Consider the following 72,089-nt stretch of genomic DNA (forward strand, 5'->3'; position numbering starts at 1 on the left):
ACAAATGCAGACAGTTTCTCATACTTTCGTGACTCAGATTGCAATGTAATCCTGACTTATTTAGTTTCATAATCGTAATAAACCATTCGCACACGTATGTCAATACAAACACATATATCCTTTAGTAGCCTAATTGTGGAACGGGGAAACTCTTCCTGAGGAAAACCTTCGTAAAATTCCTGGATAGTTTTTATGCAAAAAATTTGTCCTTTAAATGGGAATTACACTGCAGATCGATCAATTCCATTCTCAAATGCACTGGAGTACTTTCAACTGAAATAGCAAAGGGTCTAGAAAATAGTTCAAAAACAGATATCAGACTGGCAGTGTCCTGAAACGTTTAGAAAATTGTGCCTGTAGTTCCTCCAACACAGAAATGAATTCATCAGAAGTTGCGTTCTCTCTGACTTTAGAGAGCATAGAGCAATGGGCGGTATTCATTTTCATGAATTGTTCCTTCCACAATGCGAGTTTCTTATTAAATGAATCCACTTTTTTTCATCAGATCAGAAATAAGCTCCTTCTCACCTTGCAAAGTTTTATTGAGGGCATTCAAGTGTGCAGTCAGATCAACTAAAAAGGCGAGGTCTGCAATCCATTTTGGATCATCTAATTTTGGCTGTACCTTTCCTTTCTGCTCCAGGAACTCAACAATAGTGAGTCTTAAATTGAAAAATCTTTCGAGCCATGATCTTCAACCAACATATTTCCCAGTGATAAATAACATCTCTGTACTCTTTGTTCAGTTCCATGAGAAACTGTTGAAACTGACGGTGTATTAAGCCATACGATTTCAAAAAATGTACTATGGTAACTACCAACTTCATCATGCTCCAAATTTGCATACTTAACACAAAGAGCTTCTTGAGGTACAAAACAATGAATTCCATACAAAACTTCTGTCGATTGTCCTAGTTTTTTATGCAACAATGCTACAAGCCCATTTTGAGCACTTCGAATTGCTGGCATCCCATCTGTGGTGACTGAAACTAACATTTTCCAATTCAGGCCAACGACGTCAGCTGCCTCTTCAACTGTTTTTAGCAAGTCGGTACCCCTCGTTGTGTGTTTCATTGGTAATAAATCTAACAGTTCGTCCGTCACAAGCAAATTTGTGTCGACTTCATCAACATAAATTGCTGGTTGTGCTGTGTCCGAAATGTTGGTTGACTTGTCCAAAGAAATCAAGAATGCAATAAACTTGCAGGCACTATCAATTAACTGCCTGTAGACATCCGCTGCCATACCAGCTATGCAGTGAGCTTTTGTCTGTCTGAAAAGACTAATTTCACAAAACTTCTTTACTTCCAGTGGCGTCAAGAATGCCGCCGCCTCAACAATACACTCCTTGATGAAATCACCATCACTGAAAGGCTTACTCGCTCTTGCAATTTTGAGCGCTATTTTGTAGCTTGCTCTAAAAGACAGGTTGGTACGTTTGATTGCAGGCTAAAATAAGGAAACAAAAATTGAGTGGACTCTAAATTCGAATTCTAATGACAAATATGTAAAAATACAAACATCAGAAACACAAAGATTTGTGAGTTGTATTCGCGTTCAGACCATCTCGCTGCATAACACTACGTCTCCTTAATTTCGCCAACTTGTTTGATCTATCAATCCAACTAAAACATTGAGTCCTTTGGGTGTGGTGTTATAATGCCATTCTATTGCAAATTTGCGGTGTCTGGTGAGTATGCCACTGCATAATAGACATTGAGAACTTTCATCCTTCTCTTCAAAAAAAATATTCCAATTCCCATTCAAGATCTTAAGGCTCATGACGTTGTGTCACTACCCCGCCTCTTTGTGAGCATGTGTTCCATTGCAACAACCACTGTAGAGTAGTTGTAAACTTTCTACGAATCCCCAACAAATAGCAAGGAATAAACATGGCTGCCACTACGAATCAACTAATGCACCCTATGCTGGATAAAAAGATGTCGTATCACACGGCTAGTCTAATGTCACGCCATGCCGAGCCAGACCAAGGAAAGCCAAGTAGTGGCGAGACAGACCAAGCCCTGGACGGCACGTGTGCAGCACGTGTGTACATGCGTGCAGTTTGGCACGCCGTGGCCGTCCCTGATTTAGATGATGCCACCTGGCTTAATACCTGAAATTTTGAGAGTTCATGTAACTAAATTGTCAACAGTGTGTACTGTATTATGTATTATGTATTATATCCATTTTCAGTGATCTGGAAAGTATTCTTATTACAATATGGAGAAAAAGATCACTCAAGTAGTATGCTGAATAGCAAATTAATCTGTTACAAGTCTCTAGAAATTCAGAGGTACTAATAACAAAATAGTCTGAAAATAAGCCTAATTATTAGTGAAGCTGGATGTCAGGGAGGAGGTGGCAGGCTTAAGGTAATTTATTGAACAAAAAAATTTAGCATAAAATCTTTTAATGCATAGACCACAATTTTCATTTTATAGTTTAAGGACAGTGACTAGATTTGGTTGTTCCCCCCACCATCTTCAGATCATAACTTCACAAGATGATGATAATAAAGTGTCCTTAATAAAAAGTGCAACTGTATATGATGTGTTATAGTGAGAGAAGTATAAGCAATGGTAACAACAATTGTCAGCTGTTCCATAGCTGAGCTAGCAAAGGAGTGATCCAACATGGCATATAAAATAGTCATCTGCAGTGGGATTTTGGAACATATACTATGTTTGGACATTATGAATTAGCTCAAAGAACATGACTTATTACCAAATAGCTACAATATATTCAGAAAATGCTGTTCTTGTAAAATATAATTAGCTCTTTATTCTCATGAGGTAATGAGTGCTATCAATAGCAGATGTCAAACTTACTATATATATTTTAGATTTCGAGAAGACTTTTGGCAGCATTCCTCACAAGTGACTTCTAAACAAATTGTGTGCCTATTGAGTATTGCTTCCATTGTGTGACTGGATTTGTGAGTTCCAGTCAGAAAGATAACAGTTCATAGTAACTGACAGAAAGTCATCAAGTAAAACATAAGTAATAACTGGCATTTCCCAAGGAAATGTGATACACTCTCTGCTATTCCTGATCTACTTAAACGACCTACAAGTCAATTTTAGCGGGCATCTTAGATTTTTTGCAGATGATGCTGTCATTTACCAACATGTAAGGTCATCAGTTGATGAAAACCAAATGCATAATGATTTATACAAGACATCTATATCATGTAAGAAATGGTAATTGACTGTAAATAATAAAAAAGTATGAAGTCAGACACATGGGTACTAAAAGAAGTCTGCTAAATTTTGGTTACACAATAAGTCACAGATATCTAAATACCATAAATTCAACTAAATACCTAGAGATCAAAGTTACAAATAACTTAAATTGGAACAGTCACATAGATGATGTTGTGAGGAAAGCAAATCAAGAACTGAAGTTTATTGGCAGAACACTTAGGAGGTGCAACAGGTCTATGAAAGAGACTGTTGACACATGCTTGCCTGTACTATTCTGGAGTACTGCTGTGTAGTGTGGGATCTACAGCAGCTGGGACTGATTGAAGGCATTAAAACAATTCAAGAAGGGCGGCTGATTCTGTGTTATTGCAAAACAGAGGCGAGAGTGCTATGGACATGATATGTGAATTGGGGTGCTTACCATTAAAAGATGGGCATTTTTCATTGGGTCAGGATGATACTCATGAAGTTTCAATCACCAGCTTTCTCTTCCAATTGTGAAGATATTCTGTTGGCAACCACCTATATACAGAGAAGTGAGAAATCAGAGTGTGCTCTGAAAGATTTAAGAACTCCTTTTTCCTGTGCACTAGTACCCTGACACGATGTCCATCAGGGCTCAGAGGAGGGATAATCTTGGCAGACAGAATAGGAAATTGATCCAACAACTGGTGACTTGCAGATTGACACACAGGAGAAACAGTTGTAGCACCGATGAGGTCAACACCAGTATCGATCTGAGAATCATCTTTGAACCAAGCAAAACATTATCTTTGTGTAGTTCCGCCATTCATGTTCTGTGTAAACCTTACTTGTGTGAAGAGGTGAATAAATGAACTCCTGATTATAAGCTGTTGTTTGGTGTATCGCACCTGAGCATCCACCTCACTGGTGACCCCGAGTTGTAACATCTTCCACTTTCACCATTTTACTGTGTCCGCGGCCTCCGTGTCGGTTATTTTTGCGTGTATTACATCAACACAACATTCCAACAATGGCTTCGGCTCAACGCCTAACGCCGGATTTTGTGATCGACATGAATTGTGTTGCAGGTGATGTTCACCCACCAGGACTGCAACTCAATGCCTCTCACTCGTCAATTACACCAATTTTGCTGGACGTTTTTGTGCCTGCAACAATAAGTGAGGTTAGGAGTTGCATGACTCCAGCTATCAGATGCCTTTGTTATCACCACATGTGCCCTCCCTCGTCGACAGTGCAGTTACCTCTTACTGATCTCTGTGCAGTGCGGAATCAATGCCAATTTCTGCAAATGCTTCATTGTATAACCTACCACCACCAGGACAACAGTTTGCCATGCCGCAATCCATGCAGTACCACGCAGATTCTTGTCACGGTCACAGGTCAACCTCCTCAGCATCCAATCACGCCTGCGCCTGCCTCGGTTCAGCATCAGCTCATGCCTTTCTGCTTCAAGACCTCGGCCTGCAACAGGTACAATGACTTTTTATCTGTGCCTGACCTCCATCTTCGTCATACTGCTATGCCTCAGTGTTTTGTGCCACGACATTCACCTTATCCACACACGTTTTTGAGTGAAGTGTCTATGAACAGTGAACATTCACACATTCCACCCAACATTCGACATCATTTTCCTCACTGTGCTTCTGGACAGCCCGCATCTCCTCAGCCTCCCTGCAACACAGGTGGCTCCGACTCGGATCGCATGTCGAGTTTTCCGCAGACTGGCATGCTATTTTCACACTTGAAACATTTTCTCACCTGTCGCCCCCACGCCAGCTCCAGTCAAACTTCCACAACCGCAATTGACACATTACGGTGTCTCACCCGCGTCGGCCTTCCGCGTCGTGACGGATCGTGCTCAAAAACAACACATCGCCACCACACTGCCACCTGACCAGCCGTTGTCACCACATGCCCTGGAGACACACTCTCCTGGAAAACTGCAGCAACAACAACTTGTTTCAGGCAGTGCTCCGATGAATTCAACTCACCCTTTTTTTTCCGAACGTTCCACAATGCTTAACGACGTTGCCGCCATTCAATCCCAACAGGGCAACAACCTGGTTAAAAATTGTGGACGAACTGTTCGACCATTTCAAACTCAATGAATCAACCAGGTTTCTCTGCCTTATAACCCACCTGCACAACCAGGAGGACTTGATTGCTGACCTGGTCGACACCCCGGTCTCAGTTACCAAGTACACTATAGCCAAAAAGACAGTTCTACGTTGCTTGCATGCTCAACTGAGACAGCAATAAGGCAAGTGCTCCATGTCAAGCATCTAGGCAACGACAAACCTTCACAACTTTGGAGATGGCTACGGGCCCTGGTCAGCGTCGATCTACTCTCTGACACAGCTCTCTTCGCCATTTGGACAGGTAAACTACCTCCCAACATCCGCTTTGCTCTTGCTCAGAGGTCTCCAAAACCTGTTGAGCAACGAATGACAATTGCTGACAAATTACATGATGCATCACTGCTCTATTTCACACACCACTGTCTACCTGCAAGTCTCAGGTTCAGGCTCCTCGTCCCGCGGCCGGGGCCACACTGTACCGACTGTTCCGCTCGCTCTGGGAAGCAGTATACAAACAGTTGGAGAGTCACCGGCTCCACCCTTGGTCACGTCCCATCCTGCAACCGAACCGGCTGTGGCCACTGAACCTCAGCCACCACCTGTGGCAACGAACTTTCCACAGGAAATGCAGCCGCACTACCCATACTGTTACTTGTTACTTCCACACATGGTTTGGTGAGGTAGCACGGAACTGCAGACCACCCTGCTGCTTCCCAAATGCAAATCACAGGTAGGTCCGGGTGCCACCTCCTGCCCACAACGTGACAGGTATCTCCCAGTGCTTCATTCTGTCTGGGAACAATAGGATAATGACGGACGACTTTATATTAAAGACATTTCGTGGGGATACATTTTCCTAGTGGACACAGGCGCTGATGTTTCGCTGCTGCTCACGTCCTTAGTGTCATTGAACATCCACCCTCATCATACTTCACTGCAGGCTGTGAATTCAACGAAACTACAATGCTTGGGTTCAACTTCCCACGTCGTCTCACTCTCCACAAACTGCAAAATCGAGTGGACTTTTTAGTGTGCAAAATTGATGAACCTATACTAGGCATTGACTTCTTGTGACACCACAAACTTTCACCGGACCTAGTGCGAAACACCGTGTTTCATCACCCGTCCAAAACTCACTTCCCCTGTGCTCCATCAAGCAAACCCCCCTGTGACCCGTCAGTCCGGGCTCGTCTCATCCGTACAGAAACAATGCCACAAGTGACCTGTTGAGCTGAAAAATGTCGCTCGCTTACGCAAGCAAAACATTGAGCTATCCCTTAGCTCCACGAATCTCAGCTCCAGCTAGCCAATGCAGCAAAGGAATTACAGACACTGCAGCAAGGACAGAGCATTGTCAGTCAGTAAATGTGCCGAATCTGCTTGTAGTTCCAGCAATCGAGCCTCCACGTGTTTACCTCCTGCTACCCCTCACAACTGTGCTATCAAGTCTACCATAACATGTACTGACAGTTCCACAGTTCCGCAGGAGCACACCCCCCTAACATGGCAGCATTTGACACTCGGCACATTCACGACGAGTGTGACGTGTTCCTGTATTGACAGCTCCTACCCCTCCCCTCGCGGACTGCAACTCAAACTATGCAGCTTCAGCTCCTGGGCACTGCTGTGCAACTGCCACTGCCTACACGAACAGTGCACTGATACCTAGCGCTTTGCCCTAGGCTGAGCTGCCACAGGCCGCACACCCACACAATGGACTCACTAACGTTTCATAAGCTCTACCAAGCTCACCCGACCACGGTGCCACTGCTTCGGGCTGGCGGCCATCTTGTCACGTTGAGTCCTGGGACACTTCACCACTTCGGCTGTTGTCGGATCCGCCACAAGTTGCTCCGACACCACGACCTCGCCTCAGCTGCCCTGCCCGCCTCACATTGTAAACAAACCGCCTACCATGTCACCGGCAACATTTCTGTCCTCACCAAAAGCACGATTCACAATCTTCGCCTCACCCCCCCCCCCCTCCCCACTGATCACCAGTAAACCACGTCGACTTTGTTCTGAGCACCTCTCCGAATCTCCGAACTTAAAAAAGCAAATTTCTGAACTTCTAAGCTCCAGCGTCATTGAACCCTCTGCCAGCACCTGGACTACACTCATTCATATGACATCCAAGAAAAACAGATCCTGGCACATGTGCGGAGACTACCATTGACTAAACGCACGAACAATTATGGACACCCACCCCATACCAAATACTGCCGACTTTACCAGTTCCCTCGCAGGTGTGACCACGTTCTCTGTCATTGATTGCAAACGGGCATACCACCAGATCCCCAAGGCTCCTGAAGACATCGAGAAGACAGCAATCACCATCCCAATCAGGTTATTTCAGTTTCGATTCACGCCCTTCAGTCTGAAAAACGTAACCCAGACCTGGCAACACTTCATAAACAAAGTGCTATTCGGACTAAAATTCTGCTTTGCATATCTTGATGTCACTCTTGTGTTCAGCTCCTCCGTCAAGGACAACATTCGACATGTGCAAACTGTTATGGACACTCTCGCGGCAGCAGGCATCGAGACCAAGACAAATTGCAGCTACATCAACCCGCTGTCACTTTTCTTGGTTTTCAGGTCTCTGCCGATGGCATTTCACCGTCCCCTGATACAGTACAAACAATACTAAAACTACCCAGAGCTTTGTCATTCAAAGAGCTCTGGGGCTTTCTGGGGACGGTTAATTATATTTGCCGTCATCTACCTCGGGCTGTGGAGATTCAGGTCCACCGTTGGACACCTTGGCATGCACCAAGACTTCTGGATCTTGGCTCGTTCCATGGACCACTGCTATGACTAACTCTTTCACTGCCCTCAAAAATCTCGCCGAGGCCTGCACCATCGCACATCCTCATCCCAATGCGCAGCTTTTCATCACCACAGATGTGAGCATTACTGCCATCGGCGCTGTCTTTAGCCAGACAGTCGACAGCAAGACTTCTCCTCTGCAGTTCTTCTCGCACAGGCTCACCAATGCACAACAGAAATATTCCTCGTTTGACAGTGAGTTTCTCACGGTCTACGAAGTGATCAAGCATTTTAAAACCAACATTGAGGGACGTCCTTTCTATGTTTTAACAGACCGCAAACCCCTGGCTGTGGCTATTTCAAACCCACCAGCTGACCCGCCTCCTCGCCGTTTCAGATACATAGGCTTCATTTCTCAGTTCACCACCAATGTCAGACACATAAAGGGTGCTGACAATATAGTTGCTGATTTCCTTCCATGAATTGACGCCATTCATTCGCTGTTAGACCTCTCTGAACTGCCTAACCTCCAACATGCTGACGAGAACACACAAAACCTGATTTCAGACTCTACCTCTTCACTACACTCCATCCGCACCACCTTCCCTGGCATTTCTGGTGAGTTCTGGTGCGACGACAGTATGGGCAAGTTATGCCCCCTCATCCCAACCCCGCTCCATCGAGCTGTCTTCAATGCACTGCATAATTTAGCCCACCCTAGCGTATGTGCGTCCGCCCACCTTGTAGCGGAGCCCTTTGTGTGGATAAATGTCAACAAGCACTGCCAGTAGTGGGCACACTGCTGCATCACGTGCCAACACTGCAAAGTACATAATTACACTTAACCCCCCTCTGCGCCTTTTCAATCTCTCCTGGGTGTTTCCAGCATATTCACATTGACATTGTCGGCCCTCTCCCCCCATCTAACGGCTTTCGTTATGTTCTCTCGTCTAATGACCGAACAACTCGCTGGGTTGAGGCTGTGCCCCTCCCCAATATAATGCCAGAAACTGTTGCTCGAGTTTTTGTCGAGTCATGGGTATCGCATTTCGGGTGTCCAGCTATCATCACAACTGACCAGGGCAGACTATTTTAGTCGGCCTTGTTCCACAAGATTTGTAACATTTGCAGCATCTGCCGCATCCATACCACAGCATATCACCCACAAAGTAACAGGCTAGTTGAGTGCTGACACCACACTTTCAAGGCGGCTCTTCGATGCCATGACTCTCTTTGGATGGAGGCCGTTCCTCTTGTTCTACTCAGCATTCAGACAATCTACAAGGAAGACCTCAAAGGCACAATAGCCGGGTTCGTATACGGCCACAACATTGTTCTGCCTGGCGAACTTGTGAGCCCTTCCGCTTCTCTCCCTCAGTCTGACTAACCTTCCTTTGTGGACCGCATCAGATGCCACTTCATCAAACTCCATATCCCTCTGCCCATCGGTCATTCCCACCCAAATGTTCACATCTCGAAATCTCTGAACAATTGTGAGTATGTCATGCTCCGAGATGACACTGTCCGTGCTCCCTCCAACCCCATATACCAGCCTGTACCGAGTCCTCAGGCGCTCTGCCAACACCTGTGACATCCAGATAAAAGATTCAGCTGTTACAGTCTCTATCAACAGACTTAAGCCTGTTCATGTCGAGCCTGCTTCTACCCTGCTTCAGGCCATGACCACGCCACTCACTGTCGTGGCTCACGACACTCCAACCACTCCCTCCACGTCGGAGCTCTTCTCCAACCTCGCCCTCTACTCCAGTCTCACGCAGTCCGTCGAGTGATCACATGCTCTTCACGCTGAGGTTACCTACAATCATGGCCTCGCTGCGGGCCCTTCTCCGATCCCTTTGACCTCTCTCCCGTCATCTGCCTCACCCTGTCGAGGTTTCTCACACCCCCCATCTTGAACATGCCCTCGCTCGAGGTGTTTGTGCCTGTCTCTCTCTATAATACTACGTGATGACACACTGTTCATCGTGTGTTTCCCTTCATCCGGTGTTCAAGAAACAACTTCTGCCATTCCCTTTTCGTGGGTGAAATGTATTCCCCTCTTGCCCGACGTCGACCTGAACATGCTTTGTGTGTTCGCCACGCCCACCAGAGACATCGTTGTCGTCGCTCCGTTCCTCTCACAAACCGCTGGCCTACCTGTCGCCGCACGACCAGCACACCCAGCACAACGCCCAGCGCGCTACAACTACTTCCAGGTTCGGTGGATGGACTTTCCTTCACGTCATTTACCCACAGCTATCCGATGACACTGTTGAGCTGACCGTGGTCCGGCTCCCGTGGACCAGCCCTGCTGACGCCATAGTCACCTCAACCCCCCTTCCCGGCCTCTCAGGAGTACTCCATACTGCACGGGGTGGAAGGAGGAGGGGGGAGGGGGGGGGGAGTCTATAGGGCGCTGATGAGGTCGATACCAGTATCGATCTGAGAATCATCTTTGAACTAACCAAAACATTATTGTTGTGTAGTTCCGCCATCCAGTTCTCTGTAGGCCTTACATGTGTAAAGAGGTGAAAAAAATAACTCCTGATTATAAGGTGTCATTTGGTGTATCTCACCCGAGCATTAGCCTCACAGTGATGGATTGCAAACTAAGTGAAGAACGCAAATTCTGTGTGCAGTGGCTGAAGACGGGTTCAAAATGTAATTACAATGATGTTACTTAAAGTGAATCACAAATACTGCAAGAGGAATGGCCAGATTCCAGTGGGGTCGCTAAAAGTTGAATTTGTCCAAACGTTTTGGTGCCTCTAACTTTCCACCATGACAAGTTAGTGCCATGCAAATGCAACCCAGCAGCTATCTTTTGAGACATCAGCAGTATATATAAGGCATTTTTGTGCCTGAACATGATAAAAAATAATGCGTTGAGGATCATAGAAACTGGAATTTGAAAGAATCTACTTGATAAAACAGTATGCAGTATAAAATCTAGTTTTTGAGAAGCTTGTAACAATATCTTTCCACTATGTGTACTGGAAAATTATTAAAATGCAAATGAGGTAATTTTTGTGAGTTGGATATAAATGTTTTTACTGAACTCACAGCAGTACATGTACAAGTTGTATTATAACATGCCAGATGAAAGAGTATACATTAATAAGAGCAATATTATTATTTATTATTATTCATTTATGGGCCATTTGAGGTACAATCAATCAATGTCACTTTTCATTGTTGGCCTTCCTTTGCGACCAAGTTTGTTTCATCCTTTCAGAATGAAGTCTCTTTCTTTCATCAGACCATGGGGTTCCATTCCATTTTCTAATCTCCCTCTGACAAACGTTTCAATAAAATATATTTTGTCTGAATGTTTTTCTACCTGTAACGTCTGCCTGAGTTATACTGACTACTTTAAAATCATCCTTAATTGCAGTGATCCATTTAATTTGCTCAGTTTTGGCCTTACTTCTGTTTTTGTAGAGTTCTACTGTTTGTTTTGTCTTCCTAGTGGGTGCCATTCCATTAATGTGCTCATAAAATTTAAATCTTCATGTTCTCAAGTCACTATGTATGTCCATGTATCCTTCTATTTCCTTATTACTTCTCAGCCTATGAGTATCTCCATCAGTAATGTTGGGGCCTAATATTTTCCTAACATTCTTTCTTCTTTCTTTTGAATTTCTTCAGTATCTCTCTTTCTGTTTTAAGTTTCTGCTCCATAAGACATTCGGGTTTGATTACAGTGGTTTGATGCCTAAGTTCACTGAATTTAGAAAGCAATTCTTTATTATAAATATGTTTTTCATGCCTCTAATGAGCATGTGATAGCAAATTTATGCCCTGAATGCATAAATGTTTGAACCATATGGTCTATGGGCAATACTTTGTTCTAAATAAATTACACTGAATATACACCAATAAAACTGAATAACGAATAACAGAAGGCCATTTCACAGCAGCTCAGTTCATTTCATAAGTGGAGGAAAGTAAAGAGCTGTGGTTAATGTGAAGTGGCCTGACTGTATTCAGTTTCTGGCAGTGACAATATAATCTGGTCATAAGTGCGCTTAAAGGTCTGTAAATTATGGTTACAAGAGAACGACTTGGAGGCTAGATTCAAGCTAAACATATTAGATTATGAAAGGCTAAATATCAGGTGTATGCAATGCAATGATGTAGCCATTAAGGGGCAGGGGAGGGTAGTTGTCCCTCTATTCTTGCCTGTAAAAATCACCACAAATCAAATTTGCACCATTCCTAACCAAGCAGACAGATGCCACAATATGTCATGAATATTCATTAACAGAAAGTGTAGCCAGAACATTTACTGTGATACCTCGAATCTATTTGATCATTTGTCCAAAAATTAACATTTACTATCTTTCTGACCTCCCCCCCCCCCCTCCCCCCCCCCCCCCCCCCCTGCACTGTCAAGTTAGAAGTTAGAAACTCAGGTTTTGAGTATACACTTGCTTTGTACTTCATGACAGAATCAATGAATGACTGTGAGTAGCAACTGCATACACAAACATGAGTGTTGTGGAAGTCCTGCAGCATCATGACCAGCACTGGGTCGACACAGATGTGAAACAAGTGAGCAGAGAGTTGAACAGGGTGCTGCTAACAGAAATAAAATCTCATATGTGTGCAGTGCCTGTCACCACAGTTGGGAGATAGGAAAATTCTGAACATCAAACAATGTTGACATGTAGCTTTGGCCTGCTCAATCACCACGTATATCTCCAATCAAGCATGTATAGGAAATGGTCAGATGACAACCATCTTTATCCACAACCAGCATTAATTATCCCTGTATTGACTATGACCAAGTGCAACACACATGGAACTCCACTCCACAAACTGATATCCAGTACCTGCACAACGAAATGAATGCACGTTTGTATGAGTGCATTCAACATTCTGGCAGTTAACATCAGTTATTAATGTACTAACATTTCACATTTGCAATGATTTTTCTCATGTTTATATTAACCATCATTTTGCAACATTAAATATGTTGCCTAGAAAAATGTATTCCTGAAATTTCATTACTCTACAGTTATTATTTCGTGGTGTTGGAACTTTTTATCCATCAGTTGACTTTTACTACCAGTTCCACAAAACCTCATTTTATCTCGGAGGATACTGTGATTTACACAATCAAACAGCTTAGACAGGTCACGAAAAATGCCAACCTGTGATGTTATGTAGGATAATGTAAATAGGTCAGAGTGTTAGTTGCTGTTGTGAGCATTGCTTCTCCATGAAAACTATTGTACACAGCCATTATTGAAAAGAAATTGTTTCACTACTATGGTGGGATCAAAAGAGCAAATTACTCCTATTAGGGTATAGCTTTCCAGTTGTTTATGGCAGCTTATGCTCCATAATGTTCATTTGACCACACCTAGTAGTGAAGCAAATTGCGCAGATGAAGGTCCACGATGAATTTTAACAATTATTTTTGAGTTGAATATCCCCGTCTGCAAACATACATAGATTAAAAACATACCTGCAACCTGGGACTGATAATGTATATCCCCTCCATTTGAATCAACAATGATGTTATTCTGTTCTCTGGCCTGCTGTCCTGTCCCTCATTTCACTATGTTCCACATAGGACTACATTCGATATGGATTATGTCTGCTGTTGCAATGCGTTTTGATGTAAGGTGCACATTTATTGATTTTTCAAATGACTTTCTTAGTCATTTTGAGTCATTTTTGGAGTATGCAACTAGTGCAGGATCTTTACCTGTTCTTGCCAACAGATACATTTCTCTCCTCCTTTCACATTATGCTTTAAACCAGCTAGTGATCCATGTTTCTTTACTCGGATGTTTAATGTCATTTCTGAAAGGTGTTTTTAAACAATGATATGACTTTATCATGGAATAAATTAAATTTTATTTCAGCATTTAATTCACTATAAATTTTATCCAAGGTCATGTGTTCTTCAGTTGTGGTGTGCGTACTGGAAGACCTTCGGTACGCACACCATCAGATTGACTTGTCGCTCTAACGAAGTAGGCGAGTGTCAGCAACATGACTCGTGGTCCTATCGTGGTGTGTTTATCTTCTGCCATTAGGTCAGACGATAGAAATGCCATTTGCATGCTTAGAGTAGCATTAAACAGAACTTGATTAATTTTCACACACATTTATTAAAATAATAACAAACATAAACATTACTTAACTTGATTCTGGAGGCTATTTACAATTGACAATCTGAAGTTCCTTTGGACTTGGTACGTTAATCTTATTCTCTGATACTTGACAAAGTGTCTATACATTTATCTTCTTGGCTAAGTACAGGATTATGGTAAACTTATTAGGCGCAGACGGAAACTTGACTATAGACTGGTACAGACAAATGCAGACTGGTACACACTGGTGTAGACAAATGCAGGCTGACTAATCAGAGGTCTGTACACTCGTTATAATACCTCACGCATTTAGGTATCACTGCGCGAGTGTGATCCATGAGGAGAAAAGGTTCTACATTAGCAGCAATCTCATTGGATTACATATTAATACGCGGATCAGTGGAAGCAGAATTTGGTATATCTCTAAGGCATTGCCATCTCGTAGTGCGGAAATGGACGAGCGGTGCGCTTGCGCTGTTGTCTTTAGCACGGCGCGCTCTAGTGGGAAACTTGTGTACGTGCTGGCTACGCGGAACTATGTACACAACAAAACTATACTTAAAATTTGTTGTCTCAGAATTATTAATTACTATAACTGAGGAGAATAAATGGTAAGGCACTACCATGTATATCTTAACTAACTGTGCATCACAACCATAGAGTGTACAATTATTTTCTTTGTTTGAGCTTCATCAAAGAAAACATTATCAATTATCGAACATTATTCTGGGCCTACTGTCTTTATGCAGTCATTTTGGAAATTTAATTATTGATATCAAACTGTGAATACTAAATAAAGTTTCCAGATGACTTTTTCTATATTCACAAAATACACAATGAAATAATCACAGACTGTTAACTGCTTCTTGTTGTCTCATAGATAGCATGATAGGGAATCCACATGCCCCACAAACAGATCAAAATTGCCCAGTAGAAATCTATATACAGTTACAATTAAGGCTGAACTATTATTCGGTATTATTGCACAAGCACTGAATTCTACATGTTGATTTCTATAGAATCTATTCATTTCAATGTTTTTGAAGTTGTGTTCCGCCTTTAAATAATTATATAGAATCTTATCCTTCATGCACATTAGTTCTACATAAGTAAGATGCCAGAGTGCAACCTTTATATAAAACTGCTTTAACTGCGATGTCATTTAGTGTTCAGATAGGCACAAACCACAGCTCTCGCTAACTTTTTGAAGCAGATGAGGATCCCTTTTACCTGATTACTAAGTCCTCTAATGTCCTGATGAAGGAGCTAACATTATTTTTCTCTGCATTGTTGAACATTTGGATTGATGGACTGTTCCATGAGTTCTTGGAAGAATATTTTATACACATGAGACAACAATGGAATATTCTACAATATTGTAGAATACTAGTAACTTCCTTCACAACAGGTTGCCTGACTCTTTTGCTAACCTAAAACAGCACCTCATTGACACTAATAACCACAGGGATTTTGCTCTGAATGACTTTGGACCCTCATACATAACTTTCAAGGTCAGTCAGTTTATCAAGCTTCGTCTGGGAGAAGAGCTGAAGGGGGAAAATGAGGGGTGAAGGGAAAGGACTGGAGAGATTAAGGGAAAGGGATACAGTTTAGAAAAGTCATCGAGAAACCAAGTTCTGGCTGACTTTTGTAAACTGTACCCCTTTCCTGTTTGCCTTACAGAGCACCCATAATGCCAGTTTTATTCCGGGCACCACCCTGTCTGGAAGGTGAATCTTGATCAAGAAGTGATCACCAATAAAAGTCATCAACCACTTTCCACTGAGCAGTGTGCATGTGGGATGGAGAGCACACAGAAAGATAAAGAGGAATGAACTACACTAATGCATTGCTGCAATTCATGCTCCACCCTCTGTTCAGGTCTGTGTTGTTTACAAAAATAGTCACTCCTTCTTCAACCTTCTGTGTCATAAGGTCATGTTTTTTGTGGCAGCCACAACCATGTAGTCCAAGGGTGTCATATAGTTTAAATATATCTGCTGAAATCTTACACACTTTTGTCTTCCCTGATCTAATAGTCATAGACCACCCACATGTGCCCAAAACCAATTGATTTTCCACTGTAGTATGAAATCCGCCTTTGCAGTGAGGTTTCTCAGCTGTTTTCCCATTGTTATTCCTCCTTCGTGGGGAGTCTGCAACGAGGGAGGTTGAGAGGAAAATGCTGATCTCCAAGCAGACATTTACATTGTTACCACCTATAACATGGTCATCATCTGATCCATCAGATAGGATGAAGATCGCACAGCCTGATGGTTTTGGATCTGCTTTTTCCAGCCTGTTGTTTTTCTTCCTCTGGTTCAAGTTTTGGGACATTGATAAGACTGTTTTAACAGATTTTTTTCTGTTTCTGTCTGCCATGAAGGTGTATTATCCTTCCCAAAATTATGTTTGGCAGCCATCATTGTTTCAGTTGATAGTGGAAAGTTGGAGGGTACATATACAACTGCAGGTTGGGCTCTTTAGAGCTGTCAGTGTCTGGTTGCCACGACAAGCCTTTTGTACAGGCTGGTACAGTTTTGAGATGAAGGACTTCACTGAAGTAGGTGAGTAAGTGGCCTTATGTCTTCTTCACCTCAAAGTATGCGATTCGTTGGTTAACTTTAAATCCTGGATTCTGTTCTCTTCTTGGAATGCTATTTTTCTTCCTCCAAAATGAATGGTAATTTACACACATGTGCGGGGTATTCATTTAGGACATCATTCATGGGCAGCTGAACCACATGTTCCACAAATAACGTGACCTTTGCAAACCATGGTGGCGTGATGTGTTGACATTTAAAGCTGCATTTTCATGAGGTACACTTGACAGCAAAAACAGTGGGCCAATGCTGAATACGACCAATGTAACATAGCTATGTTGCAGCTCCTCTGAACACTGAAATCCTGTGGGTACAGGCTTCTGACTAGACACAATGACTACCGCAAGAGACCACTGGACGATATTGCTCATTACGGAAGTCAGTTGAGATGTTAAGTAATACCATGATACAACAAATATTAGATAACAAGTTATCATACAATAGAAAATCCATGATGAAATGTAACAATATGTGTGGCTTCAGCTGCCAGAGGATGTAGTCTCAAGCTTTCGCAACCAACGGTTGATTCATGAGGAAAGAGGAAAGGAGAGGGAAAGATGAAAGGATGTGGGTTTTAAGGGAGAGGGTAAGGAGTCATTCCAACCCCATGAGCGGAAAGACTTACCTTATGGGGAAAATGTCTGCTTGTGTCTGTGTATGTGCAGATGGATATGTGTGTGTGTGTGTGTGTGTGTGTGAGTGTATACCTGTCCTTTTTCCCCCTATGGTAAGTCTTTCCACTCCTGGGATTGGAATGACTCCTTACCCTCTCCCTTAAAACCCACATCCTTTCGTCTTTCCCTCTCCTTCCCTCTTTCCTGATGCAGGAACCATTGGTTGAAAACGCTTGAATTTTGTGTGTGTTTTATTCATTGTGGCTATCTACTGGCACTTTCCCGCTTGGTAAGTCTTGGAATCTTTGTTTTTAATATATTTGTGTGTGTGTGTGTGTGTGTGTGTGTGTGTGTGTGTGTGTGTGTGTGTGTGTGTGTGTGTGTGGGTGTGTGCAAATAATGGCAAAATATCTTTGATTTTACTGTCTGAATTTGACTGTGCGATCAGCAAATAATACAGCAGCTGCAACAGTAGATTTAGTATCGTTCTGACAGAAATAAAATCAGTTGATCACAATGTGTCAGTGTTCATAACTATATGCCAATATCTTGCCCTTCATGCTAGAATAAATAATTTTGAGTTGAAATAAATCTTAGAAGAAAGATTAAGGAAAGGCAAACCTACGTTTCTGGCATTTGTACACTTAGAGAAAGCTTTTGACAATGTTGATTGGAATACTCTCTTTCAAATTCTGAAGGTAGCAGGGGTAAAATACAGGGATTGAAAGGCTATTTACAATTTGTACAGAAACCAGATGGCAGTCATAAGAGTCAAGGGACATGAAAGGGAAGCAGTTGTTGGGAAGGGAGTGAGACAGGGTTGTAGTCTCTCCCCAATGTTATTCAATCTGTACATTGAGCAAGCAGTGAAGGAAACAAAAGAAAAATTCAGAGCAGGTATTAAAATCCAGGGAGAGGAAATAAAAACTTTGAGGTTCGCCGATGACATTGTAATTCTGTCAGAGACAGCAAAGGACTTGGAAGAGCAGTTGAATGGAATGGACAGAGTCTTGAAAGGAGGATATAGGATGAACATCAACAAAAGAAAAATGAGGATAATGGAATGTAGTCGAATTAAGTCGGGTTATGCTGAGGGAATTAGATTAGGAAATGAGACACTTAAAGTAGTAAAGGAGTTTTGCTATTTGGGGAGCAAAATAACTGATGATGGTCGAAGTAGAGAGGATATAAAATGTAGACTGGCAATGGCAAGGAAAGCGTTTCTGAAGAAGAGAAATTTGTTAACATCGTGTATAGATTTAAGTGTCAGGAAGTCGTTTCTAAAAGTATTTGTATGGAGTGTAGCAATATATGGAAGTGAAACATGGACAATAAATAGTTTGGACAAGAAGAGAACAGAAGCTTTCAACTGTGGTGCTACAGAAGAATGTTGAAGATTAGGTGGGTAGATCACGTAATTAATGAGGAGGTATTAAATAGGATTGGGGAGAAGAGAAGCTTGTGGCACAACTTGACTAGAAGAAGGGATCGGTTGGTAGGACATGTTCTGAGACATCGAGGGATCACCAGTTTAGTACTGGAGAGCATCGTGGAGGGTAAAAATCGCACAGGGAGACCAAGAGATGAATACACTTAGCAGATTCAGAAGGATGTAGGTTGCAATAGGTATTGGGAGATGAAGGAGCTTGCACAGGATAGATTAGCATGCATCAAACCAGTCTCAGGACTGAAGACCACAACAACAACAACAGCAACAACAAATAAATGTGTTACCTAAAGTAGGATAACAAGAAGCATTTGTGATAAAAAAGTCAATAAGGCACAATGAGAAAAAAATAAATGTTTTTAAAAGTAAAACAATGTCATTACCTAAGCTAATGAAATATAATATAAAAGCTTTTATCTGTTAAGTAATACAGAGAGATGCTGCATTAGATAATGGAATTGGTTTACTGTTGTAGATGTGATTTTGTGTAGCCAGTTTTGTAAAAAAGGAACACAGCATAGATTTTTATCATTATATGATTATACGATGATGTAGCAATGAATCAATGGCAATGGAGTAAGGAATCAAATGGTTCAAATGGCTCTGAGCACTATGCGACTTATCTTCTGAGGTCATCAGTTGCCTAGAACTTAGAACTAATTAAACATAACTAACCTAAGGACACCACACACATCCATGCCCGAGGCAGGATTCGAACCTGCGACCGTAGCGTTCGCTCTGCTCCAGACTGTAACGCCTAGAACCACACAGCCACTCCGGCTGGCAGTAAGGAACCAACAAAATACTCTAACGTAAATGAAGTGACAAAACATGGTAAATATGAGTTATATTATATGTAATAGTGGCAACAAGGATCCATAACTTATTGCACTCTTTATAGTATTCTGTGTTTGCCAATACACTCTTTCAGTTGATAAGTTTTGTTAGGAAAAGTATTTAATGAAAACACAGGCATAAGCAAATAATAAAGTCAAGTACATAAAGGTAAATATGATTACAATATGGTAAAATATCTATGTGTGTTGAGGTAATGTTTGGTACTGTATGTGTAATTTATGGCACTTTACATAATAAATTGAATGAAATATTAGTCCCCGACAGATGGTTAACTAAATACTACTACATAGTTTATTTTCTATTATGTTGAAAATTTCCTATTTATATCTTTGGTACTAGCAGTTTCATGTAATCATGCACTGAAAGAAAAGATGTTCTGATAATTGGCCAATGTTCGGATAGAAACGATCATAGTAAAATCATAATTTCCAAAAACAATGAGTAAAGTTTAATAAAACTAGTAGTTGTTAGTTTAAATGAAAGGGACTTGAAGAACAGCTTCCACATAATTTTCAACCCATTTATCCAAAATTTTGTGCCATTGGCCTTGCTATGGGGAATACATTGCTTCGCATCAGGTTAATAAAGTTAAGCTGTGTGAAGTGTGGCGAGCATTTTGATCAGGAAAACTGACAAAGGCTGGGAGAATGCTGTGCTGACTCCACACACCTCCATATATGCATTGGACAATGCCTTTAGGCTGATGATGCTACAATGGTTGGTTGGTAGTGTTGGGTCTTCCACAGCATGTTTAGATGGAGTTTAGTTTTTGTTCATTATTTTGTAAAAAGCTTTTATACATAACTGAAATCTTGTCTTTCGTACATAATTGGATTTTAATCATTTCGCAAAGACTTAGAAATAAGGTGTATTGCTTTACTAATACAGGATGTTTTATGTATTTCTCCATGTTCTCCATGTATATGTGGTGAGAATAAGTGAAACTGAGAACACTGATAGCAGTACCTCAGCCAAACTCGGGCCTTGAAAATGAGAGGACAGAGTTCACAATGAAGTGTACAATTAAAGAGTATTCAACTGGATAGTGAGCCATAAAAATTTTGAAAAGTCAACAAGAATTAATGGAAAAATAGTTATAAAATAAATCACCTATAATTCAAAATTTCTATTATCTTAATATATATGTTTGTCTACAAAATGCTACAGTACCTCTGTAGTTTTAGTATTCTGATGATGAAATTAGTTTGGTATTGTACTACATGTATTATCAATGTTTTGGATGTTATGTAATGTGGCATCGATAGTTACGATGCCACAACATAGGTGCACTCTCTTGTAAGTTGGCACTACAAGAGAAGACTAACTACAACAACCACAGCGCCCTCTGGCCAACGCTGTGAAGCTCAGTGAGTGCCGTCTTGATTTCTGGCCCTTTTTTCTCAAGAGCAGATGGCCTGGAAATATTCCTTCTACTAAAAAGTGGGCTAGCTTGCTATTGAGACTGTGTTAATTATGTTCTGTTAGAGTTTGAACAGCAGTGAGAATTTTTGGTAGTTTTGAGATTATACAGAACAGGCATCCTAACTTCACAGGACTTAGACATGGACCATGGCTTCACACCTATGTGCTCATACTAGCCAAAGTTATGTATGAATTTGATCTTTAATTGTGTTTTTAACTCTGTTAAAATTGTTAAAGTTACACTCAGTACCGAAGTGCTTCACCTCTCCTGCTCCTACTCGATTCCCTCACCCTCGGCCTATATTACAGATGCAGTTCACAGGAGGAGACCCATGCACCACTTATCCAGGTGGGATACAAAAAAGTGGCGATGAGGATGGGATTTTGTTTTCTCCTCTTAGATATATTTTTTGTTTGGTACTGCTTTATCTTTTTCATGCTATCTCCATGTGACTGAGTGAATATGCGCTCCCACCCTTCACTTTAAGAAATCATTTTGTATCAATGATGGCATCGCAACACTAATAGGCTTCACTGTACGATATTGTAGGGTTTCAGGCCCAGCAAATAACGCCAAAGCTTGCTGCTGTGAATGGACTTGTCACACTATAAACTGCAGCTGCCTCGGCACCTCCGATGCCCCCACCTGTGCCACAGATGATACCTTTGGTGCCACCATTCCGTGCCTTCAATCTGGACTCTGAACCCTGGTCACAATACATCACCCAGCTCAAGGCTCAACTCGCCGCATACAACATACCAGGTACAAAGCAGCTTGCTTTTTTCTTTGCCAATGTTGGTGTTGTGTTCTATCCTGTGCTCATAAAATTGTTTCCCACCACAAGCCCAAAAACTAAAACTTTCGTCAAAGCGATAGCAGCTTTAAACTCCCACTTCTGTGACAGTGTAAATGTGGTGGCTGGACGCTACAAATTTTTCCGTCTCCTACATGCTCCTACTCAGTCAAATAATTCATGGTGTGCTGACCTTTACTCACTATCATATGATTGTGACTTTAATTGCTCCTGTGGACTCTCCAATGTGGATATCACAATTCGGGATACTATAGCGCAGAATATGGCAGACCACTGCATCCACAAACCCGTCTTTGCTGGGAGTAGTACACTTGCTAGACAGACAAGATACATTAGGTATGGCTACTTCCACATTCGACGTGACCTTGGGTGTGTGTATTGTTAGCGAGGCACAAAACGTGTCCTCCCGCCCTGCCCCGGCACAGGGAGCTATGCCGTACCACTCGCACACAAGTAAACAATTTTCTAACCAGGTACCCACTAAGCAACTGAAATCTTGTCCAAATTACTTTCGTGCCCACCATGGAACAGTTGTGCATCCTGCCATGCACACTGTTATTTTTGGAATACGAAAGGACATGTGCAAACTGTGTGTAGTAAGAGACACTCTAATTCTCAGAATGTTTCACATTGGCGTGACTCGCATGGGCATCACCACAACGGAAACTGCCGTGATCATAGTTCCCATCATCAGCCAATGGACAGTAATGCCATTTCTTCAAAGCCTTCTCCTTCACGTGCTTCTGCAGCTCGTAATGTGTATGAACAACTTTTGCTACACCCTTCCTCTCGCATTCAGTGCAATGTGAATAAATGTTTTGTGACTTTGAACATTTGTGGACATTCTGTTCGCATGCTGCTGGACACTGGTGTGTCTGTTTCTATACGCAACACACCAAAATATGACTTGCTTGATTTGTCCCCACTTCGTCATTCGCATTCCACACTGACTGCATTTTCTGGACAGGAAATGTCAATGCAAGGCGTGTGTAGTTTGCAAGCCACATACAGTGCGATGATGGTAACTGGGTCTTTTCACCCAAGTAATGCTCCAAACATTTTTGGCATGGACGCATTTGAACTTTTTGGCCTCGCAGTTCAGCACAATGTACTTTGCGTCAATGCTTGTGACCACGCAAACAGTTTGGCCACACTATGCGATGATTTTGCTAAACTCTTTTCTGAGGGCCTTGGTTATGCCACAGACTTTGCAGCGCATATTGTAGTTAGAGAGAATGCCATGTCTATTTTCTGGTGCGCACGCCTGGTACCACATGGACAGCACGACGCCGTGGCTGCTGAACTTCAGCATTTGCATGACTGTGATGTCATTGAACCTGTTTCTGCTTCGCAATCAGCTTCGCCTTCAGTGTGTGTGTAAAAACCAAATGGTTGTCTCACTATTTGTGCTGACTTTAAGTCTACAGTCAATCTCCAGGCGGTGGGAGCTACATTTCCCTTATCACGTCCTGAAGACATTTTTGTTAAACTTGGTTCGTGTAAATTCTTTTCCAAGATTGACTTGCGGGATGCATACTTTCAAATTCCACTCAACGAACAGTCGCGGCAATATTTTATGATCAACACCCACTTTGGATTGTTCAAGTTTCTCCACCTGCCGTTCAGTTGTGCTTCAGCTTCCACTATTTTTTAGTCTTAGTTGCAGCAGTTCTGTGCCAGTGTCCCTGGTTGTTCCAATTACATGGATGATATTGTGGTATCAGGTCACACCCCTGATGAAAATCTGCAGAATTTGCACGCCTTATTTACTGAACTTTTGCAGACAGGTCTCAAGAGTAACAGAGACAAGTGCAATTTTTTTCAAACTGAGGTTCGGTATTTAGGGCATATGATTAACGGACATGGTATCCACCCCTCACCATCACATCTCCATGCGATTAGGGACTTACAAGCACCCAGGAACTTGAAATAACTTCAGTCTGTGTTAGGCAAAATTACATATTATGTTTCATTTATACAAAATGCATTACACATTGCAGTACCTTTGCATCACCTTCGGTGTAAGAACATTCCTTTTGTTTGGTCTTCAGACTGTGACGCTGCTTTCCACAAGCTCAAATCTGCTGTGTTGAGTGATCGGTGTTTGATTCCTTCCAATCCCTCCAAACCATTTGCTTTGGCTGTCGATGCATTTCTCATGGCATCGGAGCAGTTCTGTCGCACTGCATTACTGCTGTCGATCGCCCTGTCGCTTTTGCATCTAAATTGCTCAATTCTGCCCAGCAAAACTATTCTCAAATCGAGAAAGACGCTTTTGTTATTGTATAGGGAGTGACCAAGTTTCTTGATTTATTGTACGGTCACAAGTTATATTTGGTCACCGACCATAAGCCTTTGACATCGTTGTTTCACCGGTCAAAGTCAGTTCCAGCCCATACTGCACAGAAGGTACAACGTTAGTCTTTGTTTTTGTCTAACTACAATTATAAAATTTTGTTTTGACCTACAGCCAATGCTTTGTCTCATCTACATACTGATCCTGATGAAGCGTTTGATTCTTCTGAATTGCCCTGCATGTTCATTCATTCGCAAGATAAGGATTTCAATGATGGTTTTCCAGTGGATTTTTGTTGCATTGCTTCCGTGACAGCTGCCAATGCTTCTTTGCAGATTGTTTTGCAGTATATTAAAACTCAATGGCCTCTGTCTGCTATGCGGATTAGTGATCCCCTTGTTCGACGTTACTTTGCTTAACATCTCAACTTGTCTGTACACCACGGTGTTATTTTGTTATGAACTGACAATGATCAGTCTCGTGTGGTTGTACCTCATTCACTGCAGTCAGAAATCCTCTGCTTACTGCACGTCATAGGGGTATAGTGCGAACGAAGCAATTAGTGTGTTGTCACTGCACTTGGGTCGGTATTGATAACCAAATTGAGAATTTGCTTGCTAATTGTCGCTCTTGCTCGGAGCACCAATCTGCTCCCCACCAGTGCTTCTTTGCATGGCCGACTCCTACTGCACCTTGGCAGTGTGTACATATTGATTTTGCGGGTCCTTTCTGGGACACCCGCTGGTTGATAGTCATTGATGCTTACAGCAACTTTCCTTTTGTTGTACCTATGTCTTGTACCACATCTGTCTGTATTTGGACCTTGACGTCTATTTTTTGCATTGAGGGCCTTTTTGAAGCCATTGTCTCTGACAATTGCCCCCAAATTGTGTCCTCCGAGTTTTAAGTATTCTGCACTGCTAATGGCATTTGCCATCTGACCTCAGCGCCGTTCCATCCACAGTCGAAAGACAAGGTTGAACACTTTGTGTGTACGTTTAAGTCACAGATGAACAAGTTGCGTGCCACACACTCTTGCAAGTGCGCACTTTCCCTGCTTCATATCGCTCCCACCTGCGTGGCACCCGTTCTCCAGTAGAACTGCTACATGGCTGCACATATTGGTTGCTATTGCAGCTGTTGTACTCACTGTGCACGCTCCCATTGCTTTGCCTGGGTGCCACATGATTTGGTTTTCTATTGTGTCAGGCAGCACTGGGAGCTGGAGCACATTCTTCACCAGCTTGGCCGTGCCTAGTTTGTGATTTCTCCTTCCTCTCGCAGCAACATCAAAACCAGATCCGTTTGTTATGTCCTAGGTCTTTTCTGGCAGAATTGGATGCTTCGCAGCTTCCGCTGCCACAGCCCACGACTCAACGGACGGCACATCAGCTGCTCGCGCCTACGGTGTTGGCGCCCCCGACTGTGCCGCTGGTCCAGTCTGGTGCACCGGGAATGCGCCTCTCATCACCGCCATGGCCCCACCTCCAGCTACCATCGCCATCATGTTCCTCCACAGTGCCTAAGCTGATAGATGCTAAGGCCGATGTCACACTGCCACCATCGCCCATGAAGGTTGTTGCTCCGACTCATTGTCTGAGTGTACCCAGTGACGGTGTGCATCCCAGGCAGGTTTTGCAAGGGGCATTTTCCTCCCCCCTCACAAGCAATTCGAGGACGCAGATGGGCAGCCGTAACTGCAATTCAGCTGCCCGCCTTCTCAACTGTTCCACCCTTGGGCCCCTCCCCCCACCTTCAGAAGCCCTATTCCATGACAGTACACTGTTTCAGGGGGGAGGGGGGGGGGGAGGGGTGTGGCATCGATAGTCACGATGCCACAATGTAGGTGCACACTCTCATAAGCTAACAACACTGACCACAGCCCCTTTGGCAGACACTGTGCAGCTCACTGAATGCCATCTTGAATTTCTGGCCCTTTTTCATCAAGAGCAGATAGCTTCTCCTAAAAAGTGGGCTAGCTTGCTATTGAGACTTTGTATTAATTACATTCTGTTAGAGTTTGAACAGCAGTGAGTATTTGTTAGTTTTGAGATTATACAGAACAGGCATCCTAACTTCACAGGATTTAGACATGGACTATGGCTTCACACCTATGTGCTCATCCTAGCCAAATTTATGTACGCATTTGATATTTAATTGTGTATTTGACTCTGTTAAAAGTGTTAAAGTTACACTCAGTACTGAAGTGCTTCACCTCTCCTGTTCCTACTCGATTCCTTCACTCTCGGCCTATAAAATGGCTCTGTGCACTATGGGACTTAACATGTGAATTGTTGAGGTGCAATCTCTCTTGGAGGTATCATAGCTATGGAGAGAGGGCGCTGATCAAAAACAGTATGGTCAGCCAACACCAATATAGTGGGGGGGGGGAGTAGAGTACATTTGACTAATGGGCCAGTCAGTGTAAATGTTTCCATCAGGCAGAGGCACAACATAACTTGCTGTGAAGTGTTGTTGTTTGAACTTCCTTTTCTGGTGAGTGGATGTACTGATTAAATTATGGCCACTTTTGACTGTTAAACTAACTGACTGTTTGATAGAATTATCTGGTAGCCATGCACATCTGCTGAGGAGATGAACTTTATTCCTTGTCATTTGCTTTGCTTGTTTAGGTTAAGACATGTAGGTTAATATGAGCCATGTCACTGACCTGTGATTGCCAGTTAATGAAATACACTGTTGACCTTTCATTCCTGATGTTGTGCAACGTTGCACTCACCTTAGCAGGTCTACATGTCTGTTTTGCTGAATTGTAGAGTTTTGCTTTACGAAACTGGAGTGAAATTTCTTAAGCATTTTACAGATTGACAGAAGATGCAAGTTATAGGGGGTGATTCTAAAAGGTCAAGGTATGTGTGTAATGACAATGGTAAAACAATTATTATGTTACATAATTAACTGTCTATTCAAAAAAGAATCCTATATTGAAGTCTGACCCACTCAAATGATCACCCTCCCATATCCTTTTTTTGTCCAAGGGGGTTTGAATTATGTGGATTGTAATCATTTGTGGGTTTTTAAATTATCGAGCCAACTGTTTCTTAATATCTCTCCAGGGTTGCCACAAGTTTCCTCAAGTGAAATTATCTGATATTTCTCTGATTTCCAGATAAGTTTTAGCATTTTTCCCTGACAAATTTTGATCTCAAGAGTAAGGAAAGACGTAAGTAGATAAAAAATGTAAGGACTTCTGCATTTCTAAACTTCTGAACAAAATTTTAAGTACTAACATCAACATCTTTTGTAATGAACTGTTTTTAGATGGAGAAAGCAAACAAAATGGTAAATATGTTTCATTAAGACCAGTGGTGTTATTTTATTTCAATAAAGCAAAGCACATTGATGACAAAAATAGGCATTTTGCTGGAGTTGCAAGACAGATTTAAAATACCTTCACTACTTCCAGAAATAACCTCAGAAAAAAATTAAGTCTCTTGAAGGAAATATGTAAGGTGGGGAAGAGTTGTGTAAACCAACACTATAAGTGCCTGCCAATAAAACGTTGCTTCTACTATTTTCCTTATTGTCGGTTATTATCCACTGTGTTCTGTCAATTATTTGACAGCTATTGTGTGATTTTTCTTTCAAGAAATACATGAGTACATAGCATACAAACTGCAGCAACTGCCACAATTTTCTTTTTCTTATCATCCATACTTTCTAATATATAAACTACTTTAGAAGCGCCAAAATGTACCAGAATAAATAAAATGTCTATAAAATGCTGCACTGTTCAATATACTTGCAGTGAGACAGTCACAATTCCTGAAACCCTTTGCCCGTGGCCTCTGGCCTGCTGAGGAACACCACAGTACTGGGTCCATGGTTAAACCATGAAAATCCATTTCATTATGCCACACACAGCCTAAAGACTGGATGGATGCAGCTATCCACATTTCCCTATCTCATACAAGGCTATGCATCTCGAAAAAGCTACTGTACTCTACATCCTTTTGAACCTGAGTACTGTATTCATCTCTTGGTCTCCCTCTACAAGTACCCCGCACACTTCCGTGTAATACTAAATTCGTGATCCCTTGATGTGTCAGAATGTGTCCCATCAAACAATCCCTTCTTCTAGTCATGTAGTCCCACAATTTCTTTTTTCTCCAATTTCATTCAATAATTCCTCACTAGTTACGTGATCTACCCATAGAGTCTTGAGTAGTCTTCTGTAGCACCACATTTCAAAAGCCTCTGATTTTCTTGTCTAAATTGTTTATCATCCACTTACATACAGAGCTATACTCCATACAAATACTTCCTAAAATTTAAATCTATATTCAAAATTAATAAATTTCTCTTCTTTAGAAACACCTTTCTTGCCACTGCCAATCCACATTTTACATCCTCTCACTTTGACCATCAGTAGTTATTTTGCTGCTCAAACAGCAAAACTCCTCTAATACATCAAAAGTCTCATTTCCTAATCTAACTCCACCTGCTTCACCTGACTACATTTCCTCATCCTTGTTTTGCTTTTGTTAATGTTCATCTTTTAACTTCCTTTCAAGACACAGTCCATTCTGGTCAACTGCTCTTCTAAGTTCTTTCCTGTCTCTGACAGAATTACAATCTCACTAGCAAGCCTCAAAATTTTTATTTCTTCTCCTTGGCTTTAATTCCTACTCCTAATTTTTCTTTGGTTTCTTTACTACTTACTAATTATACAGGTTGAACAATATAAGGGATATGCTACAACCTCATCTCACTCTCTTCTCAACCACTGCTTCCCTTTCATGCCCCTTGACTCATAATCGCCATATGGTTTCTTAACAAGTTGTAAAAAACCTTTGGATCCCTGTTTTGTGCTACTGTCACAATTTTATTCCAATCAGCATTATCAAAAGCTTTCTTTAAGTTTATAAATGCAGTAAATGTTGGTTTGCTTTTCTTTAATCTATCCTCTAAGAAATATCAGAGAGTCAATATTGCCTCACATGTTCCTACATTTGTCTGGAATTCAAATAGATCTTCCCCAAGGCCAGCTTCTACCAGTTTTTTCATTCTTCGACAAATAATTCATGTTAGTATTTCACTTATTAAATGTACTGTTTGGCAATATCCATACCTATCAACATCTGCTTTCTTTGGAATTAGAATATTATGATCTTCTTCTTTTCTTAGGAGGGAAACCACTATTTTGACAAAGAAAAAAAAGGGGAACTACTTCTCCCATACATTAATTAGCTAGTGTTTTAATTTAACACTTCAAACAGAGTGTTTCAGCACTTTATGCAGACCACAACCAGTCTCCTACATACTTACAAACATAAACACAAATTATTTTATTGAGTATTCTTGAGTACCCTTGAGTACACTGCACATAGAATGACTTAAATATTTTGATATTTTCAGTTTCCTGTCATAAGTCAATTTATAACCAATTATAACTTTTTGAAACAGAATAAATAAGTTCCAGTCTGAATACTAGAGCTTGATATGTAATCTTTATAAAAATTATATTTAATTCTAATGCTGTGTTAGTGAATTTATGAATTCACCCTAAATTCACTTTTATCATGAACCAGAAATAGCAGTATGGAGTATATGTACTGATATGTAAGTATATGAATTCTTAGCTCCCTGAAGAGGCTTCTTCAAGATATTTACTTGTCAAATGACAAAATGTTCTTATTTCAACTTTTGTAGCAATAATATATATTTTTTTCATTTAAACTTCAACAAGTTGCAGATTATACCATAGGACAGAACAGAGTCAGACAAGTACATGAAATGTATTTATAGTTGCAAATATGGACAAACATTAGCTGTATAATGGAGTGACAATTAAAATTTTTTGTGCTGGACCTAGCCTTGCGGCAGATTTCTGTCTTATTAATAGCTGTCAGTTTACCATTAGGTTACCTGAGCATTCTCCTTGGCTAGACCCAAAGTTCCATATGTTGTCAACCTGCATTTCTTCATCTATTATGTATATTCCCATACAGGAGAGATATTTTAATTGAAAGTCACTAGCCCAGTATTGGTGGATAAATAAAATACTGGCTTTGTTGTTCTGAAGTACAATGCAATGTTCCTTTAGACATGCATGAACATGGAAAATAACAGGCACAGCATGAACAACCATCAGCTGTATAACTGAATGACAATAATGAAAATTTGTGCTGTACCAGGAATCAAATGCGGATTTCCCACTTATCGGGAGTGGTCACTTTATCATTAGGCTATCTGAGTGTGACCCACAACCAGACCCAAATTTTTGTTACGTTGTCCGCAATGCATCTACAACCATTACTCATATGTTAATTATGTATATTGACATACAGGGATGATATTTTAAACTGAAACACACTTGCTAAGTGTCGGTGGATGGTTACAATATTGCAGTGCCTGTGTTGTTCATAATTATAATGCAATGTTCCTGAAATTGGAATGATCACATGGATAATATTTTATGGGAGGCAAACCAAAGACTTCATTTTAATGGCAGAGCACTTAGAAGATGCAACTGGTCTATTGAGGAGATTGCCTACATTCTACATCTACATCTACATCCGTACTCCGCAAGCCACCTGACGGTGTGTGGCGGAGGGTACCCTGAGTACCTCTATCGGTTCTCCCTTCTATTCCAGTCTCGTATTGTACGTGGAAAGAAGGATTGTCGGTATGCTTCTGTGTGGGCTCTAATCTCTCTGATTTTATCCTCATGGTCTCTTCGCGAGATATACGTAGGAGGGAGCAATATACTGCTTGACTCTTCGGTGAAGGTATGTTCTCGAAACTTTAACAAAAGCCCGTACCGAGCTACTGAGCGTCTCTCCTGCAGAGTCTTCCACTGGAGTTTATCTATCATCTCCGTAACGCTTTCGCAATTACTAAATGATCCTGTAACGAAGCGCGTTGCTCTCCGTTGGATCTTCTCTATCTCTTCTATCAACCCTACCTGGTGCGGATCCCACACTGCTGAGCAGTATTCAAGCATTGGGCGAACAAGCGTACTGTAACCTACTTCCTTTGTTGTCGGATTGCATTTCCTTAGGATTCTTCCAATGAATCTCAGTCTGGCATCTGCTTTACCGACGATCAACTTCATATGATCATTCCATTTTAAATCACTCCTAATGCGTACTCCCAGATAATTTATGGAATTAACTGCTTCCAGTTGCTGACCTGCTATTTTGTAGCTAAATGATAAGGGACCTATCTTTCTATGTATTCGCATCACATTACACTTCGCTACATTGAGATTCAATTGCCATTCTGTGCACCATGCGTCAATTCGCTGCAGATCCTCCTGCATTTCAGTACAATTTTCCATTGTTGCAACCTTTCGATACACCACAGCATCATCTGCAAAAAGCCTCAGTGAACTTCCGATGTCATCCACCAGGTCATTTATGTATATTGTGAATAGCAACGGTCCTATGACACTCCCCTGCGGCACACCTGAAATCACTCTTACTTCGGAAGACTTCTCTCCATTGAGAATGACGTGCTGCGTTCTGTTATCTAGGAACTCCTCAATCCAATCACACAATTGATCTGATAGTCCGTATGCTCTTACTTTGTTCATTAAACGACTGTGGGGAACTGTGTCAAACGCCTTGCGGAAGTCAAGAAACACGGCATCTACCTGTGAACCCGTGTCTAAGGCCCTCTGAGTCTCGTGGACGAATAGCGCGAGCTGGGTTTCACATGATCGTCATTTTCGAAACCCATGCTGATTCCTACAGAGTAGATTTCTAGTCTCCAGAAAAGACATTATACTCGAACATAATACGTGTTCCAAAATTCTACAACTGATCGACGTTAGAGATATAGGTCTATAGTTCTGCACATCTGTTCGACGTCCCTTCTTGAGAACGGGGATGACCTGTACCCTTTTCCAAACCTTTGGAACGCTTCGCTCTTCTAGAGACCTACGGTACACCGCTGCAAGAAGGGGGGCAAGTTCCTTCGCGTACTCTGTGTAAAATCGAACTGGTATCCCATCAGGACCAGCGGCCTTTCCTCTTTTGAGCGATTTTAATTGTTTCTCTATCCCTCTGTCGTCTACTTCGATATCTACCATTTTGTCAACTGTGCGACAATCTAGAGAAGGAAGCACAGTGCAGTCTTCCTCTGTGAAACAGCTTTGGAAGAAGACATTTAGTAATTCGGCCTTTAGTCTGTCATCCTCTGTTTCAGTACCATTTTGGTCACAGAGTGTCTGGACATTTTGTTTTGATCCACCTACCGCTTTGACATAGGACCAAAATTTCTTAGGATTTTCTGCCAAGTCAGTACATAGAACTTTACTTTCGAATTCATTGAAAGCCTCTCGCATAGCCCTCCTCACACTACATTTCGCTTCGCGTAATTTTTGTTTGTCTGCAAGGCTTTGGCTATGTTTATGTTTGCTGTGAAGTTCCCTTTGCTTCCGCAGCAGTTTTCTAACTCGGTTGTTGTACCACGGTGGCTCTTTTCCATCTCTTACGATCTTGCTTGGCACATACTCATCTAACGCATATTGTACCATGGTTTTGAACTTTGTCCACTGATCCTCAACACTATCTGCACTTGAGACAAAACTTTTGTGTTGAGCCATCAGGTACTCTGTAATCTGCTTTTTGTCACTTTTGCTAAACAGAAAAATCTTCCTACCTTTTTTAATATTTCTATTTACGGCTGAAATCATCGTTGCAGTAACCGCTTTATGGTCACTAATTCCCTGTTCTGCATTAACTGATTCAAATAGTTCGGGTCTGTTTGTCACCAGAAGGTCTAATATATTATCGCCACGAGTCGGTTTTCTGTTTAACTGCTCAAGGTAGTTTTCAGATAAAGCACTTAAAAATATTTCACTGGATTCTTTGTCCCTGCCACCCGTTATGAACGTTTGAGTCTCCCAGTCTATATCCGGCAAATTAAAATCTCCACCCAGAACTATAACATGGTGGGGAAATCTACTCGAAATATTTTCCAAATTATTCTTCAGGTGCTTAGCCACAACAGCTGCTGAGCCCGGGGGCCTATAGAGACATCCAATTACCATGTCTGAGCCTGCTTTAACCGTGACCTTCACACAAATCATTTCACAATTCGAATCTCCGTCAATTTCCTTTGATACTATTGCACTTCTTATCGCTATAAACACGCCTCCCCCTTCACTGTCCAGCCTATCTCTGCGGTATACATTCCAATCAGAGTTTAGGATTTCATTACTGTTTACGTCTGGTTTCAGCCAACTTTCTGTTCCTAGTACTATATGGGCGTTGTGACCGTTTATTAATGAGAGCAGTTCTGGGACCTTTCTATAGACGCTCCTGCAGTTTACTATTAGCACATTAATATTGTTATTCCTTGTTGCATTTTGCCTACTCCTGCCTTGCCGCGTCTCAGGAGGCGTCTTGTCGGGCCTAGGGAGGGAATTCTCTAACCTAAAAAAACCCCATGTGCACTCCACACGTACTCCGCTACCCTCGTAGCCGCTTCCGGCGTGTAGTGCACGCCTGACCTATTCAGGGGGACCCTACATTTCTCCACCCGATAGCGGAGTTCGAGAAATTTGCACCCCAGCTCTCCGCAGAATCGTCTGAGACTCTGGTTTAAGCCTTCCACTCGGCTCCAAACCAGAGGACCACGATCGGTTCTCGGAACGATACTACAAATAGTTAGCTCTGATTCATGTCCATCCTGTCCTAGGGTATGACTGTGCAGTATGGTACCCTTACCAGATGGGATTGACAGAAGATATTGAAAAAGAGTTCAGAGAAGGGCATCTCATTTGGTATTATCAAAAATTAGGGGAGGGAGAGATGGACATGATACATGACTAATGATTCCATTCATTAAAACAAAACTGTTTTTGAGAGTAGTGACATCTTTTCAGCAAAGTTCGTTTTTCCCATTCACTGTTAAAGAGTGGAATGGTAGAGGTATAAAGAAAGCTTTTTGATGAACCCTCTGGAAGGCACCTAAAGGTGGCTTAGAGTATTCATGGAGGTGTAGCTCAAGGTGACACTACCTCAAGAGGTCCAATGAGGTTTATTGTTACTTCAACTGATGTTGCTAAATAAAATTATGTACTGTCATGTAGGAGGCACTTTATGTACAAAAATTAATTTTGAATGTTGATAATAACTGCAGATGCAGATGTGATGAGATGAACAAAAATTATGTCATACTCCTGTGTCATGTCTCACAACAGGACTGGTACGTAGAGCTATCATGACTATCTGACTGCATTTGGGCTATTCTTGGTATTGTGGTAGATAACTGCAATTGGCCTTGTGATCGCGATTGAGTAGGGAAACATAATAACTGTGTAGGATCTTATTATGAATGATGTTTTGCAGTATCTTCAATATCTTGGCTATTTGTGTATCAAGTCATGGCAACATTGCTGTTGTGCAAACCTTATGGTCAAAGTTCGTAATTTTCGCGAGATGTGTCTCTGCCAAGTAATATGGTTCAATGAAATGTGGGCCACTCATAGAAAGAGCTGCTACAGTGTAATGGAGAAGGTCACTGAAGGAAGTGCACAATGAGAAGAACATAAATAACAATTTTATTCAAAGAAAAATTACACTAAAGGGTCTGCATTTCATGATGGTGCCCAGGTTTACAAATGGCGGGACATGGTTCTTAATGGAAAGTGCGATTACCACTGATGACAGTGCATGCTCTATTGCATCCTCCTATGCTGACCGTAAGGTTGGTAATTTTTTATGGCAAGGCGTTTGATTCATCTACCAACATGACTGACAGCTGTTGGATGGTCCTTGGTAAATGTGGATATGCTGCAATACGTTTCCCTAATGGATCTCACACGTGCTCAATGGGATTTACATCACGGGAACGATCCGGCCAGCCCATTCGCCACATATCCTCTCACTGCAAGAGAACATCCAACAGTGCTCTTCGATGCAGCTGGACATTATTATTCATCAGGGGCCCTGTACGAAATTATAGCACTTTCATAGTGTTAAATAACGACAGTAATCGGGATAAGAATGTAGTTGGGACAAGGATAGTTGTGTGAAGAGAAAAATTTTTTTAATAACATACCGAAAAACAAAATAATAATCATAAATTTATGACGCACCCTTTCCTATATATTTCCAGACAGAAAATTTGAACCAAATTATTACTAGAGCCTTAGAATACCTCGTTGGAAACAATATACCGTATAAGAATTTGAGCTTCACGAACTTTTTAAGGGATAAAAAAATGGTAGTTGATTTAGTTAGTCCTGAAATTGCTACATATAACTGCCTGTAAGTAAAGAATGGGAATGGTAAATACGATCGTGCGTTTTGAAACTTTTGTCCCTGTGTCTTGCTTATAGAGACAGCAAATGCAATTTTAATTCGCTTCTTACTTACCTCAATAAATTCTAAGTGTATTTTGGGATTTTGATTGCATTTTGTACGTCATGTAAGCACGTTAGGCCGTAGCAGCAATATGTAAATCACAAATTATTTTGACAATGACTAATATCTTTGTCATTTCGAAGTGTATATTCGTTTAGAAAAGTCAACCTGTACAACGAGCAGAGATAATGGACTTGGTGTGGTGGTCGGCTCGATCAAGTAACATTATGCCTTTGCCCACCATTAACACCTGCACCACGAAAACAATCATGTTCGACAATGTTGCAGGATGCATTACCTATTACCACCTCTCGCCACATGTAGGAAGATCCAACATCCCAGAAATAGTGTTTTCGTACAGCAGTCGATATCTACTATGTGTTGCGAAATACTTGACATGTATTTACATTCCCCTGTAAGCTAAAAGTATCAGTTTGCTACAATGGAAGAGTAAAAATAATGTATTTCACTTTCTGAATTTCAGTAATAGAAAAAGATCCAAAAATGTTGTGTGAAAGAGCTGTTGTTGTGATCCAGCTCAAAACACTGTGCTCTAGAGTTTGCCTTTATCGCATCACACTCCGGCCACCAGTCATGGAAGTTGGCTGATAGGTACCGATGTTCACTCAGGTGACTACAAGACGTCATTTCCTCAACCAATGATGTATGCTGCTGCACTCGCTCTGCCAAGCATGAAATTATTTCCTTTTTACTTTGACTTTTCACGTGAAATATCTGTGATGAAGCGAATGAACACAGTGCAGTAACTTAATTGGTGTGGCCATTTCTCAGGCAGATTGTGTCCTGAGGGATTTTTAAGTGTTAAGATTTCCATGGGTAAAAAGACAGGATTATTAGTTTGTAGCTGTGTCTGTGATAACCACAGATAAATTATTCTCTATTATAAGTTTCTTTTCTCAGTCATTATCTCTCGATCTAGGACTGTTATATTCTGAAGATGGCTTCAGAAAAATGAAGCTCTGGAAACTTGATCTGTATTGAGAGTTCTGCCATGAAGATTGTGCAAGGTTGGTGAGGCATAACATACATTGCTACAGGTAGGCTAAGTGCTTGGCAGTGAATGCATTCAACAATGCTGTTAAATTTCTGATGGAGCAAGATGCTGAATGAAAGTGAATAGGCCAATGCATGTACCACTGTATAACTAACACTCTACTACAAAGGTAAAACAGATGCCCTACACTGATCTCAGTGAATGTTTTACGAGAACTATTAAACAACGATAGTTACACTCAATGAGTATTCTCATGTTGCTCAAATAATTTGTTTATTTTAAACGAAAATCAGTTTTAAATGCCAGGCAAACATTGCTGACTGTACTGATGTTAGCCTCACAATGACGTAATGCTTCTGTTGTGGTAGCAGCAGCACCACAGCGCCTCCAGCCAATAGGTGGTGTCTTGTCAGTGTCCATGACATTGGCACGTGGTGTTGCTAGTGTGTTGGCTCCACTTACAGTAGGCAGATGCCCACCACAATAGGAAAAAAATCCTCGTCGGTGATGAGCTGTCCCTGTTGCCTTGAAGGTGGGTGTCCACCCAGATACTAATGACTTTGTCACTGCTGGCTGACCCGTCACAGGGGACATTTGGCCTATCTATGACAACCAAGCACACCTGTGGACAACAAAGACGCTAATTTAAGTGCTGGTGCCTACGCCACACTAGAGAAATCCCAAATTTCAAGTTGTATGCCAAAACACATAGACCTTATACATAAAGAGTAGAGGGAGGTGGATATCACAATGAAGAATTCATCAAAAGGAGTCAGTTTTCAGCTTTGAAACAAATTTTAAACTGGAAAAATTTATTACATTTTAGAAGATCGCCTCTTTAGCTGTTACCACGGATTTCAAACGTATAAGCAACAGTTCCTACGTTTTATAGTTATAAGAGGGACATCCTTATATTTTAATCTTGCCATGTGGCTTTGTGATTAATGATACTTTGACAAAGGTAATGATATGATGTAATTTTTGCCTAGTGAAGTTACTAGTGCCAATATTTTGATAATGTTTGTTTGTTTCAATGTGCTCTCATAACGTTTGTTACTGTTTATACCATTAATTTGCACCATAATATCCAAGAGTGTGAAACTAGCTATGGATGAAACTGGCAAATCACCTAACATATTTCAGTACAGTTTTCTCATACTTCCAGCCATGTCAAGAAGTTGTTCTTACATGCGTTTCTGGACAAGTTCTATTAGCTCACTGTGAAGCGGTAACCGACTGTTGCCTGGTTGCTGTCCTCATCTTTACTTAGCCATGGAACCAGCTGCTGCTAAGGTCACCCACACAAGACTTTGAGGATATAGCATTGGATACAACCCACAGAAAGTCAAGTTGCTCTTACTACCTTTCTAACTTTTCTACAATGCATCCGCTGTCTCCTTCTTTTAGAGCAGAGAAATTCAAAGATGATGTCTTGAGACAGGTGAATGATGTAACTAAGTAATGTAAACATTTCTCATGGTCCAATTTTTGAAATAATATTGGTCTACAGCAATTCAGCGAGAACAGAATAATATTGGTCTACAGCAATTCAGCGAGAACAGCTAATAGACTAGTATCAATCTGGTCAGGGCACAGGAGGAGGCATTCTGTAAGTACTGATATGGGGGTGGCTGTGCAGTTGTTGCTGTGGGTATATAACTTTTGTTACCATTCTGTGTTTGGTGAGAACTTGTAGCACTGCTCCATGACAATTACGAGAATTATGAACATTTTCTCGAAAGAGTCTAATATTCTCATGGCCCTTACAGTACAGTGAAAAATATAGCACAGCAGCTGTGGGAAAGTGGAAGACTGGTGCCACGTATGATGATGTTCACAACAGGCAACAGAATATCAGTCATTCTGATGAACAGTTTTAAGTAGAAACTGGCAAGTAATAGTGAGGAACATAAATAGCAGCTGCCACAGGTGACCTTGGTGGCCAGGAGGTGCACACGGAGGGGGGGTAACAAGATTGCAAGATTGATAAATATCTTGATTGGGCAGTTGATGGGAAGTTGTAGTGAACTTGGTAGGAATGGAGACAATGATCGGTGAGGAAGACATTCCTGCACCACGGAGTGTGTGTGAAGAGTCACCTGACTTGCACAACAGTTATTATTATGACATATCTGACGAATTAAACGCTGCTGGCACTATTGGGATAGTGTGACAGTTTGACTAAAAGCAACTGACTTGAACAGGAACAATAAGAAATAAAAATTCGTTGGTGTGGCAAGTGTGGGGACTTCAGGCTCCAGAAAAGTATATGAAAGACAGCAAGGGAGCAAGCAAGCACTTCTGAACTGCAAGTGAGAGAATTCAAACAAGCACCTTCATTAGAAAATGCAAGAGTGTCTCTGGACGGAGCTAGTATGATTTATAAATTTGCATTTGATGGTGATTCCAAATATGAACTGCCATCAAGGTTGGACAGCCCTCATGCAGTGTGCTTTTAGATGCACAGGCTGATCAGTGGATAGGAAGAGCAAAGATAGAAATTCTATGCCTGTGACTGAGTTTGGTAAAAAAACGCCAAATAAAAGAGTAGTTTTGTAGAGGAGAGCTGGTGCCCTTTTCAGCTGCTGTCAATCCGATTGTAAAAGTAGCAGTAGGTGCTTAGAAAGTGAGGTATTGTTTGACAGCTGTTCACAGATTTCAGTTACTTCACCCAGCAAAATGGACACAGTACTACTGCTGATCTGTAACGTTAAATTTTTTGTGATACAGGGATTGTGTCGAAAAACAATCCAACATGAAGTCAAACCACTCTTGCAGTTCAAAGTTGTGGTCACAGTATTACATGCGTTAGAGAATTGAGAAACTCATTGTTAACATCTTTGGCCCTCTTTAACAACTAAATAACTAATGTCTGTATTTTATGTTCAGTGGGTGGACATACGCACCTGTGTGTGGTTTTTCTGTATATTGTTGTTCTTGTTGTACGTGCTTTTTGTTGAACCAGTACAGAATAAACCATGCATATATCTAAATATGCAAATATTCGTTTTCTAACTAAATCTCAACACGTTATGGGCACTTTTTGTTGAACCAGTACGTAATAAACCATGTATATTTCTAAATATGCAAATATTCGTTTTCTAACAAAATCTCAACACGTTATGGGCGCTGGTGAGTGTTAAATGGACACTTGTAGGAAAATAATAACATAGCTCTGTGCAAAAGGTTTTAAAGTTATCTCCAAGAAGACGTTTTTGAAGTTGTTAATTCCACGCAACCAACGATGGATTGAACAAGAGTTATCAACATCGGAGTTGTGGAAGGCAAAACAAATTGGAACACGTGGAAATACAACTTAAGTATTTGTCTACAAGGGATACTTGGCACACTTGATGTTGTGTAAGGCCGGTTAGTGAAACTTAGTATTATTTCAGAAAGTGCTACCATTGAAGAAAGGGCGATCTACAAAAGTGCTTTAGAAGCTTTTAACAAAGCAGACTGCAATGTTGTACTTGTTTTGACTACAAATATGTGGGAAAAATCTTTGCAAAAGTTAATGCGTCTAAATACAGTGTGCTAAGTGTGGACAGAATTACACAAAATATTTGATGGTCTCTCTGAAGACAAAGTTTACAACCTTTGTTTGCAGTTCTTTAGTTACAAATGACTCCTGAAGACAATGTTGCGACACATATTTCCTAGCAGAAAAATTTGTGGAGTGAATTGAAACCAGAAATGACCAAAGATATCGTAAATAAGTCAGAAATGCCTGATTTGTTTTTTATCTGTAAAATATTAGGTACACTACGAGAAGACTATTTTTCGTTTAAAACTAGTTGGATACTAACGTCTAGAGATGACAGAACAACTAATAATTTACCAAATCAATTGTGTGTATATGAAGAAGCTCTGAGTACAAAGGAGGATGATTTTAGTAAACAAGAAGCCCTCACTACAGATTCATCAAGGCTGTCATTTCAGCAAGTAAATTCAATGGAGAAAAAGAAGAAAAAGAAATTAATATGTAATTACTGCAAGAAACCAACCATACAATTAAAGTGTGCAGAAAGTGGGCAGCGGATGGCAAACCTCCAAAACCAGCTACCATAGTTACAAATATGCTGATTCTTGCTATGACATCTTCTGTGATGTACTCTGAATGTAGAAGTGAAGACTGGTATATAGACAATAGTGTAACAAGTCATATTACAAATGACAGGAATTCTTTCAAAATATTTCAGCCTTTTTTAACAAAACACTGACTTACTACAGCTAATGGTGACATAATTGAAGCAACTGGAAAAGGTTCAACAGACTTTGAAGCAGTAGTTGGAGGAAAATGGAACAGAATTACCTTGACAGATATATGTATGTACCTCAGATTCACAAGATTATAATCTCTGTTCTTGCAGTACAGGATGAACATCCAGAATGTAAATTCACATCAACTGCAGAAATTTGTCATCTTAAGACTGATAATATCACTAGATTGGTAGATGTCTGTGATCACCTTTGTAGGCCTTTTTAAACTTGCTGTAAGAAATGTGAAATGTATCTGCCTCAGCAAAGTTAATACCACTAGCAGAGACAATATGTAGCAGGTTTATCATGAAAGATTTGGAAACCAGAACAAGCGCCATGTGCAGTCTGCACTTTGTAGCGATTTAAATATTGTCGTAGAAATGGACAGTGAACTTTGTGAAGGCTGTATTTATCCAAGGCACATCGTTTACCATTTGGCAACAGAAAGAGCACAGAAGAACCAGGTGAGCTTATTCACGCTGATGTATATGGTCAGTTTCAAGTACCTTCTGTGTCAGGGCACCGGTATTTTTTTCCTCCCAAAGGTGATTGTACAAAGTTTAGGCGACATACAGTCCTGGAAATTGAAAAAAGAACACATTGACACCGGTGTGTCAGACCCACCATACTTGCTCTGGACACTGCGAGAGGGCTGTACTAGCAATGATCACACGCACGGCACAGCGGACACACCAGGAACTGCGGTGTTGGCTGTCAAATGGCGCTAGCTGCGCAGCATTTGTGCACCGCCGCCATCAGTGTCAGCCAGTTTGCCGTGACATATGGAGCTCCATCGCATGCCGCGACAGCGTGGACGTGAACCGTATGTGCAGTTGGTGGACTTTGAGCGAGGGGTATAGTGGGCATGCGGGAGGCCGGGTGGACGTACCGCCGAATTGCTCAACACGTGGGGTGTGAGGTCTCCACAGTACATCGATGTTGTCGCCAGTGTTCGGCGGAAGGTGCACGTGCCCGTCGACCTGGGACCGGACCGCAGCGACGCACGGATGCACGCCAAGACCGTAGGATCCTACGCAGTGCCGTAGGGGACCGCACCGCCACTTCCCAGCAAATTAGGAACACTGTTGCTCCTGGGGTATCGGCGAGGACCATTCGCAACCATCTCCATGAAGCTGGGCTACGGTCCCGCACACCGTTAGGCCGTCTTCCGCTCACGCCCCAACATTGTGCAGCCCGTCTCCAGTGGTGTCGCGACAGGCGTGAATGGACGGACGAATGGAGACGTGTCGTCTTCAGCGATGAGAGTCGCTTCTGCCTTGGTGCCAATGATGGTCGTATGCGTGTTTGGCGCCGTGCAGGTGAGCGCCACAATCAGGACTGCATACGACCGAGGCACACAGGGCCAACACCCGGCATCATGGTGTGGGGAGCGATCTCCTACACTGGCCGTACACCTTTTCTGATCGTCGAGGGGACACTGAATAGTGCACAGTACATCCAAACCGTCATCGAACCCATCGTTCTACCATTCCTAGACCGGCAAGGGAACTTGCTGTTCCAACAGGACAATGCACGTCTGCATGTATCCTGTGCCACCCAACGTGCTCGAGAAGGTGTAAGTCAACTACCCTGGCCAGCAAGATCTCCGGATCTGTCCCCCATTGAGCATGTTTGGGACTGGATGAAGCGTCGTCTCACGCGGTCGGCACGTCCAGCACGAACGCTGGTCCAACTGAGGTGCCAGGTGGAAATGGCATGGCAAGCTGTTCCACAGGACTACATCCAGCATCTCTACGATCGTCTCCATGGAAGAATAGCAGCCTGCATTGCTGCGAAAGGTGGATATACACTGTACTAGTGCCAACATTGTGCATGCTCTGTTGCCTGTGTCTATGTGCCTGTGGTTCTGTCAGTGTGATCATGTGATATATCTGACCCCAGGAATGTGTCAATAAAGTTTCCCCTTCCTGGGACAATGAATTCACGGTGTTCTTATTTCAATTTCCAGGAGTGTATTTCATACAAGAATAGTCTGGAGTTGCAGAAAATTTAAGGCAGTTCATAGCTGAAGCAAAAGCTGCTGGACATACCACCAACGAACTTCTGAGTAATAATGGGAAAGAATTTGACAACAAACAAGCAAAAGAGATTCTTCACAAAGAGGGTATAATTCAACGCTTCACAATGCCACACACTTCAGAACAAAATGGGTGCAGTGAAAGAGAGAACTGCACAGCTGTGGAATCTGCCAGAGCCATAATGCATGCACATGCAAACATTCCACAGAAACTTTGGGCAGAGATGGTGAACACTGCAACCTACATTCTAAACCGAACAGTGCCTTCCAGTATTGCAGGAACATCTCCATATGAATTGTGATATGGAAAGAAGCCAAGCCTGAAACATCTGCAGGTGATAGGCTCTACGTGCTATGCTCATGTTCCAAAACAACAGAGAAGGAACATGGACCAAAAAGCACTGAAATGTGTCCTTATTGGATATGATTACAATGAGGGTTACAGAATTTATTGTGAAGAAGTGTGCAAACTCATTACGTCACGAGATGTCATCTTTGAGGAGAGGCCACTAAAGCGCGAAAAAAGTTCAACTCTACCAGTGAATGTTTTCAGTCATCAGGATCCAGCACCTCAGACTGAAGACCAATGGTATTGATAGTGAGAGTGAAGCGGATGGCAGTTCCTCGGATGTGGATGAAGGCCTCAGGAGGAAGAGCAGGAAGACACAAGTGGAGAAGCTTTACCATGTCTGTGTGATCGGTTAACCCTCACACCTCCACAAAAATTTAATGATTATGTAAAGAATCTCTCAGTATCTTTCCAAGAATCAGAAACACACAGCGATGCCATGAAGACTGTTCAAAACGATATATGGAAGGAAGCTATGAATTCTGAAATACAAGCTCGTCAGGAAAATAGAACGTGGGATGTGGTTGACCTACGATATGCAAAGAGGGCCGCTCCTAGTAGATGGGTGTATAAAGTTAAAACAAATGCTGATGGCTCAGTCAATAAACTCAAGGCAAGATTGATGATTAAGGGTTATTGGCAGCAGAGAGGAGTTGACTATGATCAGACATTTACTGCACGTTCACAGCACTACTAAGTTTTGCAGAAAGGGAGAGCATGAAACTTTTACAAATTGATGTTTCAACTGCTTATCTTTATGGTGATTTAAAAGGAACCTTTTATATGCAACAACCTCAAGGATGTGATGATGGGTCTGGGAGAGTATGTTGTTTGAAGAAAAGTCCATATAGACTGAAACAGGCTCTGTGTTACTGGAATTAGAAGTACAGTAATCATCTCACTAAATTGGGCTTTCTGAGGAGTGAAACTGATCCTAGTCTTTTCATGAGACAGTAAGGCTGTAAGAAAATATTCCTTGTGCTTTATGTTGATGATGGTCTGTTTGCAGCTCAGAGTGAACAGGAATTTGAAGACATTGTCAGTGATTTAAGAGAAGAGTTTAAAATTACTTCAGTGCCTGCATCAGTTTCCTTAGGTCTGGAAATTGACCAACAAGAACGTGGCACTGTATGTGTAAGTCGAACTCACTACACAGAGAAAATACTAGAGTGTTTCAACATGAAGAACTGCAAGGCTGTGACTACACCCATTATAAACGACAAAAATACAGAAGAAAATTCTTGCAATTTTGAATTTCCATACAGTCAAGCTGTTGGGCACTGATGTTTCTGATGTCTGGGAGACGTCCTGACATTGCATATTCTGTCAGTGTTGTATCAAGAAATCTTGAAAAACCAACAGATTGTGATGTAGTGAAAGTTAAAAAAATCTTGTGATACCTGAGAGGCACAACAAATTATGGACTTTTATACAAAAACAATTCTAAGAAGCAGGTTTTAGAGTGTTGTAGTGATGCTGACCATGTTGTTAGTGATCTTGGCTCTGGGCTCTCAACATCTGGTGTCCTTTGTCTGTACTCGGGGGCACCTATCTCCTGGATTAGCCAAATGCAATATTCTGTTGCCGTATCCACAACTGAAGCTGAGGTTGTGGCTGCCTAGTGAAACTGCTCGTGAAATTGTCTGGATCCAACACGAGTTCGGCAGGTTGACAACAAAGCTGCTATCTGGCTTGCCCAGAATCCTGAGTTTGACGGACAAAAGTAGCATATTCGTATTATGCATTTCTTTGTTCATGACCTAGTTAGCACTTATGAAATCACAGTTGCAAAAGTAGACTCTGTAGAACAACTTGCTGATATACAAAAAAAGCTACTGTTCTCCAGCAGATATCAGTATTTATGTAATAAGATTAGACTTTGCAAGCTATTAAATAAGGGAGAGTGTTAATGTAGTTTATATCTTTGGTGTTCTTTAATAACTAAGTAAGGAAAGTCAGTATTTCATGTTCAGTATTTGGTAATACGCACCTGTGTGTGGTTTCTCTGTATGTTGTTGTTGTTGGATTACAGGCTTTGTGTTGAACTGTTAGGCCTACCTAATAAACCATGTGTATTTCCAAGTATGCAAATATTCGTTTTCTAAGAAAATCTCAGCATGCAGGAAAAGGTAGTCATCAGATCAGCGAAGTTGAACACTGTCAGACTGGGCTATAACTTGGATGGCTGACCATTTGGTCTGCCGGGCACTATTGGTAAGTGGGGTGTATTCAGCCCTTGTGAGCAAAATGAGGAGCTACTTGATGGAGAAGTAGCAGCTCTGGTCATGTAAACTGACTAACGGTCAGGAGTGCGATGTGGTGAACACATGCCCCTCCACATCCGCGTTCAGTGATGCCTGTGGGCTGTGGATGACATAGCGCCCATGTCAGTATCGCTAGAACTTCATGGCGCCAGTTCATGCACAGTTTAGTTAGGAAAAGGCAGTAGTAACACAATTTTTGTAGCAAAAGGAGAATTTCTGGGAAATTTTGAACTTCGAAGTAGGACTAAATGTTGTAACGAAAAATAAGTATGAAATATAAGTTTATATCATTTTACAGTTCAAAGGGAAGCAGAAAAAGGATATAAGAGTTATCTTCTGGAAGGAGGACCAGAAACAGGTGCGTGGAAAGTAAATGTAGGGATGGTGGATGAGGCACATTAAAAAGGGTACGAGGTTTCCTGCTGTATGGGGAACTTCACAGTGCTGGGTAGAACAATGCATTCTTTCCTTGTTCTATTCTCTTTCTCTTTTGATTAATCTATTGTTGGTAGTCTTCAGTGTGTGCGTATAGACAACTGAGAAGTCCGGAAGTTATAGAAATGGCAAGAGAATATGTGAAGTAAGTCAATGGTTGGATACAGAATGTCATGAAGATATCATGATAAACATAAAATCCCGAAATTAGAACAGTGTGAATAGTGTTTTAAAACAAAGAAGACAAAATTCTGTGTAAACCATGGTGCAGTCCAGTGTACTTATTTGTATTAACATCAAATTGATATGTTCACAAAATGAGCGAGAGAAGGTCAACCATGTTACAGTTTAAGTTGAAATTTCAATGAATGTTGTTGATCAGTAGAACACAGGTAGCTAACACAAGCAACAGTCGGAAGTTACCGGTAAATAACGGTTTGTGTCTGTTAGTATGGCTTTCACAAAGTGACAGTCTTAGAGAGAAAAGTTTGTAATGAAATATTTCTATCTGTAACATCGCTATCTGTAGTGAAAAACGGACCAAATTTTTGTGAATGAGCAACTTTGTAGTTTTAGCTCGAACTGGAAAGTTAAGCAGTGAGAAACAAAAAACGGGATGGTCTACAGGTGCTTACTAATATGTGTGATCACATGTCAGTGTTAGAAATGTAGAATGGTGATATAGGAGGAAATAAGAATAGTCCAACATAGTTGGGATACATTGACACTAATCTGTGTGTGCTCTGGAGTCAACAAAAACTCTTTCCCATGCAACACATCTAAGTAGACTGTGAATGAAAGCATTAAGTTTCATCAAACTGCACTGTTGTCGATAAAGGTAAATAAATAACCAAGTGTAAGATCACAAAATTGTAGAAGATTAGAACATATACTCACCATTCTCCTTGTCCTCGAGGCTGAAGGCCGTTCTGCATTGTGTGCGGAATGCTGATTTTTCCAAGGTAATATTAGCTCCTTCCCGGCCAACATTTCAGAGTAGTGTTAGATACCGAAGACCAATTTGTCTAGCGAGAAGGGTAGTTGCTGTCCTGGACCAAAATGCTCCTCACCGCCGAGTAGGCCTGATTAGGCAGTGAAGAAACTGGTTACATTTCATCAAAGTGTATATTTATAGATCATACTAAAAATTGCAGAAGAATATAAGAACACAGTACCACAACGGACTGAAACATGTACTCACAGTCCCATCTCTTGTGCTCGAGTTTGAAGACTGTTTTATTTAGTGACAGAATGCTTGCTACTCTGCACCAAATTCAGCTCCTTTCTAGTCAACAGGCCTGAAGGCCGTGAAGGCTGTTTTGTTAGCAAGCAGAGTACCTGCTGCCCTGGACCAATATAGTCACCCTCCAGCCAGCAGGCTTGAGTAGACTGTGAACAAAAACGGTTACTTTTTATCAAAATGTACCCATGTTGTAAGGGGTCAAAAATATAAACAAGTGTGTGGACAAAATATCAAGCAGATTAGATCATATACTCACCATCATACTTTCTGTTGTCGAGTCTGAACACCATCTTGCCTGGTGAGCGGAATGCTTCCTGCTCTGGGTTGAAATCAGCTTCTTCGCAGACAATAAATCTGAGTAGTGGTTGGCTCTGAAGGCCGTTTTGTGAAGTGTTGAGAACAGTTGCTGCTTTGGACCAAAATCAGCACACTGCCAGCAAACAGGCCTGAGTAACTGTGAACAAAAGAACTATGTTTCATTAAAATATACCCCAGTTCATCAATGTGAAGACTATAAACCAGTGTAAGAAGACATTATCACAGGACACTGGATTGTATCGTCACCATTTTAGTTCCTTTGGTTGAGTCCGAATGACGTTTTGCATGGCGAGCAGGATTCTTGCTGCTCCAGGCTATAATCAGATCCCTTCCGGCCAACAGCTCTGACTAGTGCCTAGTCCTGAAGGGTGTTTTTTTTAGACAGCACAACACTTCCTGCCCTGGGCCAGTATAGTCACTCTTCTGTCCACCAGGAATCCGTAGACTGTGAATAAAAAAGGTTACATGTTATCAAGGATTAGCCGTATCGATGGAGATAAAAACGTAAGTGTGTGTACAAAATATCAAACAGACTGGATCATATACTCACCATCCTACCTACTGTGCTCTAGTCTGAATGGCGTTTTGTGTGGTGAGCGGAATGTTTGCTGCACTGGACTAAAACCAGCTTCTTCTTGGCCTACAGGTCTGAGTAGTGCTGGCCCCGATGGCCGTTTTGAGAACTGTGCAGAATAGGTGTTCATTGGGGCCAAAATTGGCACACTCCTGGCTAACATGCTTGAGAAGACTGTGAACAAAAGGGTTAAAGTTTATCAAAATGTACCCAAATCGACACAGCTAAACAATATAAACAAGTCTATGAACGCAATATCACAGCAGTGTTGATTGTATACTAACCAGTCTACTTCTCATTCTCAACCTCTAGCGAGCAGAATTCTGGCACCACATGGGGCAAAACAAGTCTGTGTACATCTGACATGTCTGAGTGCACTGTAAAGAAAAGGATTAACTTGCATGAAAAATACCCTTATTTACAAAGGTAAGAAATATAAACTGATGTAAGAACACAATAAAATTTACAAAACTGATCAGTTAGTTGTGCAGTAAATTTAATCTCAACTGTGTACACCAAGAGATCTGGAAGTTTACAGTGTGGAAAACATCGGGTAAAATGTTATTATGATCAAAACAGAAATGTCACATGAGTATCTACAGCAAGTAGTTTAGTTCTTATGTTACATGCTGGGCAGTGGTGGAGCAACTTTGTAGTGTTTTGAAGAGTGGATAGTAAGCATTTTATCCATTGCTGTAAATTTTATTTTATTTAACGCTGGTTAAGACAGTCATACAGCCGTCCAACAAACATACAAGCGTTCTATCTTTGCAGCATAAGTTCAGAAAATTTTCATCCCTCGACTACACTATCACACACACACACACACACACACACACACACACACATTAATTTCAGAGTTGCTGACTCCATAGGTCGACACAGTGGGTTGTTTTTCTTTTTTTTTTTTTTTTTTTTTTTGGAATAACTGTCTTCTTTATTTCCATATTGTCTGCAATGAGGATGCTCAAAAACAGGTTCAAGGCAATGACATCGGTATCAGACAGAAGCGACGGGATGGTGGAAGGTCTCCTGCATCACACTTACAGAATCTGATGAAGTAGTATGCACATTCTGTATTTCCGTCGCCTGTAGGCAAACACGATGTGGTTAACGTCATCTCACACTCTGTATTGCCATATAGTGAGCCCACCCTCCTAGTTATGTAAACATGTGGTTTAAATGGTTCTTGTTTGAATTTTAGAAGTGCCAATGCTTCATAAGAACTTTGCAGTATAGTTCACCTAGTATACCCGTGTAATTGTCGTATATACACTGCCTTGTACAAAAAAAAGTAAAACTCCCAGAAACCATGGTCGGATAACAATGTAACTGCGTCTATGTTCACACAATCCTTGCATTTGAAGCTTCCTGGCAGATTAAAGCTGTGTTCCAGACCGAGACTCAAACTCTGGAAGTTTCATATCAGTGAACACTCCGCTGCGGAGTGAAAATCTCATTCTGAATCAATGCATTTATAAAAGATTAGTGTAGCAATTCTCTAAGACAGAATGGCCACCAAACTACATAAGTGGTGTTCATGTTAGGTGTTTTACCAGAACTGGTAGGATATATAAGGAACGTGAACAGCTACAAATGTTGAGTGGTCACTGTAAATGGCATTGATATGCTGCATACACATGCGAGACTGCATTAACAGCTCGTGACTGGACTGAAAGTAGCCTTACAGTGGGCGTCCATTTGGTTGGCTGGTCAAATAATGCAGTGTCCAGATGTCACATTGGTTTAAAGTTGAACACACACAAACAAACAAACACACACACACACACACACACACACACATGCGTAGGCTACTTACTGTTAACACTACAAGACAAATGGATCCATTTGGAGTGATGCCATGACTGGGAAGTACAGACTGCTTACGAATGCATGCGCCATCATGCATTATCCCTCATGTGACAGTATCATGTTGCACTTTTTAACAGGACAATGCCTATCCTCACATGGATTTATATCTGTGAACTGTCTGCGTAGCTGAGGTATCCTTATGGCCTGCAAGATCCCTAGATCTATCCCTGATGGTGAATGATTTAGACCAGTTCGTACATCTACGACATCATCATTCCTGTATCCAGAACATCAAGTACAAGTACAATGGTCGTTGGTTGGGATATCTCAGGAGAAGGTACAACGGCTTTATGAAACCTTTTCTAACCAATTTAGATCATGCATCGAGGCACGAGGGATTTCAGCGTCTTGCTGATAAATGAAGTAAATTTTACTCAGTGTGTTAATCACTGAAATAGCATCATGTATCCTCTCAACTTGTGAAATTTCATTTCATCTCCTCCACCTTTTCTGGGCGTTTCTCTATTTTAGTCAGAGAGTGTAACTTGGACTCCACTATAGTGATGTCCTCTGGTAGAGGAAGATGTTATCTGTTTGTGTCTTAACGCTTTGTTTTATTTCGGTTACAGATGACATGTTCTGGATCTCATAGTACTCTCGACTGCTCCTCGTAATCTCTTATGTCGCTAACCTCTCAACCATGTTAATCCAATTAGGATGACTATTTATCCTATCTGCAAAAAGGGACAAAAAAATTGTTTTGGGACATTGGAGGAAATATATCTAAAACAATAAATGTTATCAATGGTGTTAGTTCCTTTGTGACGAATATTTATAGAAAGGGAACTAACGAGAACTTATTTGGAAATGGAAGTATTTGCATGTGTAAATACAATTGGCTTCTTGCTGCATCCAATTACAGTGACAGTAACATTTCAGAAGACATTTCTCTCCTTACATCTTTTTGATTGGGTTTTCTCATTTTGACAACTGACTTTTCATAAATATGAAATTTTCCTTCTTCTTCTTTTGAGACTGCCTTTGTTCTGCATCATGCACAGGGTCTGCAGTGTTTAGTACAGAACTGGCATGGTTAATTTCAAGTGATGGCGGTATTACTTTCCTGCCACCACCGCATACCCCCCCCCCCCCCCTCCCACCTCCGGTACGGAATCAGTGAACCCCAGCTGTCTGCGACGAGAGTAAACCATGAAATAGTGCAAACAAGAGCATCCTAAGACTTCATCATAAATATCTCAACTCTAGACAAAGGAGTGCACCTCTGGTGGGTTAATTTTAAGGGGTGGCCGGATTACTAGTCAGGACGCATGTATTGGTTCAGTACAGAAGTGTGTCATAAAACCGTTGACCCAGTCCTGACACAAGCTAGCTATCCCACAGCTGATGTAAGTGGTCCTTGATATCCTGGTTAGTTTCACTGGGATGGAGATGGTGTATGAGCTGATGTCCCATATATTCTATTGGGTACAGAGCTAATAGCTAAACATAACACAGAGAGCTGATAGGGATGCATTTGGCATGTGGTCGATCGTTGTCCTCTTGAAAACTGGCGCCATGATACTGTCTCATAGGAGGTACCACATGAAGTTGCAGGATGTAAGTGACGTACTATTGTGCTGTCAGAGTTCCCTTGGTCAATACCAGCTACGACCTGAAGTCGTACCCGATTTTTCCCTACACTGGAAGAATCATACAGCAATATTCGAAATGCAGCCTTTTGTGTTGTGGTGTCAATGGCAGCCTACACATGGCACAGCATTCCCCTCGTCTGGCTGCTGGTTGTCTCTGACCATTGTTGCGGGATGACACAGAATGTTGAGGGAGTCCATAAATTGTTTTCAGATTGCAGACAAGTATATCGATGGGTTACAATATGTTTCATGCACAATAAAGAGAATCTCCCTTGTGGTGTAATAATATGTGTTCGATTGGAACCATGACGGTGAGTATGCCTGCCCTCGTATTCCTTTGCAGTCCACCATGGGGCCAATGTCACATCTGAATGCTTCAGAAACTTACACCTGCCATGAGGACTCTTTGAATCTATGTCAGGCGCTATAACTCCATTTCACATCAGTTCACAGTGTCTCTGTGCCCTTCACAGTTATCACCTAATCTTGACGCTGTTAATACCTCTTATATATATTACCAGGCCTAGTAACAACACAAAACATAAACAACATTAATGCACGTATGTATGTATGGTGTCTGTTCTTTGTAACATGTCCAAAAGAACAGACACCTTAAAATGATATCTTCTATACAGATGCACTTACTTGTCTGCATACTTGTGCGACTCATGTGAATAACTGCGAACAGATAGGGGATTATGGACGGAGGACACTACATCTGTAGTGTGTGGCATGTAGGAATTTGGGCAGGGCAGGAGCTGTCCTCAGGTGGCTTAAGTGATTAAGGAACTGCTATAGAGAAGTGGAGCATCCGGATTCGAGTCCCGGTCCAACACAAATTTTCACATGTCGCCATTGGATTTAATACAGTGCCTGTATGTAGCTGTGTCTGTAAGGTTTGTAACACTAGAGCACTCTGGTGGGCCATTCTAGCAGTCACAGAGAACTGCCACTCTAATTGTTTACCTACCATCGATGGTGTACAGATATACAAAGTCACACTTGACATCCGGCCAAGTCTTCTGGGTAGTTCATTAGTTTATTTATTTATTGTCAGGCAGTATAATTTGTAGTCAGTTTTGAAGTGATTTTGTTAATCATGTGCTTTATCAACTAGCTGTCGACCTAACTGTTGATATTGCTCTGGAAGAGTACTGCATTAGGATTCTTTAGTTTGATATAATGGCAGACATCACTGTCTTCCCAACTCCTTTGTTGCGTCCGCACTTCTCCGCCCCCCCTCCCCCCCCCTTTTTCTGTGCCCTGTGCCCTCTTCCACTATCTGCTTCCCCCCTCCCCCCTCCCTCATTGCTCGCCCCCCCCCCCCACCTCCCCATACCCATATGGCATTGTACTCTATAGTGCAGTATTTTCCATTAGTTTTCAGTGTTCTGCGTCCCCTTTTTAAAGTATTGCAAACAGAAACCAGACTGTCGCCATGTTTGTTAATTGCGCCTGTGTCTTTCTTAAGTGTCTTTAATCAGCATCACTGACCTCTTTGTTTTTTATTTTTCTTCACAACTTTTTCGCCATGTATAAGTTTTAAACAGTCACCATTTTATCATCTCTTTATAATGTTACATGTTCTCATTATGTTTTTTTTAATTTATCTCTAGGCTTCAGAGCGGTGTACTACGCTGCTGACAGCCCACCCCCCCCCCCCCCCCTTTCAGGGAGGGGGGGGGGGGGGAATCGAAACACAATAAGGAAAGAAAGAAAGAAAATGGTAGACATCTCGCATGTAATGAATTTCGAAATGTGTGTTCCATCTTGTGAATGTAGAAGCGAAATGACCTAAGGAGAAATTTCAAAAGTGCATTTAAAACAGCTCAAAGTCAGTTCAAAGGAATCTCAGCATTGTTGAATGTCTGTAGGTTAGTCATGGATCAGTCATTACTCCCTGGAGAAAAAAAGTGAACTTAAAACAGTAGTTTTGCGAAAATGGTGAATACCGTTTTGCTAATGATTTAAGTATCAGAACTTCATTATGATTGACACAAAAATCATATGTGGCATAATGTGGGAGGCACTTAAAAGGACGGTTGGCTATGCTTTTGCTATCACATTAACCAAAGCTCGTTTCTGGTTTAATTCACTATGTGCTTGGGTTAAAACCGGAGTGCTAAAAAAGAACCTGCGACAATTATATCATCTGCTGATTAATTTCTTTATTCAAACTAATTAATGGAAAATCTCATATAAAGATGTGAAACAATTACTAACAAAGAGATAGAGGGGCTGGCCAGTGCTTACCTCTGACAACCATGCCTCCATCCTTGCTACCTTCCCTGTTTTCCTTTCCCTGTTGCTTCATAACCTGGGTTGTGAGTAACTAAATCCACTTTCCCTTCTTCCCTTTCTTTCCCCTCTCTCCTCCCTGATGAAGGAACATTTATTCCGAAAGCTAGGAGCTTAAATTTTCGGTTGTTTTTTGTGTCTCTATCGGCTGTACTGAGCTGAGGTAAGTACTGGCCAGCCCCTAAATTTCTTTATTCAGAAAGAGTTATCGAGGAAACCTCATCAGAAGCGTTTGCTACAGTCAAATGATGTGTTTCTTCCACATTTCAAGTTATTCGGCACAGAAAAGTGTAAGAATTTATCGAACCTTCACAGCTCCATGAAGCCAACTAGAGTTCTGTGACCTATAGCTATATACGGTCATTGACTTTGGATGAAACTTCTAAAGTTCCTCAAAACAGGGGTTTCATAGTTTTTGCATTCCCTTGTAAAACTCTGCAGACTGAAGCAAAGGCTAGGTCACAGGATTGGGTCTAAACGGTACATACAGTGCTTGCCTCACATGAATATTTGTGACTTTTTCAGGGTGCGGTACAGGTGTGCAGGAAGTAGCGGCGCCTACTAAATTGCATTCAAGAAGTAGACCCACTTACCAGCGACAGGGCTCAGTCTGTCCACGGACATCTCTCTTGCAGCACCCTCTTCTACTGCTGCTGCTGCTGCTGGTGCAGCAGGTGGCCCAGACCAGTCTTCGTTCTTCGCTACCTGTTCATCAGATTTGCTGCAAGGATGAGAAACATGCTTCAGTATATGACTAGACTGCACATTGACTAATGTTTCTACAACTTCCACTTCTATGGACACCCTGGTAATAAAAAAGAGAGTCATGCTCATTAGATTAGCACAGCTAACGGAAGCTCTTCGTGCTCTGCCCAATTTTGAAGAATGTCTTTGGCCTAGCTTGTCCTGAGACGAGTTTCCCTAAGGTTTTTCCACTCTAGTTCTAGGACTGTTTGCTGATGTTATATCTTGAGAACCATTCCTTAACAGTGGTTGGAGTTTTTAACGGTTGTCTTCCAGATTACTCATGTTGACACATACTGTTGAAGAACAATGTGTGTCACATGTGTGGCCTAGGATTTTGATGAAGTGGGAGCTGTGTACATGTGGGACTCAATTTAACAATTATTTTGTTTAACATCAACCGATTAGGAATACACTTTCCTTAAGTAAGATATTTCTGTAACCTATAAAGATCCTGACATTGGGCTCCAAACAATCAATAAAAAGTATCTTCCATCAAATAACCTTACCTTAGCCCAGTCATATACAGCTAACAACGATAAAAGTTTACAATGCTTGGTTCTCGGTCATAACCAGTAATAACAACTTCAGTAGCAAAACACAGAATGGAAAAACACTCTTGGACTTAACTATAATCGTAACACATAACTGCATGTTTGTTTACTACTACCACTGTCACCATATAATACCACAACGAACTACACACTATGCTCTGGAAAAGTTCATTTTCACCTGACAGTGTTTTTTTTTTTTCAGAAGCATCTTATCTAATGACGCAACTAGTTCATTTTTGACATAGAACAAGATGATTTTCAGCAGAATAGTGTCAACAAGAGAGTTATGTTCACAGCATAGTTTAACATTAGGATCAATACAATTAATCACACTCACCTCATGTAGTTAACAAATTGAAGTGCTCTCACTCACTGCATACGCACCCAGACTTCTATGTGCAATCAATAACCATCCACACCTTGACACACAACAACCACAGTGGAATGCTTTGCTATCAGATGTACCCAATGTATAGCTAGTAGTATACCACACAATACACTGTAACAAAAAATAAAGTCACCACCATGCAACTGTAAATTGCCAAAGTTCTCAGCTAGTGCTCCTCTTGATACACTGAAGCCAGGTTCTCTGCCTCTACTGGGATCACTGTCCATCTGGCTGTGAACAGGCACCAACTACTCCACCAATTTGTTGTTGCGGCCATGCATCTCATAGACAGTAGTGACATTTAGGTGACAGAAGTGCAGTGCGTCAAATTCTTGAGGTCCTCAGCAACATTCTGCCCAGAAACTGCACAATCGTCTCCATGCATTGTGAATGCTTTGAGGAACAATCCACACAGATGAAGCCAATTGTGTAAGCTTTCATGTCACATGACACTGGTCCTATTAAGTACACCTGGTAGAGCACAGAGCAAGATGTCTGTGTCTTGGAGCTAACTCCAGATGATCTACTCCAGTTGTGATGGTGGTTTGAGTACGCGGAATCTTCTCTCGGCTAGATGAAGCATTGTTTTTAAAGATTCAATGACACTCCATCCAACAGTGGACAAGAGGACCACAGGACAGGTAGAGATCTGTATAGCTCGTTTCCACGCAGGAGCTTCTCATTCCAAATAAAACTGTATGGACTATTTGTGTATCTCTGGAAAATAAACCACGGCCATAAAGACGAAAAGTTGTTAATAATTTTTATATGTTCCCTATATAGACGTTCCATACATAAAGATTCAGAGAATTTGGACATGCCTTTGGAACCAGCCTCTTCGTCTGCAGCTATGAACAGGATGTGTAGGCGTTCAATCTATGGTTTTTTTGGTGTAAGTCCTCTTGATACGAGAGGTTTCCATAGGTTTCCATCAGACTGATGTTCAGACATAGTCTTGGATGCTCTCTGGTCACCAGACTATTTGTCTGCACCTCGGCTTCAATGTCCAGGCGTTCTGCAGAGACATGTTGAATTACTGAGTACAAAAGTGTCAATTGTGGTTCACTGCTCGTATTGTGACATATTGTTTATTGACCTCTGGTTTGATACTGGAGAGGAAGAAGTCAGCTGTGATAGCTGCTGTCACCTCCTCTTTCACCATCAAGGACACAAAGTCACCTCTACACTCTAAACACAGATTCATCACAACCCTCTGCACTAGACAGATTCATATGATACAGCACTCGTATTTACACAAGGAATGCTGCAAATGTATGTGAAGATAATATCCCTGTCAAGTAGTGGCCTAAACCACATTCTGGAGTCCTGAAGTCTACATCGTCGTGGGTCATATCATCATTTCTTTGACATCTGGCACCGTCAGGAACTGGGGATCCCAGAGTAAGTCCGCATATTCATTTAATTTTGATGATAAAAGGAATGTAATCAAAGGGAATGTACTTCAATTGTGACCAGGTAAAGTAATTAGAAATATCTATGGATAATGTAAATAAAAGTAAAAGGTACAATCAGTCTTACCGATCCAGGACGATACAGGTCCACCAGAGGAACCTGAAACATTAGAAGTTTAAATATTAGACTTTGTACTGCACTAAACACAAGACAGTCAGCGTGTGTTACAGTGCATGTGGCAAGTGTTTCCGTGTCTCTGTCTGTGTGAGCAGGCTGTGTGGCCAGCCTTGTTCTGGTACGGCCATGCTGTCTGTGTTATGAGGAGTTCCTGCAGCAAAGAGGCTCCCACCTCTCTTGTCAGCGCCTGTTCGTACACTGGGAGGGACTTCCACACCTCCAACTGTTTTGTCAAGTACAAAACTCAAACCACTCTTCCAGCTGTACCTTAACCATCGTCCATTCCTATTTATAAACTTTTACATATATTAAGGGCTGGTGACAGACATGCACCTGTCTTAATGCTACTTTTTCTATTAACTTGACCGAGTACTGGTCAGCCTTCTGCTGCCTTACCAGATCTAACCTCCCCCCCCCCCCTCTACTACCCCCTCCTTCATGGTAACCAACCCTTCCCTGACAACCTTAGTAAGGCCAATCACTTTGCCTCCTACCTCTCTGATATCTTTACGATCCCAGACAATCCCCAATTCGATTACTCCCTCTTCCCGGATGTCCGCAACTGAACTGATACCTTTGTCCCCCCTCCCCCCCCCCCCCCCCATCGGTACTGGTTTCCAGTACTTAGACAACATTGCACACAACGAACTGAATGCCCCCATCACTACTCAGGATATCATCACTACACTCCGCACAAAACGCAACACAGCTTCCGGTCACGATCGTGTCACCTATCGCCACCTTTGTAAAGCTCCTGCCTCCATCCTCTCCACCCTGGCCAGGCTTTATAATGTGGTCCTGTCCACCAGCTACTACCCCAACCTGTGGAAAACCTCTCGTATCCTGATGTTCCTCAAACCCAACAAACCACTATCCACTGCCTCCTCCTACCATCCCATCAGCCTTACCTCAGTCTTCAGCAAGGTCCTGGAATCCATCCTTACCCGATGCATCCACCAGCATATCCGCCAACACCGCCTCCTTCCCTTTACCCAGTGTGGCTTTTGGCTGTCCTTCTCTGCCGATGACCTTCTCCTTCACCTCACTCATCTCCTCTCGGAACAGCTCATCACTCGTCGCTCTTCTTCTCCCTCGACCTTGAACGCGCCTATGACCGAGTGTGTCATTCCGGTCTCCTCTTCAAGCTCCAAACCTTCACCCTTCCTATCACCTACGTCTGGTCTGATAGGGTCCTTTCTTTCCGAACATCCACCTAAGTCACCATCCATAACACGGTTTCCTACACCGTTTTACCCTCTGCCAGTATGCCCCAAGGTTCTGTCCTTTCCCCTCTTCTATACCTTTTGTATACAGCGCACATGACGCCATCTACACCCCTTGACCACCTTCTCCAGTACACTGATGACACCGCCTTCCTTGCCATTGTCCCTACGCTGCAACGCTCACAACACATTCTCCAATTCCATCTTGACCAGTTCACTGCTTGGTGCAACCAGTGGTCGCTCAAGGTCAATCCTTCTAAGACCCAGGTGATCATTGTAGGCAAAATCACACCTTTCTTCCATCTCCTCGACTTCTATGTCACCTTTTATGGCCATCCTATCGCCCTCACCCCCACCCTTAGGTACTTTGGCGTCACCCTTGACCGTCGCCTCTCCTGGACCCCCCATCTCTGGACATTCCAAGCCAAGGCACGCTCCTGACTCCATCTCCTCAAGCTCCTGTCTGGCTGCAGATGGGGTCTGGACCCCTCCACCATCCTCCACACATGTAAGTCCCTCATCCGCCCTATCCTTTGCTACGCCAGTGTCGGTTGGTCACAGCCAGTGTGCTCCCTGCCACCTTTGGATAAGCAGCAGCCAGCAGCAAGTCGTATACTCTTAGCTCACTTACTTGTTACATAGTTTAATTCTTAATTTCTTTGCGTGTTTTCGGGTACTTGCATTGATTAATACATAAATTTCGGGTGTATTATAGTATTTGAGAGTTGTAGCATCACGTTTTAGTTCCTGAATAGTGTAAAATCACGTAGTCTCCTTCGTCCGCCAAGCAGTGCGTCAGCTGTGCACAAGTAGCAGCATTACTGCATTTTCTAGGCAGTCTTGTATTTTAACAACTGTTTAAATTTTGTGTTGAATTGTTTGTGCTCTCTGTAGATTAGTTCAGACGTTCTTTGCACAACAGTATTTAGCATGGATAGGGACTACGATTGCTATGTTTGGATGCGGGTGAGTTGGTGTCCCTTCGCTCCCAGCTTCAGGCAGTGTTGGCTTTGGTCACACAGCTTGAGGCTGTTGCCAAATGTCATCACTGTGGGGGTCCGAATGGGGGTTTGTCAGGGTCAGCCAGCACGTCCCACGCATTCCCCAATCGCACTACGCCTGTGGCTGCCCGTGATACTGCCCACGTTGAGGCTGTCCCCTCACCCATGGTAGAGTGGGAGGTTGTCTCGAGGTGTGGCAGGGGGCGACAGACATTCCAAAGGGCTGAAGGGACGGCCCCTCCAGTTTGTCTGACGAACCGGTTTCAGGCTCTGTCTCTGGCTGATGCTGATCTTCTGTCCTGTTCCAGAGGTTGCCCCTCAGTCTGCAAGATCCAGGCAGTCAAAGAGGGTGGGCTTACTTGTAGATGGGACCTCCAACGTCAGGCGCATAATGGGGCCCCTTAGGGATATGGCATTAAGAGTGGGGAAGTAACTGAATGTGCACTCCATGTGTATAACGGGGGAGTCATTCCAGATGTGGAAAGGGTCCTTCCGGATGCCATGAAGGGTACAGGGTGCACCCATCTGCAGGTGGTCGCTCATGTCAGCACCAATGATGTGTGTCACTGTGGATCAGAGGAAATCCTCGCTGGCTTTTGGTGGCTATCTGATTTGGTGAAGACTACCAGTCCTATTAGCGGAATGAAAGCAGAGCTCACCATCTGCAGCATCGTCGACAGGACTGCCTGCAGACCTTTGGTACAGAGCCGAGTGGCGGGTCTGAATCAGAGGCTGAGACAGTTCTGCGACAATGTGGGCTACAGATTCCTCGACTTGTGCCATAGGGTGATGGGGTTTCGGGTTCTGCTGGATACGTCAGGAGTCCACTACACACAGCAGCTGGCTACATGGGTAGAAGGGGTTGGGAGGCATGGACTGGGCGGTTTTTCAGGTTAGATGGCCTTGGGCAAGTACAGAAAGGGCAACAGCCACAAAGGGTGAGGGGCAAAGTCAGGACGTGCAGGGACCAAGCAGCAATCAGTATTGTAACTGTAAAGTGTCGAACCTGCAATGGTAAAATACCGGAAATTCAAGTGCTGGTAGAAAGCACTGAAGCTGAAATTGTTATAGGTATGGGAAGATGGCTGAAGCCAGAGATAAATTCTACCGAAATTTTTCCAAAGGCACAGACGGTGTTTAGAAAGGATAGATTGCATGCCACTGGTGGTGGTGAGTTTGTCGCTGTTAGTAATAGTTTTTCCTGTAGTGAAGTAGAAGTGGGTAGTTCCTGTGAATTATTATGGAGGGAGGTTACACTCAATAACCGAGCTAGGTTAATAACTGGCTCCTTTTACTGATCTCCCGACTCAGCAGCATTGGTGGCAGAACAACGGAGAGAAAATCTGGGATACATTTCACATAAATTTTCTCAGCCTGTTATAGTCTTAGGTGGAGGTTTCAATTTAACAGAAGCAGACTGGGAAACTCAGATGTTTAGTATGGGTGGTAGGGACAGAGCGTCAAGTGACATTACACTGAGTGCACTATCCAAAAATTACCTCGAGCAATTAAACAGAGAACTGACTCATGGAGATAACATCTTGGACTTACTGATAACGAACAGACCCAAACTTTTCGACTCTTTAAATGCAAAACAGGGAACCAGTGATCATAAGGCCGTTGCAGCATCTCTGAATGTGGAAGTAAATAGGAATATAAAAAAAGGGAGGACGGTTTATCTGTTTAGCAAGAGTAGTAGAAGGCAGATTTCAGACTACCTAACAGATCAAAACGAAAATTTCCGTTCCGACACTGACAATGTTGAGTGTTTATGGAAAAAGTTCAAGGCAATCATAAAATGCGTGTTAGACAGGTACGTGCTGAGTAAAACTGTGAGGGACGGGAAAAGTCCAGCGTGGTTCAACAACAAAGTTAGGAAACTACTGAGAAAGCAAAGAGGAGCTTCACTGCAAGTTTAAACACAGCCAAAACCTCTCAGACAAACAGAAGCTAAACGATGTCAAAGTTAGCTTAAGGAGGGCTATGTGTGAAGTGTTCAGTGAATCCGAAAGTAAAATTCTGTGTACCAACTTGATAGAAAATCCTAAGAAGTTCTGGTCTTAAGTTAAATCAGTAAGTGGCTCGAAACAGCATATACAGACACTCTGGGATGATGATGGCATTGAAACAGAGGATGACATATGTAAAGCTGAAATACTAGACACCTTTTCCCAAAGCTGTTTCACAGAGGAAGACCGCACTGCAGTTCCCTCTCTAATCCTCGCACAAACGAAAAAATGGCTGTGTCCAAGGAATAGAAAAGCAACTGAAATCACTCAACAGAGGAAACTCCACTGGACCTGACGGGATACCAATTCGATTCTACACAGAATATGCGAAAGAACTTGCCCCCATTCTAACAGCTGTGTACCACAAGACTCTAGAGGGACAGGTTCCAAATGATTAGAAAAGAGCACAGGTAGTCCCAGTCTTCAAGAAGGGTCGTCGAGCAGATGCGCAAAACTATAGACCTCTGACATTGATCTGTTGTAGAATATTAGAACATGTGTTTTGCTCACGTATCATGGCATTTCCAGAAACCTAGAATCTACTCTGTAGGAATAAACATGGACCAGAAACAACAATCGTGTGAGACCCAACTTGCTTTATTTGTTCATAAGACCCAGAAAATATTAGATACAGGCTCCCAGGTAGATGCCATTTTCCTTGACTTCTGGAAGGCATTCAACACAGTTCCGCACTGTCTCCTGATAAACAAAGTAAGATCCTATGGAATATCAGACCAGCTGTGTGGCTGGTTTGAAGAGTTTTTAGCAAACAGATCACAACATGTTGTTCTCAATGGAGAGACGTCTACAGACGTTAAAGTAACCTCTGGCATGTCACAGGGGAGTGTTATGGGATCATTGCTTTTCACAACATATATAAATGACTTAGTAGATAGTGTCGGAAGTTCCATGAGGCTTTTCGCGGATGATGCTGTAGTATACAGAGAAATTGCAGCATTGGAAAATTGCAGAGAAATGCAGGAAGATCTGTAGCGGATAGATACTTGGTGCAGGGAGTGGCAACTGACCCTTAACATGCGAATGTATTGTATTGCGAATACATAGAGAGAAGGATCCTTTATTGTATGATTATATGATAGCGGATCAAACAATGGTCCCAGTTACTTCTGTAAAATATCTGGGAATATGTGTGCAGAACGTTTTGAAGTGGAATGATCATATAAATTAAATTTTTGGTAAGGCGGGTGCCAGGTTGAGATTCATTGGGAGAGCCCTTAGAAAATGTAGTCCATCGACAAAGGAGGTGGCTTAAAAGACACTCGTTCGACCTATACTTGAGTATTACTCATCAGTGTTGGATCCGTACCAGGTCGGATTGACAGAGGAGATAGAGAAGAACCAAAGAAGAGCAGCGCGTTTCGTCACAGGGTTATTTGCTAAGCGTGATATGGTTACAGAGATGATTAGCAAACTCAAGTGGCAGACTCTGCAAGAGAGGCACTCTGCATCACAGTGTAGCTTACTGTCCAGGTTTCGAGAGGGTGCATTTCTCGATGAGGTATTGAATATATTGCTTTCCCTACTTGTACCTCCTGAGGAGATCACAAATGTAAAATTGGAGAGTTTCGAGTGCGCACGGAGGCCTTCCACCAGTCGTTCTTCCTGCAAACCATACACGGCTGGAACAGGAAAGGGAGGTAATGACAGTGGCACGTAAAGTGCCTCCGCCACATACTGTTCAGTGGCTTGCAGAGTATAGATGTAGATATAGATGTACACCCACCCTGCCTGGATCACCGACCCTCTTACCTTTTACAAATCCCTTCAAATCCTCAAACGTCATGCTCTCTGCCTCACCTCTCGCATCTGTCTCCCCTCCCCCACGCGGATCCTGTACAACCTTATTCCATTCCCACACCTCCTACTTTTTCTCAAATGGGTAAATATCCTCTGCGCCTCCCATAAACTTATCCCCCTCACCTGCTTGTCTCTCCCATCCTCTCCCAACCCCCTCCGCTGCCTGTATTCTCACATCCCATCTGCTCACTCTCCTTACCCTCTCCCAAAGTGATTTCCACCACCTCCCTCTCCCTGTTGATGCCTTCATTCCCTCCATCTACACCTCCTATCAAGTTTGATCCACCCCTTCCACTTCCACTTCCTTAGGGTACCCTCTCTCCCTCCTCCCCCCGGGCTTCCACTACACCCCCGCCCCCCATAACTTCTTTCCTTCCCCCCATCTCCTCTGCCATTGGCATCTCCACTCTCCCCTCTCCCTCCTTCCCTACCTTTTCCCCTTTTTGGCAGGTCCCCAAACTCACACACGTCACGTGAACATTAGCACGCCAGTCGATCATCTCAATCAGTTGTGTGTGTGTACTGTCGTGTTTGTGCTTCAAGGTTTTTCGCTGCCCACACTCCATCTTTCACATGTGTCGTCTTAATCATCAGTGTTTGTGTACACTGCTAACTGTTTCTTTGTTTTTCTTTGCATGTGAATGGCTTTGTTTTTTTTTCGTTACTATGTCTACTGTTATTTGTCCACCATTACGTTATGTTCATTCTGTGTCTCCATGGTTTTCTCTTACTGCCTGTGGCTGGAGAACGGTGTACTGTTGTCGCTGCCAGCCCACTTTGTATAAGGTATAAAATGACAATAAAGAAAAAAAAAATGTGCAGCCTGCCAGTCTAACCTTGCGAACATCTCAGGACATATCGCCCGCATTAGATAGCGTATTTACTTTTGTGTTTTCTTTACGAGTGGATGTGGTTGTCTTTTTTGGGTTTCTTGACTCTGTTGTCCGTTCTTGTTGCTGTCGTGAGGTACTTCATTGGTCATGTCTGTTCTCTCCCACTGAGTTGTTATTTGCGGGCCGCTCCGCAGGTCCCACTGCATTTCCGTTACTTCAACCCTGCGACTGTTCCATTTGCCATTACAACAAAGTCACCAAAAAAGCTCTTAGTAACGCCCAAGAGTCGATACCATGACGTCTGCACCTGTAGTGTTCTAGTTAGCTACTGAAACTACAAATGTAACAGTCCGGCATATTATTTTTGAACATATGTGGGATGCAATACTAATATGAAAGAAAACTAGCAGAGGTCTTACTAGAGCAACCACATCATAAAGTGTCTTAAAATGCAATGCAATAATAGTTTTCTACCACTTCACCTGTAGTGGAACAAGGGCGGCGTCACCCCCCTCTGCACTGTTGCCAAATTTATTCAAAATGGCGGCGATAGATATGGCAACATTATAATGACATCATGACGGGAAGTTCAAATTTTTGTGGGAAAAGTAAGTCAATTGAGCTACCTCCACTAACCTAACATTTTCCTCTTCACCCTCATAAAATGGTGTACCTAAGAAAATTGCTGGAAAAGTTTGGCGGGAAAATAGGCAACTTGGGCTACCTCCACTAATCTAAGTCATCTGACTACCACCTCTTCCATGGAATTGGCGAGAAAAGGACTCATCCTGCGCTGGGCTGCTTCAGAGGAAAGACTGTACTTCATTTATTTTCAGTGGGGAGTTGAAATAATTTATTTAGGGATGGATTTCACGTAGTTTATTTATTACACTGATACAAAACACTCTCTCTGATGCGTTTGGGATCACAACACACAGTATACAGAGATGAAAACTACATATAAATCATGGAAATAATGCAGGATATTGATGTACAGACACACAACTCATAAATTGTCAAAGAAATGCATGTAAAACGCTCTGCAAACATGCTCACTAATTATAAACAGTTGAAATAATGCATTGGCCAGCCTACAGACCTGTTCACAAAATAATGCAACAGCCACGTTCACTACACATAAAATTGTCAATCCATATATAAAACTCAGCCCACAAGCTCACGACATTAAAACAGCTGAAAATAATGCAGTGCGAAACCACTCACTGCACGTGAAATCACTTTCTAAGTATTGTTAAGAAATTCGACTGCAGCATATCAGTGAATTGTTCCCTACAGAGATCCAATGCACTTCTGCACCAGTATGGCCTGATCTGCAAAGCGGCGATGTGACCACCAACTGATGGGCCATTTGGTGTCCATTCGGGTCATGCAAGCATTAGGTCCTGGCATTCCTTTCATAATTGACACTTGAGAAAATCCTGTCAAAACACACATTTTCCTGGCCACTGTGGCTGGTGCATAGCTGCAGGTCCAGTGCCGAGCAAGAGATGTTTGCATAGCAGTTCACGTTCGCAGGTGAAGGTAGAAGATTGTCATGGTTACACTGACGTTAGGAGTATATGTAAATAACAGCCGAATCTCCCTCTGGATGCACTACAGAAATTGGTTGCAGTGCTTTCAGAAACTGTTTATGAAAATATCCCACAATAGCACATGGTGCATTCTCCCTAGTGGTCGTAATGGGACATCTGTCCCACATACGAGACACCTCCGGCTACATACATGTTTACCCAGCCACCGTGCTGAGGCATCACTGTGAGAGGTTTCTCTAGCAGTTCACCCATGCAGGCGCAGCTAAGAGATTGTCTTTGTCATACTGACATCTAATGACTTGTAAATAGTAGCCAAGACGCCCTCTTAACGTGCTATACAATCCTATTGAAGTTCTTCCAGAACAACACAGGATATATTCTTCCTAGCGATTCTAACAGAGCAGCTGATCCATTACATATCAGTCCCTGCACAGAATTCGTAAAGTGTCACAGAAACAGTTAACAGTCGCTATTGTTGTAAGAGCTTTCGTGATGTCTCAGCTTACCTGCATAGAAATTCTTGTTCTAACTTGACTTGGTTACGAAAATAGCTCAGAATAACACTAACTGCATTCTCGCTGACTGTTCTAATGGCGCATCACGTGTTCTCTTCCTGGGAATTGTGACGTCCTCATTTCAACATGTCTCAGAAATGGTAAACATTCTCATCATTAAAAGCATTCATCATGCCTTTGCATACTTGCGAAAACATTGTTAATCATAAAAGCATTCTCGTTATTTAGAAAGAGAACCAATGGTCGCATTAATCCATCTACATCTACATGACTACTCTGCAATTCACATTTAAGTGCTTGGCAGAGGGTTCATCGAACCACAATCATACTATCTCTCTACTATTCCACTCCCGAACACCGAGCGGGAAAAACGAACACCTAAACCTTTCTGTTCGAGCTCTGATTTCTCATATTTTATTTTGATGATCATTCCTACCTATGTAGGTTGGGCTCAACAAAATATTTTCGCATTCGGAAGAGAAAGTTGGTGACTGAAATTTCGTAAAAAGGTCTCGCCGCGACGAAAATCGTCTATGCTCTAATGACTTCCATCCCAACTCGCGTATCATATCTGCCACACTCTCTCCCCTATAACGCGATAATACAAAACGAGCTGCCCTTCTTTGCACCCTCTCGATGTCCTCCGTCAATCCCACCTGGTAAGGATCCCACACCGCGCAGCAATATTCTAACAGAGGACGAACGAGTGTAGAGTAAGCTGTCTCTTTAGTGGACTTGTTGCATCTTCTAAGTGTCCTGCCAATGAAACGCAACTCGCCTTCCCGACAATATTATCTATGTGGTCCTTCCAACTGAAGTTGTTCGTAATTTTAACACCCAGGTACTTAGTTGAAATGACAGCCTTGAGAATTGTACTATTTATCGAGTAATCGAATTCCAACGGATTTCTTTTGGAACTCATGTGGATCATCTCACACTTTTCGTTATTTAGCATCAACTGCCACCTGACACACCATACAGCAATCTTTTCTAAATCGCTTTGCAGCTGATACTGGTCTTCGGATGACCTTACTAGACGGTAAATTACAGCATCATCTGCGAACAGTCTAAGAGAACTGCTCAGATTTTCACCCAGGTCATTTATATAAATCAGGAACAGTAGAGGTCCCAGGACGCTTCCCTGGGGAACACCTGATATCACTTCAGTTTTACTCTATGATTTGCCGTCTATTACTACGAACTGCGACCTTCCTGACAGGAAATCACGAATCCAGTCGCACAACTGAGACGATACCCCATAGCTCCTCAGCTTGATTAGAAGTCGCTTGTGAGGAACGGTGTCAAAAGCTTTCCGGAAATCTAGAAATACAGAATCAACTTGAGATCCCCTGTCGATAGCGGCCATTACTTCGTGCGAATAAAGAGCTAGCTGTGTTGCACAAGAGCGATGTTTTCTGAAGGCATGCTGATTACGTGTCAATAGATCGTTCCCTTCGAGGTGATTCATAATGTTTGAATACAGTATCTGCTCCAAAACCGTACTGCAAACCGACGTCAATGATATAGGTCTGTAGTTAAATGGATTACTCCTACTACCCTTCTTGAACACTGGTGCGACCTGCGCAATTTTCCAATCTGTAGGTACAGATCTATTGGTGAGCGAGCGGTTGTAAATCAGTGCTAAGTAGGGAGCTATAGTATCAGCGTAATCTGAAAGGAACCTAATCGGTATACAATCTGGACCTGAAGACTTGCCCGTATCAAGCGATTTGAGTTGCTTCGCAACCCCTAAGGTATCTACTTCTAAGAAACTCATGCTAGCAGATGTTCGTGTTTCAAATTTTGGAATATTCCATTCGTCTTCCCTGGTGAAGGAATTTCGGAAAACTGGGTTCAATAACTCCGCTTTAGCGGCACAGTCGTCAATAACAGTACCATCGGCACTGTGCAGCGAAGGTATTGACTGCGTCTTACCGCTTGTGTACTTTACATACTTCCTGGAAATAGAGATGTTCCATAAAAGCTTCTCATTGTCTACCCATCCACATGAAGCTCTCTCACTGATCACCTCAGTCTACATATAAACCCACAACCAACCACACATCTCTGTGTGTGCGTGTGTTTTTTTCTCTAAGATGAAGAGTGTAGCAGCAAGAGGCATAGAGCTCTGGAGACAGGATTACCAACTGAGTAAATAAATAGTTTTTTGAGTGCAAATTCTCATGTGTATGTTAAATTTGCTTTATAAATTCCATCTCCTTCTTATAGTACAACTCCAGGGATTTATCTTGGAGTGTGAGGAGAGACAGGAGGGGCTGGACCTTGGGAGACTCTCAATGTCCAGCCATCTGTGGTGGGTTCACTGCTAGCATTGCCATATGAGCACAATTTCCATTGAAATTTGTTCTTGTATAGTAGTGATTCAAAATTTTTTTTTATTTAATACTTTTTTTCGATTTATGCATCTTGCTTTTTGTTGTTGTGAGCAAGACAAAGAAATTGCCTGATGCCGATTCTGACAAGGACAGTGACATGCCTGAATGGGACAGACAAAGGATCATTGAACTAGAGAAGGATGAAAGGTGCTGTAATCTGGCCCTGCTAGATGATGATGATGATGACTTCTTTGAGGGTGTGGAGGAGTTTTCTGATAAAGTGTTAATGCCTTGTAGCCAGAGCGAAAAAAGTAATCAGTCACTCTGTTTACAACCTTGAGATTGTCAGTATTCTTTCTTTCTCTGTGCCAGCAGCGGTAAGCAATGTACTTAACTATTATTTTTTTTATTTCTTCTTTTACCACAGTTCCATCTTTGCAGCCACAACACAGTGTGGCACACATACCAATGGTGGCTAAATCTTCTTCCTCCCCAGAGCGCCGACCCGTAAGGCACTCATCGCGTATAAGGACGCCGCTAGTTGCTGCGAGGGAACTGCAGCCACCGTCACCCAACATATCACCGCTCTTATTTCCATGTGGCAAGCAACGAGCTGCCACCCCTCACGTTATTGGGTCAGGTCTGTAGCAGCAGCAACAACAGCATTGACAACCATCACTGCAGCCCGGCTGTTCCCATCAGTCTGACCTGGTAACACTGCAGCATCCTCCTCCATCATCATCATCAGGGCATTGTCAGAATCAGTGTAAAGGCAAATGCATTGGTGTATACCGAAAGGCCCCTCCCCAACACCTTCATCAACAGAGTGGACTCAGAATGATAATGCGGGGCATGTAAATCACCGGGTGGTTTTGTAATTCCACCGTGAGTGCTATACTGGCCCTGTTTTCCTAGATGGATGTCGGAGGGTCGGCTAAAGCACTCAGCTGAATACTACACCTGGACATCCTTATAAATGTCTGTGATCTGGTAAATGGAGGGTCAAGCTATATCAAGCTCCCTAAAGATATAGGTAACAAGAAAGCATGCATTAATGTCGAAAATAAAATCGACCTGGTTTGTTTCACATGATCAGTCCTGGCTTGCGAGAGAAATTACAACTACATAGATCATCCTCAGCATCCCAGTACATACCATGTATATGATAATATTCGTGGGTGTTATAACTTTGGTATTACGATTTCCCCATCAAGATGCAGGACATACAAAAATTAGAGGTGCAGAATACTGGAATATTGGTTCAAGGTTATGGCCTGGAAAAGAAAAGCAAGTCAGATGAGCAAGACAAGCACATTGTTCTCAGGCACCCTCCATTTCTCAAAATTAGCATGTGAGCGTGAGCTCCATATGAAAATGCTGATCTTCTCTGAAGGTGATAATTATCACTACGTTTGGATCAAAGATGCGTGTCTACTCCTTTACAGCCAGTTGTCAAAAAAGTAACATAAAAATTGTATTTTCTTAAGGTGCCTGAATTATTTCTTCTCAGACAAGTTATTAGTGGTGTACCTAGCAGACTGCATTTGCAATGGCCCAGTAGTTGTTATTACGCCTACTGAGGAAAACAAATTCAAAAAGGTTAAGAATGCTCACCACCAGGAATGATGCCTGTTTGTAGTGTATGTCAATTTTGAACACCTTCCCCCTCCTGTGACCCACTGTAAAGGTAACCCTACAGCCTCACACGTCACCTTTACAGAAAAACACGTACCATATGTGGCAGTGTATCAAATTGTATCGTCGTATGATTCCATTCTTAACTGCTACAAATGTTTTGTCAGGGATAATCCTAAAGTTGGGCCGCTCACTGACCTCAAAAAACATTCAAGGGAAGTTGATAACCTTTACAGCAACAACATGCCCATGACCAAATCGAAGGAGAATGTAAATTTGTATAATAATGAGGGAAATGACTACTTTGAAAAAAGAAAAACAAAAAAGGGAACTGCTTCTTCCATACTTTAATTAGCTAGTATTTTAATTTATCTCTTCAAACAGTGTGTTTCAGCAACTTTATACAGACCACAACCAGCTGCCTACATACTTGCAAACATAGACACAATTTATATTCTTGAGTACCCTTGAGTACACTGCACATAGAAAGGCTACCACATGCTTTTATTTAAACTTTAAATATTTGGATATCTTCAGTTTCTTGTCATAAGCCAATTTACAATCAATTATAATGTTTTGCACCAGAATAAATAAGCTCCATTTTGAATACAAAAGATTGATATTTAATCTATATCAAAATTATATTTAATTCTAATATTGTGTCAGTGAATTTATGAATTCACCCTAAATTAACTTTTATCATGAACCAGAAATACAAGTATGGAGTGTATGACTGAGATGTAAGTATATGAATTCTTAGCTCCCTGAAGAGGCTTCTTCAAGATATTTATTTGTCAACTTGACAAAATGTTCTTATGTCAACTTTGGTAGCAATAATATATAAAATATTGTAGTGGCTTTGTTGTTCTGAAGTACAATGCCATGTTCCTTTAGATGTGCATCCATGTGGAAAGGATCAGGCACAGCATGGACAACCGTCAATTGTATAACTGAATGACAATAATGAAAATTTGTGCTGGACGAGGACTCAAATGCGGATTTCCCACTTAACGCAAGTGGTCACCTTACCATTAGGCTATCTGAGCCAGACCCAAATTTCCGTATGTTGTCAATCATGCGTCTGTAACCAGCATTTGTTTGTTAATTATGTATATTGCCATACAAGAGTGACATTTTTAATTGAAAGTCACTTGCTAATTGTCAGTGGATAGTTATAGTATTGCAGTGCCTGTGTTGTTCATAATTGTGATGCAATGTTCCTGAAATTGGAATGATCACATAGATAATATTTTGAGGGAGGCAAACCAAAAACTTCATTTTACTGGCAGAGAACTTAGAAGATGCAACAGGTCTACTAAGTAGATTGCCTATATTATGATTGTCCATCCTGTGCTAGTGTATGAATGTGCAGTATGGTACTCTTACCACATGTGATTGACAGAGGACACTGAAAAAGCTCAGAGAGGGGCAACTCGTTTGGTATTATCAAAAAATAGGGGACAGAGAGAGATGGACATGTTACGTGACTAATGATGCCAGTCATTAAAACAATATTGTTTTTTTCAGAGCAGTGATATATTTTCAGCAAAGTCTGTTTTTCCCATTCACCATTACAGAGACGGATGGTAGAGGAATAGTAAAAGTGTTTTGATGGACCCTCTGCAAGGCACTTAAAGGTGACTTACAAAGTATTTATGCAGGTGTAGCTCACGGTGACACTACCTCAGAGGTGCAATGAGATTTATTGATACTTCAACTGATGTTGCTCAATAAAATGTACTATCGTATAGGAGACGTGATGAGATGAACAAAAATTTTGTCTTACTCCTGTGTCATGTCTCACAACAGGACCGGTATGTAGAGCTATCATCACTATCTGTTTTGCAGTATCTTCAATATCTTGGCTATTTGTGTGCCAAATCATGGCAATACAACAGTTGTGGAAACCTTATGGACAAAAAGTTCATAATTTTCACTAGATGTGTGTCTGCCAAGTAATATGGTTCAATGAAATGTGGACCATTCATAGAAAGAATTGCTAGAGTGTATTAGAGAAGGTTACTGAAAGGAGTGCACAATGAGAACAGAAATAACTTCATTCAAAGTCGAATTACACTAAAGTGTCCACT

This window comes from Schistocerca gregaria, chromosome 8 (genome assembly GCF_023897955.1).
Source record: "Schistocerca gregaria isolate iqSchGreg1 chromosome 8, iqSchGreg1.2, whole genome shotgun sequence".
Lineage (NCBI taxonomy): Eukaryota > Metazoa > Arthropoda > Insecta > Orthoptera > Acrididae > Schistocerca > Schistocerca gregaria.